The sequence below is a fragment of the Chenopodium album genome, chromosome 9, assembly GCF_948465745.1.
Source record: "Chenopodium album chromosome 9, dcCheAlbu1.1, whole genome shotgun sequence".
NCBI classification, from domain to species: Eukaryota; Viridiplantae; Streptophyta; class Magnoliopsida; order Caryophyllales; family Amaranthaceae; genus Chenopodium; species Chenopodium album.
In genome coordinates this window covers 19889995-19962083 of record NC_137842.1, presented here as the reverse complement: position 1 = coordinate 19962083, position 72089 = coordinate 19889995, and the positions used below count along the sequence as shown (strand labels likewise).

Here is a 72089-nt window from a genome sequence, read left to right as displayed (position 1 = left end):
TATTTTCTCTTCTCTCTGTTTTTGAAAACTTATTTTAAAGAAAACAGCCAATCCAGTTTGGTTGGTCCATGATATGGGTCCAATAGTAGTGTAGTTGGATGGGGCTTGACAAGAGCTTTCCAACGATATATTATAAGCCCAATTCCGATGAATAATGAGGAAGTTATGTCCAATTTACTCAACTGGGCCCGTTTTGAGCCTTATATGCGGCCCAATGATCTAGGGGAGGGCCTAATATGATTTATCATTCCTAATGCAATTAGGAATAGTTCTAGTCTTCTAGATTCTTCTAGAAGGTTCTTTTCATTCCTAATTCAATTAGCATTGATAAATTGACTTTTGTTGACTTTTCAGAGTTTTAATTAAAATCAAAGAACATTTTTGAGGAAAAGATACGATTTTATCCTCCTGTACAGAAAAATTTATCTGATATTAGAAAACGCGTCAAAAACAAGACTAGCGCCTAACGCCAGACATTGGAGCCTTGCGCTAGGCCTGGCGCCAGCTATTGGCGCCTGGCGCTAATGTTGGCGCCTAGCGCCAATCAGCTGGCGCTGGCGCCAGCTCAGTTTCACGTGCGCCAATGCTCTGTTTTGTTAATTTTATCTTTTTGGTTGATTTTTCTATAAATAACGTCGTAAAAACTCCGTTTTCAATCATCAACAACCAATTCTCATCAACATTCATCTACATTCACCTACAACCAGTTTTCAATTCTCTTTCATTCTCTTTAATCATTCGCTAATTCTCATCAAGAATTCTCTTTTAGTTATTCACCATCATCTCTTTCTCTTTTTCAAAACTTGCTTTTACATACAAAATTCCGCATTCACAAGATCTAGAAACACCTAGCCTTCTTCGAAATTGCCTTTGCCCTAGACCGGATCCAGCTGAAAAACAGAATGGAATACTCTAAGATGCTTCATAGCTACCGCTGCCTTTCTTATTATTATTAAGATAGGGTGAGGAGCGTAATTCATAGTTTCGAAGAGTTTTCCATTGATAGGGCATTAAAGGATTCTTCTTTTAGGTTTTTCCTTTTCATGTATAGCGTTTTAATTTCTGAGGGTTTGGTCCCAAATCTCTCTTTCAATTATTTAATTTAATTGTTTGTTTATTATTTTCTGTGAAGTTACTAACGTGTGTATTTTGTTATTAGAAAGAGGTACGAGGCATCAAAGTAAGTACTTTAATTGATTTATTGATGTTATGATGTAGAAATCATGTTTAAATTATTATTATGATATTCCTAGTATCATGTCTAGGGTATTTTAATATTAAATATGATTGTTACGATGCTTCTTATGTTCTTCCTAATATTTATGATTGTTAGTATCATGTTAGGGTTAAAGATTTGATTTTTAATGCTTAGTGACATGCTAGGGTTTGTTATTAATCTTGTTGGTATCATGCCTAGGATCTTGCTATTATTATGCTTTAATATTAACATTAACATGATTATGATTATAATGATTATAATTTATTATATGATGATTATGAATATTATTATTATTATTATTTTGATGATGATTATTATTATTTATTATGATTATTTTATTTATGATGATCATTATTATTATTATTATTATTATTATTATTATTATTATTATTATTATTATTATTATTATTATTATTATTATTATTATTATTATTATTATTATTATTATTATGTTGCTTGATGATATCTATTATTTATTGCTTGATCACGCCTTTATGCATTTTAAAGGGAATTTGTACTTGTAATAACGCTTAATAAGAAATTAATAATCTTGTTAGGGTTAATTTGATTATAATTCAAGTGATTGCCAATAATAGATTTATTTGTGCATTAAATTCAACCAACATAGATAAACAGGTTTAGGGTTAATCCTGTTGATTGTATGTTAATTAGAAAGCGCACATGAATACGATCAGAATAAAGTAGAGGCCTATTATTAGGGCAGGTTCAATCTCTTTTAGGTTGGATTTGTACCATCATCCCCGAACCCTTATTTGGTTCTAGACCTTATGGAGTTGACGATCTCTTGGATCGTTAAGGGGTGTAACCTTCACCCTGTGAACGGTTTACAAGTTCCTAAAACTTGTTGGAGACTCTTTTGCTCTATCTTCTTCCCTTTTGGACGCCACCGTACTTTAGTGTATGATCACAGTGGGGTTCAAGCTAGGGGATTAACGCTTGAAATTATTCCCCACAGTTTTTGGCGACTCCACTGGGGAGGATTTCTATTTTAATTCCTGAATTTGTTTCGGCAATGATTTAGAATGAGTAGATGAGACTCGAAACGTTTTAAGTATTTCATGTGCGTAATTTTGATTAACATTATTGTCATATGCATAAAAAAAGATCTCATTGGAAAGACCATCCGTAATGAGTTAAAAACATAGGATTTTACACGTAGGAAATTTGAGAAATATCTTTCACAACTAGGACCGAAATAAAACCACGCGAAACTGGAAAATTTTATTGAGCACAGAAAGCTGCTGAGGCATGTGGGAAGTAGCGCCAGGGGCCAGAGCATTGGCGCCAGCATTTTAACCGTAGCGCCAAACGCTAGCTTTGGCGCCAGGCGCTACAGCTAAAAGCTGACGCCAGTCTCTGATTGCTGGCGCCAACTTCCCCCAATACCGAGCCAGAAATATGCGTTCTAATTTCGACCGGTTTTTCGTATTGTTTGCTCGATCCTACTTCCTGATTGAATTTTTTTTTTACTTTTCTGAAACCCATATGTGTTCTACATATGGACATAACCCTCTGGGAATTCATGCTCCATCTACCTGATTGAACGCTCTGTGCAACAAAGGGTACATCCGAGAATGTTGAATTCACCAAACCATGGAAGCGAGTTTTTTTTTTCAAAACTCGCGGTGTCCCATCCACTCGCGCCAACCCTTCACGGTTAGGCTTCCGCGCGGTGCATCCGGACAATTAACCATGGACCCTCTATTGACTAAACCATATCCCGAACTTTAGAGAACTAGAGCCATGGTTAGGTTGCAAACTCATTGCATCATATTGTGCCTACTTGACTAATTGTGCATTATTTGTTGTGCATATATTCTATGTTTCTCTTAACCGTTTGTTTGACTTGTGTTAAGATTAAATAAATTAATGAATTAAAGAAATTTGCCTAATTAATTAATTAATTAGAGTCTATAAAGTCTAATATTTTAATCGGAATTGACCTAATACGACTTTAGGCATACCCCAGTTGATTAATAACACCAAAAACAGTCCCAAACCGAAGCTCCAATATTGGCGCCAAAGTCTGAGCTGTAGCGCCACACTGTGGAGTGTGGCGCCTGGCGACAGCTCTGTCGTCTGGCGCCAAGCTACACAGTGTCACGCCAGTCCTGTCGTTTGGCCGACAATTCGGATTATTGGTCTTGTCATCACCTAGAGTCTAATTAACCAGTTTGCTAATTAATTCGGTTAACGTTCGCTGTCAATAACACCTTGTCGAGTCATTGATTGAGTCTAGTCACATAGTCTAGCCACATGGTCATAACACGAGTCTTAACACGTCACCTACACTCACTAGTCTTAGCACACACTTTGAGTATATGTCACCATGACCATGTCTTAGGTTCATGCATGTCGGTCTTTTCCGTCATTTGAGTTGGGGGTACATTATACTCCTAATTCTTCATATCCCTCCATATACATCATTTTCCTTCACATTCTATTCCAATCTTTCTTCACTTCCTCCATCCATTGCATGTTGAATAAAGTTTGAGTCAAATAATTAACAATAAGTATCCCCAAATTCCCTTTCCGCAGTACTTGGTCGAGGAGAGAAGGGCGATTAATCAAGGACAACCTCTTTATTCAGGTCTCGCTTTTTGATAAACCGATTCGTCAAAAGAGGAAGGCTAAGAAGATAATGGCAACTCAAGAAGAATTCAATGAGCTTAGGAACCAATTGGTTACCGTGACTGAGACACTGAAGCTCCTCACACTCAAGATCAATGATCCCGTGAAGCAACAACAGATGGACCTCATGCAAGAGAGTCTAAGCAAGCTATCTAGCGACTATAAATTTCAGGGCATGAGTTCACAAGGGGTCTCGCTGGACAAGGAACTTCTTCCACATAAGTTCAACTCCACTGACATCCCTAAATTCAAGGCAACAGATAACCCTTACTTTCATCTAAGAGCTTTTGAAACTATAATGAACATTAAGAGTATCGATAAGAAGGTTTTCCCCTCTCTGTTCTCACTATCTCTTGAGACCGTTTGCCAACAATGGTACTTCTCCCTTGACAAAGAGAAAACCTCTACCTGGGAATCGATAGTAAACGCTTTCGTTGATAGGTACAAGTGCAATATTCAAGTTGAAACCAACCATAGACAACTTGAGATGCTAAAACAAAAAGAGAATGAAGGTTTACTTCTTTCTTTATTAAGTGGAGGGAAACTTCCGCTAAGATGATTGAGGTCCCCGCCGAAAAGGAGTCTGTGAAGATGTTTATCAAGAATCTTCAAGAGAAGTATTCGAAGCATTTAAAATATCAACACAATCTGAATACTTTCAAGGCCGTTTATGACATCGGAATTGAAATCGAAGATGACCTCGCAAAGCAAAAAGCTACTAACAATAGTAACCACGCTGGATGGAAAGGAAAGAAGAACGAAAATCCTTCTTCTTCCGAAAACGCCCACTCTAGTAACAATGTTAGTACCTTTGATCTCAGTGAAGTTTTAGCCATGGATAACCAAGGATCTAAGAAGCAACTAAGGAAAGACTTCACCCCCATTGGGATGAGCTACGATACTTCCTTCGATCGACTCCATGCCAAAGGACTCATTAAATCCATTGGACCTATTCAAGATCCCACACCTGAAAAAAGATTGCCTAGTTGGAATCAAGACGAACACTGCAAGTACCATCAAGGTAGGGGTCATACTACTGAGAGCTGTTGGAAGCTAAAGGAGGCTATCCAACATTTGATTGATAATAATAAGCTTCCCATGCCTCCAGTTAACAAGAAGAGCGAGTGATGATAAAGGAAACAACACAAGACAAGAGGCGAGCTTCAACGACAAGATTTCGTGACCTCTTTTTTCTATTTCTTTTTTATTTACCCTTTCCCCAATAAGTCTAGCATAGGCACCTTTTTATTCTCCTTAGATTTATTTTGTAGGATCATTATTTATTTTATTTTAATAAAATGAGCATTTATTTCCTTATATATGATCATTTCATTATATTGCATAAAAAAAAAAAAAAAATCTATGTCGATCTAAGCACAAGGTATACCAATGATTTAAGGCACCCCTTGTAGCCACATTATATCTCCTTCCACCTTTCAAATATGCAATCATTTCTTCATAAACCACTTTGAGCCTCGTCTAACGATAAACCCTTCTTTTTTCAACCTACATCTACCTAACCTTGGGATGGGATGGTGTGCAACTTATGCAATTCTAAAAAAGGCTTGAGTGATTCAAAAAATTAAAATAGCAAAAAATAAGCAAAAAAAAATAAATAAAAGTGTACAAAAGGGCAAGTGTTCCAATGTATTTGATATGAAAATATCTTCAATAAGAACACGTCTCAGATTGCGTCTCTTATCGAGTGCTCGGTACCGTGCCTGCGAAACATGAATGCCAAGTGAGTGATAGACCGCATGATCGAGATTGCCCACACTTATAAAAATAAAATAGATGCTAAAGCAAAAGATAAAAAAAGAGCTAAAAAAGAGTAGAAACTCAAGCATAAATATAAAGATTCAAAATCAAAGTTGCACACCTTGGGGGCTTATCTAGGGTCTTGAGCCTTTATCCCCTTCTTCTATAACCTTTAGCCTAACCACGTTACAAACCTTAAAAAGACCTTTTTGAGGTATACACACTTGTGTGAGGTTCGGCTAGAGCTACGTTCGGCCTAATTCCTAACGGATACGTAGGCAACCTCACATCAAGGTGCGGCCGTAATAAAAATGCATTCATATTTACATTCGTAATTGATCATATCAAGGGATATCCTATGCTCATCCCTTTTCATTTAGAGCTAGACTTGGGGGCTTGATCCTTATATCATTAGCTTACCTAGCCTAAGAGTCACCACCATTTGACTCTTTTAACAAATAATATATTTCCACACACTTAGCCCTTGCGGCCTAACCTTAGTGTCACTTTCACACACATCACATATACATGACCAAATATACTTCCCTCAGGAACCCTTTGTCATGAAATCTTAACACCACGCTGAAGCATGCCTTGTCACATCACTCATAATCATCATTGCATCACGAAGTATGAAGTGCTTAGCCTCCATGTCTAAGTTACCCAAATACTTTCATCATGGAGTCAACAGTTGAGATAGCCTAGGATGGGTTCATCCTTGCACCTTGAGAGATAGTATCAAATGACATTTGACTAAGCTCATTCAACATGCACCTTCAAAAACTTCGATTCTTTTTTCGCGTCTTTCTTTTTCGGGAGAAATTCGGTACCCTCCACAAAAATGACGGAAAATTTTTGCTTTTTGCATTTTCGAGTCGCACGATCACATTGAGTCATGCATGTCATGTCATGTCACTTTGATTTGAGTCTAACACATGTGTCAAACACATCGAGTCGAGTCAACCTCGAGTCAATCACAGCGAGTCAAGTATATACCTTGAGTCGTGTCAAGTCAATAAGTCAAGCGACGCTAAACCTTAGGTCAACCCTAAGATAATTAAGCCTTAGGTCAACCCTAAGATGGTAAAAAGATTAGCAAAGTTCTATAGTAAAAAATAAATACAGGTGCAACAGAATAGGGAAGACCCTATCACAGCGTTCGGCGACAGAGTCAATTCTTGGCGCCAGAAATATTTCAACAGCGACAGAGCTCGAAGCCTCTCAGAAAGGTTATTTCGATCTCATACAGCAATTTCGGGTTCCTTGGTACGCCAGTTAGCCCCTATAAGCAATTTGACATGATTAAGTAGTCTGTTCGATTACAATCGCAATAAGTGATCGACCTGATGAAAGATCGTCTCACTTAGCTTAAAGCGCCTAAGAATTGGCTCATCACGGAAACACCGACATACTGGTTTTAGCGGAAGCAAAGTTCAAGCGAGCTTTAAAGATCGACAAGTGTTGGTCTTCGGTAATTTTCTTCGGAATATTATCGCAACAACTGAGGATGACTTCAAGTAAAGTTATTTTCGACAGCATTCGCTAAGATTGTGGAGGTTGTCACCCAAGATTTGAGAAGATAGCACGAGATGGGCGGTCTTCGACAGCGTTCGCTAAGATTGTGGAAGTTGTCACCCAAAATTTGAGAAGATAGCACGAGATGGGCGGTCTTCGACGACATTCACTAAGATTGTGGAGGTTGTCGCCAAAGATTTGAGAAGATAGCATGAGATGGGCGGTCTTCGACGACATTCGCTAAGATTGTGGAGGTTGTCACCCAAGATTTGAGAAGATAGCACGAGATGCGCGGTCTTCGACGATGTTTGCTAAGATTGTGGAGGTTGTCACCAAGATATGAGAAGAGCAGTTCATGATGAGGCGGTCTTCGATGACTTTTTCTATGATTGGAAGGTTGTCACTATGATTCAAGAAAAGGCTCAAGATGTAGCAACATTGATCGACGGCGTTCCCTAGATTGCGGAAGATCGTCAAAACAAACAGCAGGATGGCGTTCCCTAGATTGTGGAGGGTTGTCACAAACAACTGAGGATTGTTTCAAGAGAAGCAATCTTCGATAGTATTCCCTTGGACGTGGAGTATTATCAATGCGGATGAGGATTGTTTCAAGAGAAACAATCTTCGATAGTATTCCCTTGGACGTGGAATATTATCAATGCGGAGGAGGATCGTTTCAGGCGAAGTAATTTTCCAATTTGGAAGCAGTTACAGGCGTAGTGGTTTTCAAGCGGGATGACATTCTCTAGCTTGTAGGAGGTCATCAAAACAACAAGGAAGCGACAACAATCGGTTACTTTCAAAGACGTGTCCTCGACGGTGCAAGATACGCGTTTCTTAACTCTTTTATCTGTTTAACTAACGCTAGTTTGCAAGTATCGGCGTTACAAGAGTGATTTAGGATCGCAGAACGTTCTGAATCATTCTCTGTCCCTATCGATACTTTGACTTTTGTTTTCGAAACTCGCGTTTCTCCAAACTCAGAAAAAGTGGGGGCTTCTGTAGACACCCATTTGTGTCTCCCCAAAAACCAAACCCGGTGATGAGTACCTTTCGCGTCGAATCATAATCGAATGAAGTGAAAGTGTGGAAAGTCTAGTGTTGCGGCTAGTTTTAATTTCTTTTCTCTTCTCTCTGTTTTTGAAAACTTATTTTAAAGAAAACAGCCAATCCAGTTTGGTTGGTCCATGATATGGGTCCAATAGTAGTGTAGTTGGATGGGGCTTGACAAGAGCTTTCCAACGATATATTATAAGCTCAACTCCGATGAATAATGAGGAAGTTATGGCCAATTTACTGAACTGGGCCCGTTTTGAGCCTTATATGTGGCCCAATGATCTAGGGGAGGGCCTAATATGATTTATCATTCCTAATGTAATTAGGAGTGGTTTTAGTCTTCTAGAAGGTTCTTTTCATTCCTAATTCAATTAGCATTGATAAATTGACTTTTGTTGACTTTTCAGAGTTTTAATTAAAATCAAAGAACATTTTTGAGGAAAAGATACGATTTTATCCTCCTGTACGGCAAAATTTATCTGATTTTAGAAAACGCGTCAAAAACAGGACTAGCGCCTAACACCAGACATTGGCGCCTGGCGCCAATTAGCTGGCGCTGGCGCCAGCTCTTTTTCACGTGCGCCAATGCTCTGTTTTGTTAATTTTATCTTTTTGGCTGATTTTTCTATAAATAACGTCGTAAAAACTCCGTTTTCAATCATCAACAACCAATTCTCATCTACATTCACCTACAACCAGTTTTCAATTCTCTTTCATTCTCTTTAATCATTCGCTAATTCTCATCGAGAATTCTCTTTTAGTCATTCACCATCATCTCTTTCTCTTTTTCAAAAATTGCTTTTACTTACAAAATTCCGCATTCACAAGATCTAGAAACACCTAGCCTTATTCGAAGTTGCCTTCGCCCTAGACTTGAAAGGTTTAATTTCTGAGGGTTTGGTCTCAAATCTCTCTTTCAATTATTTAATTTAATTGTTTGTTTATTATTTTCCGTGAAGTTACTAACATGTGTATTTTGTTATTAGAAAGAGGTACGAGGCATCAAAGTAAGTACTTTAATTGATTTATTGATGTTATGATGTAGAAATCATGTTTAAATTGTTATTATGATATTCCTAGTATCATGTCTAGGGTATTTTAATATTAAATATGATTGTTACGATGCTTCTTATGTTCTTCCTAATATTTATGATTGTTAGTATCATGTTAGGGTTAAAGATTTGATTTTTAATGCTTAGTGACATGCTAGGATTTGTTATTAATCTTGTTAGTATCATGCCTAGGATCTTGCTATTATTATGCTTTAATATTAACATTAACATGATTATGATTATAGTGATTATGAATATTATGAATATTATTATTATTATTATTTTGATGATGATTATTATTATTTATTATGATTATTATTATTTATGATGATCATTATTATTATTATTATTATTATGTTGCTTGATGATATTTATTATTTATTGCTTGATCACGCCTTTATGCATGTTTAAAGGGAATTTGTACTTGTAATCACGCTTAATAAGAAATTAATAATCTTGTTAGGGTTAATTTGATTATAATTCAAGTGATCGTCAATAATAGATTTATTTGTGCATTAAATTTAACCAACATAGATAAACAGGTTTAGGGTTAATCCTGTTGATTGTATGTTAATTAAAAAGCGCACATGAATATGATCAGAATAAAGTAGAGGCCTATTATTAGGGCAGATTCAATCTCTTTTAGGTTGGATTTGTACCATCATCCCCGAACCCTTATTTGGTTCTAGAGCTTATGGAGTTGACGATCTCTTGGATCGTTAAGAGGTGTAACCTTCACCCTGTGAACGGTTTACAAGTTCCTAAAACTTGTTGGCGACTCTTTTGCTCTATCTTCTTCCCTTTTGGACGCCACCGTACTTTAGTGTATGATCACAGTGGGGTTCAAGCTAGGGGATTAACGCTTGAAATTTATTCCCTACAGGGTGTTACACATACCAGTCATAATGATAAGTCAAATAAGTTCAAAAAAGGCATAATGATCTAGATAAATACCACATTAACTTATATCCCTCTTCATGCACTATAGTTACCTTCCAATATCACGCAAATAAACAAGATTGCATCATAGCAACCATTTGTATTGAATATCTTTATTCTTGACTATAATCCAACATTTACACATGCCATAAAACAGCAAACTATGTAATTTCTTATTAATCTCCAGTATGCCAAGCAAACCATATGTGTAATGATCACTGACAATTGCTAGCTAAGTTAAATTATCTTTCTCAAAACTTTATTAACTATCCAAAGTACATATAGTCAATCTCTTACATATTTAACAAGGAACGCTATCCATTCATGGTCACTAATGACATTATATACAACATGATCACATAGAATTAGCACTAATTATACTTCATTTTTACTAACTCTAATTTATTTACATTTATCATAATAGAATTGCTGCACATACACACAATATCATACAAATGCTAAAGTACATAACCAAATGGAAAATTAAAATACGTATATATACAATATTCCTTTTTAGACAATAAAATAGATATCTACTTACATGATCTTTCTCTATATTCAATGAGAATGATCATAATAAGTAAATCAAGTCAAGACATATATAATATGCAATACTTAAAATTTGTTACAATAATACGAACTTCCATAATATAACTTAAGTCAATAACACATATTGAAAAATATAGTAAGTAAATCAAGTCAAGACATATATAATATGCAATACTTAAAATTTGTTACAATAATACGAACTTCCATAATACAGCTAAGTCAATAACACATATTGAAAAATATGCAATTAGTTGATAGTTATCTAAATTGTTGACTTAATTGGACACATAATAAGATGTAATTAAAAACTATGCATACAATAGAAAGCAATTTGAAACATATTTCAATATAAAATGACTATATCTTACATACTTATCCCACAAATTCAAGCACAAAATATTAATGTCTAATTCAAATATATTTATTTATTGCTTCACTATTAGCATCTTAATTTCGATTAACAAAATGGTGCGCGCGCATCGCGCGTGTGGAATAAAAACTATTATTTATGAAACATGCAAAGCTATAAAGAGCGAGTAAGAATGAAAGTGAAGGGAAGGAAGGGGGGCAAATTTTATAAGGCTATTTAAAATTTGCAAAACTGTAGAAGATAAATAAGTTGTTGTATGAGAAAGAAGACACATTACCATACATTCCATATTTCCAGGTACACATTAGCACTCTTAAAAATACATATTTAATCAACCAACTAACCAAATTAGAATTCAACTTTAAAATATTTAACTTATAATTCAAATTACAATTCAGCAATTCAACTTTAAGCTATTTAGAAACAACTTTAAAGATAAATTTTATGCGAATATAACTTCTTCTTCTTCTTTTTTTTTTTTTTATTTAGGAAATGTGAATATAACTTATAATTATTATAAACTTATTAATTAAATAATAGTAAACATATATCAAGATTTAGGGATTATTATAAAGTAAAGGCGCTTAATCACTATAAGCGCTTCCCGAGACCAAGCAACTACTTTATATCGTCTAAGGGTCTTGATTGTTTACATACTTCTATCTAACATTGTTTTTTTTTTTTTTTCTTAAACAACCCTGATTTTTTTTTTATTTAATTAAGTCATATTGGAAAATGTAATAATTTAAAATTTTCTTTTATTTAATTATGTTAATATTAATACGTTCAATTAAATACCATAATTTAAACTAAATTTTTACATGTAAAGTAGAAAGCATTACCTATTAAATTCTACCTCCGTTACACATTATTTGCAACGATTTCACATAAAATAGAGAGGGAAAATGTCTAATCGTTGCAAATAATATGTAATGAAGGTAGTATATACAATAATATACACCTCTTAAAACAATAGCTTAACTAATCATGGTTTACTTCGTTACTATTATGAGGGTTGATCGGTCAATGTTATAGGAGTTAACTCATTCAATGTTATAGAAGTTACTTGATCAGTTTATAGATGTTTACTTTATTCTTTACAAGTAGTCACATGGTGTTACCAGCCACACACAAGACGTGCTGAATATCAAATTGTTACGAATAAAATGAGAGAAAATTTGCCAAAAATAACACCACCTTTCACTGGTCTTCCAATAATAGAACAACTTTTAGATTATTTCAAAATAAAACAACCTTTGCTACACATCTACCAAAAATGACATTGTGACACGTGTCACTAGTATTCTACTGAACAGGTTACCAACAGGTAACGTTTTATTTTTGACAGATGTGTTTCAAAGGTCGTTTTATTTTGAAATAATGCAAAGGTTGTTCTATTTTTGGAATACCGGTGAATGTATAAATGTAGTGTTATTATTGCAAATTTTCCTAAAAACGAAACGGTGAAACTAAACTTCAAAAGAGGTGAAATAGTGAACACCACCATAATCGACATGAAAATATCTCAAAACCCTAATCCAATTGAGAAAAAAAAAGGAACAAAAAAACAAAAAAAATGTTAAATATGGAAGAGAAAATATAGATAGATGAGGGAAGATTGTTACGTTGTATTTAATATTCCATCTAGTACGGGATATATATACGTGTACATTACCTAGGGTTCCATCAACGAATAAGACCAAATACCCAATTCTAGAGTATTCTAGATAGTACATGGGATAATAGTCATCCATATTTAGAAATTATCATAACACTCCCCCTTGGATGACTATATATTGAATAAAACAATAACTAACATTTTCCCGAGGTCAGATAAATAACCTGCATCTGCAAAACCAATCAAATTTTCTTTGGACAGCTTTGGGAAAAATAAACCCATATCCTTCGTACCTTGAAGGTAACGAAGTAAATGTTTAATCTCATTCCAATGTCTTCGGGTTGGACATGAACTAAACCTTGCTAATAAATTAACTGAAAATGATATGTCGGGTCGTGTATGATTTGCAAGTTACATTAGTGCTCCAATTGCACTAATATACGGTACTTCAGGACCAAGAATTTCTTCATCATTTTCCCGAGGTCGGAATGGATCTTTCTCTACTTCAAGTGATCTTACAACCATAGGGCTGCTCAATGGATGTGTTGTATCCATAGAAAATCTTGTAAGAACCTTTTCTATGTATGTTGATTGATGCACAAGGATTCCATTCTCTAGGTGTTCTATTTGTAACCCCAAGCAGAATTTTGTCTTTCCTAGATCTTTCATTATTTCGAACTCTTTCTTTAAATAATTAACAGTCACTGAAATCTCTTCAGGAGTTCCAATGATATTCAAATCATCAACATACACTGCAATTATAACAAATCCCGATCTAAATTTCTTTATAAAAATACATGGGCTGATAGGATCATTCTTATAACCTTCTTTCAACAAATACTCACTTAGATGGTTATACCACATACACCCAGATTGTTTCAATCCATAAAGAGATATGTTCAATTTAATACAGAAATGTTCTCGAGAACTAGATTTTGCTGCTTCTGGCAGTTTGAATCCTTCTGGGAGCTTCATGTAAATGACATTATCCAGTGGGCCATATAAATAAGCTGTGACTACATCCATCTAACGTATGTCAAGTCCTTCTCTTATTGTCAGACTAATCAAAAATCTAAAAGTAGTTGCATCCACCACAGGAGAATATGTCTCCTCATAATCAATATCAGGTCTTTGTGAGAATCCTTATGCAACTAAGCGTGCCTTATATCTTATAACTTCACCCTTTTCATTTCTCTTTCGCACAAAGACCCATTTATATCCCATTGGCTTTTCACCTTCAGGTGTACAGACTACAGGTCCGAATACTTCTCTTTTTCCAAGAGATTTTAATTCTGCTTCAATTGCTTCTTTCAATTTTGGCCAATCATTTCTTTGTCTACATTCTTCAATGGATTTTGGTTCATGATCCTCATTATTATCCATAACATCTAATGCTACATTGCATGCAAAAATATCATCGACGTCGATTTGATTTCGGTTCCATGTAATTCCAGACATGATATAATTTGTTGAAATTTCTTCATTATCAGGTACCTGAATTTCTTCTTATATCATGTCTAAAGTCTCTTCTGGATATTCTTCGGAAATTGTTTCTTCAATTTGACCATCATCAATCAATGCTCCTTTTCTTTTCCGAGGATTCTTATTTTTGGAACCTATTGGTCTTCCACGTTTCTAACGTGGTTTAGACTCATTAGCAAATTTATTTTGTCCTTCCGGGACATCTATTTTAAATGGAGCATTTACAGCTGGAATATGTGACTTGATCACTCTTTTTAGGTCAGCAAACGAGTTTGGCAGTTGATTCGCTAAACTTTGTAAATGAATTATCTTTTGAACTTCCAGTTCACATTGTTTAGTTTGAGGATCAAGATAGAATAATGATAATTCATTCCATTTAATTTCCTTTTCCAGCTCTCTTTTTTCTCCCCCTAATGTTGGGAAAAGTGACTCGTTAAAATGACAATTTGCAAAACGAGCCGTAAATAAATCCCCTGTTGTAGGCTCAAGATATTTAATTATTGACGGGGATTCAAACCCAACATATATCCCCAACCTCCTTTGAGGACCCATCTTAGTGCATTGTGGTTGTTTCGGGGGTTTTTGTCCCTCGGGAGAGTTACAACACTGAAACTAGATTCAACTGAGGATGCCTGTACCTGCAAAGCAAACGGACCGCCGGATGGTCGGTGGTCCGCCTCCGAAGATTAAGTCAGTAAATGTTCGGAGATAAAACGTGCACAAGTAAAGTTATCTGCTTGGATTCCAAGCTCAGGTAAAGTGCTGTGTGTTCCGTGAAAACGACAGCTCTGTGGTAAGTGACGTATTGTCTCGTATTGCGTGTCAAAAATTCTCTCTCTGTCATAAATGACATAATGTCCCTATTTATAGGGTCCTTTTGAAAAGTGTGCCTTCCTAGGATCTGGTGACCCAGTAATTAGGTCACGCCGTTTTACGGCGCCTCGGGATTTGGGCCTTAGAAGGCCGCCATCCCAGGGCCAATGCCTGAGTGACACGTGTCACTGGGCCCAAAGGATTTTGAAGCACTTTATGTGTGACACGTGTCGCCACCTGAATGGTCCCTGCTGGACCTGCAGTCCACGTAGGATGGAGAAGAGTCCACCCTCCACGTGTCATCAATCCATAGGTCCAAATGGCACCTATACGGAGGCCACGTGGCACTTTCTGATTGGGCCACCTGGCCGGGTATAAAATACCCAAATCAGTGGTGGAGCTATTGGAACATAAACCACACATCCAAAATTTTTAGATGGGAAATATTTGGTTCCTGACCATAAACCAATTGTAATGGGGAGAACTTGTGATAACTTGTTGGCCTAATGCAATTAGTGCTGCTGCATGTAATATAGCATGTCCCCAAGTAGAGAATGGGAGATTGGATTTCATAAGCAATGGTCTAGCAATTAACTGAATACGTTTTATTAATGACTCCGCCAGACCATTTTGTGTATGAACATGTACTACAGGATGTTCAACATTTATCCCAATGGACATGCAATAATCATTAAAAGCTTGAGATGTAAATTCACCAGCATTGTCAAGCCGAATAGTCTTAATGAGAGTATCTGGAAAATGTGCCGGTAACTTAATCAATTGGGCAAGTAATCTCGCAAACGCCAGGTTACGAGTTGATAACAAAGACACATGTGACCATCTAGTTGATGCGTCAATTAAAACCATAAAATATCTAAATGGTCCACATGGGGGATGTATGGGTCCACAAATATCTCCTTGTATACGTTCCAGAAAACAAATTGATTCAAAATTAATTTTAGCTGGTGATGGGCGAATAATCAACTTGCCTTCTGAGCAAGCAGCACATGAAAAATTATTATGAAGAATCTGCTGGCTCTTCAAAGAATGTCCACATGAATTCGTAATTATTTTTTGCATCATTATTGAACCGGGATGGCCTAACCGGTCATGCCAAACAACAAAATTATCAGTAAACTTCTAGTTTACTATAGCATGAGCTTCAATAGCATTGATTTTTGTGTAGTACAAACCACTGGAGAATGTAGGTAGTTTCTCCAAAACATGTTTTGAGCCTTGAGTTATATTTGTGATTTGAAGGAATTCATTATTTTCTTCATTGATTGTCTCAATATGATAACCATTGTTGCGAATATCCTTAAAACTTAATAAATTTCTTTGAGACAATGGGGAGTATAAAGCATCAATTATTTTAATTTCAGTTCCCCAAGGCAATTTTATAGTGGCTCTTCCGGAGCCCTCAATGATATTTGTACTACCCAATATGGTACTCACATTAATCCTTTTCATCATCAAATGAGAGAAATATTTTTATTTTTAAGTATTGTATGAGTAGTTGCACTGTCAGCAAGACATAATTCTTCACCATTCATAGCAAATTGAACTTGAGTAATATCCATGTTCTTCATGAAATAAAATACATGTCAAAATATTAAGCATAAAAATAAAGATGATAAAATAAATAAATCAATAAAAAACACTCAAATAGTTCAGAAATTTATAAAGCAAAAGTCCTTATTACAACGAAAGAAATAAACTTAAGTAAATCACTAGAATAAGCAAACATAAGTCTAATACTTAAAACTGACACAAAACAATCACTACAAGAAAATAACCTTTTTCGTAGCGATTATTTTAACCTTTAGTATCGATTGTAATTGCAACAAAACGCTTTCCTAACGAATGGTCATTCAATACAATATCCCCCATGGCCTTAGCCTTTAGTAGTGGTTTTCAATATCGCTGGGGTTGGCCTCAATAATCGATACGAAAAACTACATCCAATCGGGTGATTATTGTAGCGATTACAATCGCTATAAATGTTTAACTCATTTTCTTCAAAAAAAAAACATGCGTATGATCTTTACAAGATTCAAACATGCAACCTCAAACTCTTATATTAATGTTTCACCAATAAGCTATGACATATTTTATGTATTCTTTGTCAAACAATATTTATATATCTAGTGTTGAAAAGGCTTTTCGTATCGATTTTTAGGATTTAGTGGCGATTGTAAATGATACGATTTCTCAAAATGATATAAATGTGTAAAAATAGTGTGGATATGTATTATTATGTTTTCCATATTGATTTTATTTGGGAAAACAATGGCGATTGTAAAATGATACGACTTCCTTAATTATTTCACAAACATACTTGCATATTGTAGCGAATGTACAATCGCTATGAAATAATCGCTACGAAAAGATATTTTTCTTGTAGTGAATATAATTTTAATTACTCTCTTCCGCGGCAGTGAAGAAATCAGCAACTTCTAAATGAGTTGTACTGCCAAAATCAAAATTATTCCCTTCCGAGGAAGTAAGGAAATCAACAACATCAAATTGATTGGCATTTCCAAAAGAACAACGTTTGCCTCAACTTTATTTCCTTTCTTCAATGATTCTTGGTAAAGTTCAACAAGATGATTTGGAAATCTACAAACCCGAGACCAATGACCTTTCCCTCCACAACAGTAACATATATTGGTATCATTTTTCTCTTTATCATCCCTACGTTCCCACTTCTGGTGGGAATGTGAGTTTGTGAAAGACCTCCATGACCTCTATCATATCCACGTCCACGACCCCGGTCGCGTCATTGCCCACGACCGCGACCTCTACCTCGACCACTACTGCTGGAATGGTCTCTGTTTTTAGTTTCTTTCTCGTTATGAGTTGTCACAAACGCTTCAGGGAATGGAGTAGAGCCAGTAGGACGTGATTCATGATTTTTCATTAACAGCTCGTTATTTTGCTCAGCCACAAGAAGACACGATATTAATTCAGAATATTTTTTAAAACCTTTGTCTCTATATTGTGTCTGCAAAACAATATTATTAGCATGGAAAGTGGAGTATGTCTTTTCAAGCATTTCTGCATCAGTAATATTTTCTCCACATAATTTCAATTGAGAAGTTTTTTTAAACATAGCTGAGTTATATTCACTAACAGATTTAAAATCTTGCAATCTCAAATTCAACCATTCATAACGAGCTCTAGGGAGTATCACTGTTTTTTGGTGGTCATACCTTTCCTTTAGATTACTCCAAAGGATTTGTGGGTCTTTCACAGTTAAATATTCATTTTTGAGCCCTTCATGGAGGTGATGGCGAAGGAAAATCATGGCTTTAGCCTTATCTTGAGGTGTTGCCTTATTAGCCTCTTTGATTGTTTCACCAAGCCCTTTAGCATCTAAGTGTATTTCAGCATCTAACACCCATGATAAATAATTCTTTCCGGTAATATCAAGGGCCACAAATTCAAGCTTGGCAAGGTTCGACATTTTTCACTATACAAAATAATATTAAAAGATAGGAAAATTTGCAAATTGCAGCCATTTAAAGTTCATATTTTGCAAATTGCAACCATTAATTTTTTTTTTTTTTTTTTTTTTTTTTTTTTTTTTTTTTTTTTTTTTTTTTTTGCAAATTGCAGCTTAAAAGTTTGTATAAATTGTAAATTGCAGCCCGATTCAATTTTTTCATCGGTTTACATGTTGAAAAATCTTCGGTTAAGGTATTAGGGGTCATTTTAGCCCTTAAGGACCCAAATTGAGCTCGGAATTAGAAAAAAATAACGTAAGTGTCTGATATTTACAGTTTCCCACAAATCGATACATTTTTGTTACGCAAAACAAGATACTTGCGTTTTTTTTTTGTTGATTCCGACTTCAATTCGGATCTATAAGGGCTAAAGTGATCTCTAAAACCTTAATCGAAAATTTTTCAACTTGTAAACCGATAAAAAAGTTAAATCGGGTCGCAATTTACAATTTATATGAATTTTTAGGCTGCAATTTGCAATTTTTTTAAATGGCTGTAATTTACAAAATACGAACTTTAAATGGCTGCAATTTGCAAATTTTTCTACAAGATAAGTATATATAAATGGTATCCAAAATATGTACTAAACGTTATAATCATGCATAAATAAACCTGATCTAAATCATGCATAAATAAGGACGAAATAGAAGATGAGAACGTTAGCATGGAGAAAAAAAGAGAATGGAACCTTAAATTATATATCATGCTCTGTATTCGTTATATATGTTTATATTCCAATAAATAAGCATGCAAAAGTAGATAAAAATTAAATTATAATTGTTATGGCTTGCGATCATACTTACATGATAATAATAATATGCGATTCTAGATAAATGTTTGGTAATCCTACTCAGTTGACTAGCAATGATGCTGATAACGTGTTAAATATGGAAGAGAAAATGTAGAGAGACGAGGGAAGATTATTACGTTGTATTTAATATTCCATCTAGCACGGGATATATATACATGTACATTACGTATGATTCTATCAACAGTTAAGATCAAATACCCAACTCTAGAGTATTCTAGATAATACATGGGACTATCCATATTTAGATATTATCATAACAAAAAAAACTTTTTTTCATTATTGAAAGCTCAATATCATCAACAAACAGAAACCACGTGGCAAGTTCCTAATGGCTTATTAGAAGGATGACAAATATTTGATTTGATAAAGTCGGATAAAATCAACTTGTTCAATTTTCAGCCTCTCTTCTCTCGTCTTTTACATCTAACACAACACAAAATATACAAACAAAACCTTTCACTACCTCTTCATCAATGGCGAAAACCTCTGCTTAAATTCAACCCCAAAAAAATTCCCCATCTCTCTCATCGTCAACTCAATACTCTGTGATAATTAAGCTTGGGTTTCATCTCCAATGGCGGCTGTAACATCGTTGTCTTTCTCCGCATTATCTCAGTCATTTGAGAGAAAATTGAGCATTTCTTCGACTCGAACTTTTGCATTTACTTTCGAATCAATTCGTCTGCGCTCTAATTCATCTTCTGATCTTTCTGCTGCTGTTAGAGCTTCGAATTCTTCTTCTGGTTTTGCTGTTCAGTGCATGTCATCTACCTCTGCTGTTACTGGTATTGACTTATGCAATGCTTTTTCTTTATTGAAGTCCAATTGAATTGTCTTTTAGTGTAGTGGAGCGTGAATTGATGGTTAAATTGTATTTTAGTGTTGTTGAATTTGATGAGTGTTTTGTCATAATTTGTGCTGACATTAGTAAAGTAAGGCTATTTTGTTGGAGGTTTTTGTATAAACTTCCTAAGTCTTTTAATAAGCATAACTATTAGACTTTTGCAATAATTTGTTTGACCACGAAATTTATGTACTTGTTTATTTTTATTTTTGTAGTTTAAAAAATTAATAAGTTATGAAATGTGGTTGGATTAGTCTCATTTTGTATTTTCTAAACATTAGCATTGCATAATTTAAAGTTGTGCATTGGCATGCTCGAAACTTCAATTGTTGCAGTTATAAAAAAAAATGGAGCAAGAAGATTTTATAGTATATAGGGAGCCACTTTTGCTTGGGGCTTTGATGCGAGGTAGACTGATTATCACTCCTAAAGTCCTAAGGGCATTCTTTGAATGGGGGTAGTGTATTAACGGGTAATAAATTCAAACTAGTGAAAATGAAGATATATTTAGGTAATTGTGAGGAAAAATGAGGTAGTAATAGCGTGATTGCAAGGAAATTGAGATAATGATGATAAGGGGGAGAGAAAGCCATTGACCTCATCCTAGTATACTGGTGGGTAACTACCACTTACATCTTTTCTTAAACATCACCGCATCCTCTTAAGCATCTTTTTTATTTACATTCAATTTTCTTGGTTAAACACTACGACTTTAACATTTTAATCCAATCATTTATATTGGTCTTAATCCAAGCACGAACTAAGATTTTAACCTAATTTTTTGTATTGGCCTTACTCCAAGCATGAACTAAGACTTTAACCCAATTGTTTGTTGCTTATCTATGGTGAAGAACTGAAGATGAGAGGTGCTGATAAGAATTGCACTCGATAGAAGTTGAATGTCTAATTTACATATTATTAGAAGAATAATGGGAAAATGAAGACCAAATATTGTTGGTTGGTAAAGTTATATGTTGTGGTTAGGTTTTAGATAGGATAATGTGAATTATGAATTTCTGGTTTTTAGTTTAGAGAGTAAATGAACCAAATGGCAGTCCCTGGAAAGTATGACTTGAGTCTTTTGGTTAAAACTAGGAAAAGATTATATGTGAACAATTTTTTAAACTCTACTAGAGTTGGAAGTTTGGAACGAATCACTATGTTGTTTTTGTTGCTATGTATGCCTTTTAGCAGTTGTGAGTTCTGGATGAATTATGCCTGTGTTGTCTAAGTTTCCTTCCTCTGCCTCATCTTTGTGTCAAATTCTATTTCACGTTTTTTTCAAGTATAATGTTTGATGTTAAAATAGTCACTAATTCCTAAATTTATGTCTATTAACTCTTAATAAGAGGAAAACAAAAAAGAATATTTGATAAACTACGGTGTGTTTGGATAAGGAAATAGGAAAGAAAAGAAGGGGAGGGAAAAAGATGAGTTTTCCTTCCAAATCTCTCCATCGTTGGAGAGATCAATTTCTTAAATCCCTCCATTTCTCTCCCCTCCAATTCCCTTCCTTCCGAATTTATTATTTAAATGAAAGATAATCCATCCTTCCAATTCCCTTTCCTTCCTTTCCCTTTATTTCCTTCAATTCAAACAAAGTGTTAATATAATTGATGAACAGTCACTCCTATTATTTTGTGGAAAGACAAATTCCATTCCGGAGTGGCTTCTTAGTTGACAATGTGTACTGAATTTATTTACTGAGTTTGTTCATATAGGGAGAACGTATATTAAGAGTATAGTTGTATAAGTATTAGCATCTATACGAATGGAAAGAGCCTATAGACTGCTCCTTGTTTAAAGTTTGACGTAGCTTAGCCATAGTGTTAGGACCAACCTTCCATGACTTGTATTTTCCATAAATGCTTTTTAGGACTTTTCTTTAGATTTTCAATGCTTTATATTCAATCATGATATTTCTGTCAATCCAGTGTGTATTTCCAAGATAAATCTCGTTAGGTAGTGAATTATGTAATTATCAATGGATGTGAAATCAAAGATGGTTACCTTGTGCTGCCTTTCTTTGGCACTTGTGTTGTGTTTTAGTCCAATATAGATGTTGTATCATCACTTGTTTTGAAACATTATAAACTCACTAGAGTTAAACATTATTTCTATTAGGTAGTTTCTCATAAAAAAATGTCTTTTAATTGGTAATTTCTGACAAAAAAATCCTTCTATCATCAACCCTTGTTCTCAAAAGGAATGAATGTCCCTTCTATAATCAAACACTTGGGTCACTAGGTGCACATGAGCCCCTTAACACACAAAGCATGCACCCTTGCTGACAAACAGGCAAGCATGCATTGCACGATCGTGTTTAGACACTCCTAGCATGAACTCTTTTTCCTCACTTCATAACAAGTAGAAAGTATGCCATGTATGCTTTTATGGGGCCGGTAAGAGATAGAATGTTATGGATTCAGCTAGAGGTACGGCCCAGCCCATCAAGGTTTACTCAAGAAGGCCCAAGTCAAGAATACACAAGGGTCAGCAAGAAGAAAGTGAAAGTAGCCGTTTGATAGAGGGAGTCAACGATGGGGACATCTAAGTGAGTCAACTTCAACAAAGAGAAGAGACAAAGATCATTAAGAGTTTATTAGGGAAAGTAGCAGGAGTAATTTATATGTCTTATTTTGGTTGTGCTATTTTTATGTCTAAATAGTCACATGTATCTCTTTTGTCATGGGAAAGCTTAGTATTAGTATGAGTAGAGAGTATTTGGAAAGGGCATCCAGAAATTAAGTAAGAACTTCTTGAGAGTAGTAGCCTCAAGCTACCATGAGAGTTATGGCCTCAAGCCATTGACTATCCATTGTAATCGTCAGTTTAATTAATCAAATTAACAATCAAACTTTCCCTTAATTGTTGTCTTAGTAGTATAATTGCTGTGTGGAAATCGGTCCCTGACATCTTGGTATCAGAGCGGTACGGTCATGGCGGGGGGTCCATCGTTAACCCAACGTGCCGACGCGGTGGACGAAAAGATAGAGGAGGTGGAGTCACGCTTGAAGTCAATTGGGGAAAAGCTGACCAACCAAGATGTTTCAATAGGGCGAGCAGTCGCGGAGGCCGTAGGGAAGGCTAAGGCCGAAACACAGAAAGCCATAACCGACCATTTCACCACCCTGTTCGAGTCGGAGAAGAAAAGGCAGGAGGACGACTGGATCAGACTCGAAGGAAGGATAGATCGACACCGGAAGGACCAGGAAATGCAGGCTATCTTAAATGCCAAGGAGCAGGACAAATTCAGAGAGGAAATCCAGAACGCCGTGGCGGCGGCCACCACAGTCCGAGCACCGCCACCACCACCACCGCCCCCTTTTACCCCTGTTGGCGAGGGAAACATCCAAATTCATGGCGAAAATGAGGTGCGAACTCCGAGAGAAGAGCATTTTGGCATGCCGAATTGGAGAGAACCCAGAGGGTGGAACGACGGAGGTCAGTATGACGGCGGAGGAGGAGGCCATTGGAAACAGAAAAAACTCGACATGCCGACTTTCGAAGGAAAGGACCCGGATAATTGGGTCATGAGGGCTAAGATGTATTTCGACTTCTACCGTCTTTCGGAAGAGGATAAAGTCACCGCGGCGGTGGTGGCCATGGACGGGCCGGCGTTGCAGTGGTACCATTGGGAGAATAGGCGGAGGCCGATAAGGGGGTGGGCGGATCTGAGGATGAGAGTATTGAGGGAGTTCTGTCCGACTAACTCCGGCACACTACAAAAACAGTGGCTCGCCGTAACTCAGACATTGACAGTGGAAGAGTACAGGCGAAAATAATGCGAGGTCAGTTTATAAATGGCCTTAATGAGAAAATCCGAGCTGAATTGAGGTTATTGGATTCGGATTCATTGGAGCGGGCCATGGAACTGGCGGGTAGAATTGAAGAAAGGAATCGGGTTAACGGAGAGAAGAAAGGGGTCGGACCTTGGCAGGTCGGACCGAGTTCAGCGGGGCCCAGTTCAAGTGCGGGTGGAAGTAAAGGAGGGGGGTTGATCCAAACTTATGGGTTGCCCACTAACACGGGGCCCACGAGAAGTTGGACCAAGCTACAAGAATCTCAGGGGTCTGTTAGCATGGGCCGGCCCAATGCAAGCCAAACAACTAAATCCACCACAGATGCGATGAAAGATGGGGTGTGGGACATAGGTGCAAGCGTAAGGAGTTGAGCGTTTTGATGGTGGCTGAGGGACCCGAGGAGATGGAGGAAGAGTTGGCCGTGGACGGGGAAGAAGAAGAAACCGTGGGAATCTCATTATGCTCCGTGGTTGGGATTTCAAATCCTAAAACCATGAAACTCAAGGGGTCAATCTGTGGGAAGGAGGTGATTGTGATGATAGACCCGGGGGCGACGCATAATTTCGTGTCACTCCGGTTAGTCGAGGATTACGGGCTGCCGAGAGAGGAAGCCGGTGAGTTCGAGGTAGCATTGGGCAATGGTGAAACAGTGAAGGGGATGGGAATTAGTCGTGGTGTTAAGTTGGGCTTGAAGGGTGGAATCACATTGGTGGAGGATTTTCTACCTTTGGGTCTTGGGAATGCCGATATTATTTTGGGGGTGCAATGGTTGGGGAAGCTCGGAGCGGTCACCACTAATTGGAAAACGCATGTCATGAAATTCACCATCGCCGGAGTCCCGATAACATTAGTGGGTGATCCTTCCCTTGAGAAAACCCAAGTACCGTTAAAGGCCATGATTAAAGGGTTGAGCAAAAATAGAGGCGGGTTGTTAGTGGAAATTAACCTCGCGGAGGAGGTAAAGCAGCCACAAAAGGGCAGCCTAGTCCCGCGCTTTTTGGAGCAAGTATTGGGCGAGTACGAGGGAGTTTTTGAGATGCCGGATGGGCTACCTCCTAGCCGTGACCACGAGCATGCAATTCTACTCAAAGAAGGAAGCAACCCCGTTAGTGTTCGACCATACCGTTACCCCTAAGCTCAAAAAGATGAGATTGAAAGACTCATCCAAGAAATGTTGGATGCCGGAATTATTCAACCATCCACAAGCCCTTTTAGTAGCCCGGTGCTACTAGTGAAGAAGAAGGATGGGAGTTGGAGGTTTTGTGTTGATTATAGGGCACTTAACAAGGAAACGGTGGCCGACAAATACCCTATTCCCGTCATCGAAGAGCTCCTTGATGAGCAACATGGGGCAACCATTTTCTCCAAGCTAGATTTGAAGTCCGGCTATCATCAAATCCGAATGAAAGTCGATGACATCCACAAGACCGTGTTTAGAACTCATGAGGGTCACTACGAATTTCAAGTGATGCCTTTTGGGTTGACTAACGCGCCGACGACTTTTCAATCCCTTATGAATGTGGTGTTTAAGCCATATTTAAGGAAATTTGTGTTAGTTTTCTTCGACGATATTTTGATATATAGCTGTGTTGAGAGGGAGCATGAGAGCCATGTAAGAATAGTGTTGAAGACCTTGGCCTAGCACAAGCTATATGCTAACAAGAAGAAATGTGAATTTGGGAGTTTGAAAGTGGCCTATCTTGGACACGTCATTTCTAGTGAAGGAGTAGCCATGGATGGAGATAAGGTGAATGCCATAGTGAGGTGGGAAACCCCAAGAAACTTGAGGGAGCTTCGCGGTTTTCTTGGGCTAACCGGTTATTACCGGAAGTTTGTGGCCCAATATGTCCAAATTGCCGGCCCACTCACTTCCCAACTTAAGAAAGATTGTTATGGGTGGTCATCGGAAGCTACTCTAGCCTTTGAGAACCTCAAGAAAGCCATGACCACGGCCCGGTGCTAGCAATGCCGAATTTTTTGAAGGAGTTTATAGTAGAGACCGATGCCTCCGGATTCGGGGTGGGAGCCGTGTTATCTCAAGAGGGAAGGCCGATTGTGTTCTTTAGCAAGCTCTTAGGGGTTAGAGCTAGGGAGAAATCAATTTACGAAAAGGAGCTCATGGCTATTTGTTTGGCAATCTTGAGGTGGAAACACTATCTCCTTGAAAGGCACTTTGTTGTAAGGACCGATCAACAAAGTTTGAGGTACATCACTCAACAAAGGGAGGTGGGTGGAGAGTATAAAAAATGGATGAGAAAGTTGGTGGGATTCGATTTTGAAGTTCAATATCGGCCGGGGGCTTCGAACCGTGTCGCGGATGCTTTGTCTCGAAGGGATTATGCGAAGGTGCAACTAGGAGCTTTGGTCCATTCTCACGTAGTGGATTGGAGTGAGTTGGAAAGGGAGATTCAGCAGGATAAATGGTTAGCCCAACTCAAAGTGGGCCTGGAAAATGGTCAGGAAGGCCCAGGGGGTTTTATTTGGAAGGTCAGAGAATTGTATTCAAAGGAAGACTAGTGTTGCCCAAATCTTCGAAATTCATCCCAATTCTGTTGAGAGAATATCACGACACGCCGACGGGGGGCCATGACGGAGAAGTTAAAACCTATCTCCGCTTGGCGGCGGATTGGTTTTGGGGTGGAATGCGGCGCGAGGTTGGGGAATATGTGCGCCGATGTGATGTATGTCAGCGAAACAAGGCCGTTCAACGGCATCCTCTTGGCTTACTACAACCACTTCCAATTCCGGTGGCGATTTGGGAGGATTTATCAATGGATTTCGTCGAAGGGTTACCGTTATCCAAGGGGTTCGATTCGATTTTGGTGGTAGTGGACCGCTTATCGAAATGCAGTCACTTCATTGGGTTGAAACACCCTTTTAATGCTTTGAAGGTGGCTGATTGTTTTGTCAGGGAGGTGGTGAAGCTCCATGGATTTCCGTCGACCATTGTTTCGGATCGAGATCGGGTTTTTATGAGCATATTTTGGCGAGAATTATTCCGGCTGCAGGGCACCTATTTGAAGCGGAGCACCGCCTATCACCCGCAATCGGATGGGCAAACGGATGTCGTGAACAAGGGGTTGGAAACTTACCTCCGGTGTTTCATCACAAATCAGCCTAAGAAGTGGGCTGATTGGCTGTCGTGGGCAGAGTATGCTTACAACACCTCCCCTCACACTTCCACGAGGCTCACCCCATTCAAGGTGGTTCACGGGAGGGATCCCCCGAAATTGTGGCGGGTGGGCAGCGGTCAGACGCCGGTCGACCAGTTGGAAGAGTGGTTGCAAGAAAGGGATCTAATCCTTGATGAGTTATGCGTGAATTTGATAAGGGCACAGCAATTGATGAAAGAGTACGCTGATAAGAAGAGGAGAGATGATGAATTCGCGGAGGGGGACTTGGTATTTCTGAAATTGCAACCGTAGCGACAACGCTCGCTAGCCAAACGGCCAAATGAAAAGCTCAGTGCTCGTTTTTATGGTCCTTTCAAGGTAATTCGGCGCGTGGGGAAGGTGGCGTATGAATTGGAATTACCATCAACAAGTCGAATCCATCCAATTTTTCATATATCTCAATTGAAGAAGGCTGCCGGAAGTGTACCGGTCAACCCAACACTACCGGCGCAACTTACAGCAGAGTTGGAATTGCTAGTGGAACCTGAGGAGGTGTTGGATGTGCGCAAGGGCAGGGAGCAAGAAACAGAGGTTCTGATCAAGTGGATGGGATTACCCGCTTTCGAAGCTACGTGGGAGGAGTGCACCGCCATAGCTTGGCGTTTTCCCGAGTTCCACCTTGAGGACAAGGTGAATCTCGAGGCGGCGGGTATTGTTATGGATTCAGCTAGAGATACGGCCCAGCCCATCAAGGTTTACTCAAGAAGGCCCAAGTCAAGAATACACAAGGGTCAGCAAGAAGAAAGTGAAAGTAGCCGTTTGATAGAGGGAGTCAACGATGGGGACATCTAAGTGAGTCAACCTCAACAAAGAGAAGAGACAAAGATCATTAAGAGTTTATTAGGGAAAGTAGCAGGAGTAATTTATATGTCTTATTTTGGTTGTGCTATTTTTATGTCTAAATAGTCACATGTATCTCTTTTGTCATGGGAAAGCTTAGTATTAGTATGAGTAGAGAGTATTTGGAAAGGGCATCCAGAAATTAAGTAAGAACTTCTTGAGAGTAGTAGCCTCAAGCTACCATGAGAGTTATGGCCTCAATCCATTGACTATCCATTGTAATCGTCAGTTTAATTAATCAAATTAACAATCAAACTTTCCCTTAATTGCTGTCTTAGTAGTATAATTGCTGTGTGGAAATCGGTCCCTGACATAGAATAATTGCTTTTTTTTAAAAAAAATCTGTATTGCTATTTTTTGGTCACTTTACTCTATTTGGTTATTGTATCATATTGGTAGTTCGTTTAGTTACTGTAAAGGTAAATAAGTTTTAACTCATTTTCCTTCTTTTACACGCTTGTCAAGGGAAGAATGAGAAAAGGACTTTTTATTATTATTATCAGTTTAATAATATTTTTATTTGTATATACTTTCAGAAACCCCCCCAGTATCCGAGACGAAGTTAAATTTTCTAAAGGCCTACAAACGGCCAATTCCTAGTATCTACAACAATGTGCTACAAGAGTTGATTGTTCAGCAACATTTGATGAGATACAAGAGGACATACAGATATGATCCTGTGTTTGCCCTTGGTTTTGTTACTGTCTATGATCAGCTGATGGAGGGGTATCCCAGTGATGAAGATCGAAGTGCCATCTTTGAAGCTTACATAAGGGCACTAAATGAGGATCCCGAGCAGTACAGGTTTGTGTTGGTTGCAATTACTTGTCATGTTCTTGGATTATAAAGTGAAATTGAAAATTTGGAAGTGAAGTTGACTCCCACTAGCAAAAAGCATGTTCCCCTACTAGAGGTTTAGGTGATAAGAATTAAAGTTTCTATGCTGCTCACTTGCATAAGCACATAATTTGAACGAGTTAAGGAGATGTATTTTCAACGCATGCCACTGTTTACATTATAACAAAGGTAGATTATAGAACATTTACCTTCGAATTTTTTTACATTTATTTTCTATCTTTTGTTTTAGGTACTTCCTTTTCATAATTATGTCTGTGACCTCGGTGTAGCTTTCCTACATGTTTTACATTTAATGATTTTAGTGTCCTGTCGCAAGTTCATGTATTTCTGGCTTTCTCATATCATCCTTATATGTTGATTTTTCAAGTCACTCAAGTAGTTCGTTTCCTGCTTATCCATTCAAATGTCTAGGTATCTTTGGAAGTTACATCTTTCTTTATGTTTTCATGGAGCAGTTAAGGTAGTATACTCACCCTTAATATGAATTGGGCTTTTTATTCTTTATTCCCATTCCCCAAAGTTCTTTGCTCTTTCCTTTTAAGTAATTTCCATTTCCCCTTCAAAAAAAAAAAAAAAAAAAAGTAATTTCCATTGAATTCTTTCTTCTTGTGCTTTATTTCTATTTGTGCAGAAAGTTACCATTTTAGCTTTAGTTTGTCCATCCTATGGGACACACTTCCCTCACTTTTATTTAAGTATACTTTCACGTGTGTAAAAGGTACCAATTTACCCCGCTTTCTTCTTTGCCTTTGTATGTGGAGCTACAATTAGAGGGGAAAATTATTGTAAAATGGCTAGACGTAAGGTTCAGTACATTAAAGCCTCTGTGTCAAACTGTGTGATATTTTCAGTATCCCTTTTCACAAGGGCTGAACATATTGCATGACCTGTTTGAGTACATATGAGTATATATATATTCCTGTGTTGAATTCAAGGTCCAGAAATTTTGCCTTGTGTGATGACTTATGAATGTTATACATACGTTTAACTGTAATTCAGATAGTAATGGTCCAATTTCAAACATTTGAATTGTTATTCAAATAGTGACAGTTCAACCTTCTATCCATTAGAAAAGATGCACAGAAATTGGAGGAGTGGGGTCGTACCCAAACATCTGCTTCACTGGTTGATTTCTCATCAAGAGAAGGTGAAATAGAGGACATCTTAAAGGATATTGCTGCAAGAGCTGGTGGAAATGGGAGCTTTAGTTACAGTCGATTCTTTGCAGTTGGCTTGTTTCGTCTCCTTGAATTAGCTAATGCGTCTGAACCCACCGTCTTAGAGAAGGTCAGTTTACAAACTTCTTTTAATGTTATTCTTGTTGTGTTTCATTGTCTCTGAATAAATTATGGTTCTAACCATATCATACTACTGAGTTTGTTTTGGCTACTGTGATTTGCCTGAAAATCTTTATCTCCATTGTCTAGTTGCCACTGAAATTCTTAATATAAATCAATCTAGATCCTGAAATCTATTACTCTCATTTGGTGATATTATATAATCTATTGAAGTTTTTCAAAGAATTACTGGCTGATGAACCTTCTTGAAGGAACACGTTATTCATGATTCATGAGCAAGCATATTGGTTCAGGCTGTTACTTCTATAATAGGCGCTGGTGATGTTATCTTGTTGATATTCGCAAAAGCTCTTACGCCTCTTAGAATATGCTTTTATTCTTCTTTTCTCTCAATTATATTCTTTGCATGGTTACTTGAGAAACTTATGAGAACCAAATGCCAAATTCCAATCATTCATAGTTTTATTTGACTTATTGCACAACAGCTCTGCTCAGCCTTGAATGTAAATAAGAAAAATGTGGATCGGGATCTTGATGTATATCGCAACCTCCTATCAAAACTTGTACAAGCGAAAGAGCTGTTAAAGGAATATGTGGAAAGGTGAGTCTCAAAACCAATGGCATTCTTTTCTGCAAGCCAGATATTTCTTACAGAATCAAGAGAAAATCATTCGGATTGATTTGAATGTTTATGTTTCTTGTAATTCTTGCAGAGAGAAGAAGAAAAGAGGAGAGAGAGCAGAAGTACAGCAAGCTAATGAGGCGATGACAAAGTGATTGGGAGCATACCAAAGCCGTTGTACAACATTGCTGTCAATTTGTACTAGTATTATTATTTGCACCTATAGTGGCCATATTTTTGTTTCCAAGTAACTTAGTAGAGAGCTCGAGAGTTATACATGTCTATATTATCCCCTGCTCTTGTTTAGATTCAGTTATATGAGGTTGCTTGCAAGTGTAATTACATACATGTATTTTTGTTTCAACTACAGAGGAAAAAAAAATACATGTATATTATTTCAACTACACCGAAAAAATTCATTTCAGATTTGCTGATTTCATATCCAGGCCACTATATGTCTCGTAACTATGTATAACTTGAATTTGTGTTGTTCTCCGTAACATTTTGAGAGATTGCAAGTTGCTCGATTTGATTTTGAGTCAGAGATAGCTATCTGTAATAGAATTGATCCGACTCAAGGTTAACACAATGTTGGTAGGCATAGATTTGCCTATCGTGTGATCGTGTTTGGCATGATTAGGAGGTACATTGAAATGTGGATGGCTTGTGGGAATGGGTTAATGAAGATGTAAATTGGGAACTTGCTAATTAATCTTTCCAAAAAATATTCAAGAATTTTGCCCTTATGTAATTTTTCGGTATGTTCTTATGGACAAGTTGTCCATTGATAAATAAAGGTACTAAACTCCAACGGTCCACCTCTTTTTTTTTTTTTTTTTTTTTTTTTTTTTTTTTTTTTTTTTTTTTTTTTTAAAGGGGAGTAAAGATTGATCATTAAATGGCCAAAGCATCCATAAGTACATAGGGAGATACATTAGAAGGCACACAATTTTCCAGTATTTGCTCAACATCAAAAGGGATATAGTAGCTAAGTTATGAGCCACTGTATTTCCGTCACGCTTCACATGTGCCCATTGAAGACTCTTGTAAGCTGCACTCTGTGATATTGCATCACACAAGATCGCGTCCAGCTCTGTGAGATGTGCAGCTCCCTTAGACAGCCTGTTAACAGCAATTTGGCAATCTGTTTCAACAATTACATCCTCGCAACCAAATTTGCACCCCAGTCTGATGGCATAATCAATGGCCTTTGCTTCTGCAACTTCTACCTGCCAGCACGCTCTTACTCTCTTTGTTGCAGCAAAGATCACCTTACCCCTTGAATCACGAGCAACAACACCTAAACCCACCTAACCTTCATCAGCAAGAGAATCATCAGCATTTAATTTAATTAAGCCTTCTGGGGGAGGAGACCATCTGTTTGGACTAGTCTTAGTAGGGGCTGCTGGAGACTTGTAAATTGCATTGGCATATTATCATTCTTGTCTGCCCACCTTAACACACGAGCAATTAGAAGATGAGAGGGGGTGCTCAGATTATGGAAGACCATAGTCTTGCCAGATTCCCCACATCAAGTATACACCACGCACTACCAATTCAGCCTTCAAATTTCCCTAGCTCTCAATTAGATAGATCACAAGCACTTTCAACATTTTCGTGCTTTGTCATCCCCTCACAGCCTAGTTCACACCACAACTCCTTAACTCTCTCACAATAAAAAAAAAGGCGTGTCTCCAAGACTCTACATTGTTATTACACCAGGGGCACAAGTCATCTTCAGTAAGGTGGCGGTAGTTCAGTAAACCACGAACAGGCAGCGTTTCAGTCCCAAAACGCCATAAGAAATTGCGAGCTTTCGGCAGACCTTCATTTTCCAAATATTGATCCAAGTGCGGTGAAAATTCTCCAAGTCACACCCCTTTCCTATCAAGTATGCAGACTTTACCGTGTACAGTCCATCTTTCGAGAAAGCCCAGGTGAGTTCATCCCAGGGAAGTCTCGAGCTTAAAGGGATGGCCATTATGCATTTAACATCACAGTCATTAAAATGCTCACACAGCAGATTGTGGTTCCATTCCAAATTCTCAAAACAGATCATATCACTCACCTTGACTACAGAATCAGAAGGAACACTGGTTGCAAATTGACCATCATCATCAGGAAGCCACGGGTCAGACCATACTTTTATGTTCTCACCATTGCCCACCTTCCACAACACACCTTCCTTCACCAAAGCTTTCGAACCCCAAATACTCTTCCAAGAGTAACTCCCTCCATAGCCCAAATACGAATCCTGAAACTCAGAGTGGGGGTAATACTTAGCTTTCATGACTCGGCTAGGAAGTAAATTTGGATTACTTGCCAGTCTCCAAGCTTGTCTTCCAAGAAGAGCATCATTAAAAACTGCTAAATCACGGAACCCCATTCCTCCTAAACATTTAAGAGTGCAAAGAGAGTCCCAACTACGCCAATGTATGCGCTTCTTATTTTCACTTTTCCCCCACCAAAAATTTGCCATTGTCGAGTGAATTTTCCGGATCACTTCATTGGGAAATTTATAAACTCCCATCAGATAGGGGGAATGGCTTGTATTACTGACTTTAATAAAACTTCCTTCCCGGCTTGAGATAAGAGTTTCTCCTTCCAAACTTGCAATTTCTTCCAGATACGATCAAGTAAAGCCCGAAAAGTGCCCCTCTTTGATCTCCCTAAAATATTCGGAATGCCAAGATACTTGTAATGCCGATCCACTTGTTTCATACACAGGATGATTAGAATTTCTTCTTTCTGCTCCACTTTAACCCCCTTACTGAAAGACACGATTTTTTATAATTGATTTTTTGCCCGAATGCTGCTTCGTACTAGTGGAGAATATCAACAATGATTAAGCATTCCTTTCGGTTTGCCCCCACCTCTGCTAATATGCTTTATTAGATGAAAAATCTAATCCAAGTAAGATGGTAAAAACACGTAAAAAAAACTAATAAAACATATTATACGAACTAGGGTTGATGTGTAGAATCCTACTTTAAGTAAAACTCAATTAAGATCTGGAAATTTTCCTAAGCCTGGTGCAAAAGTAAACCAAATCTGTCACCATTGTAGTTCAATAATCAAGTAAATTCCATACAAGAAAAATGAATAATGTGTGCACACATCATTCTTTGCTCGAGGAAAACAATCGTTGCATCTAAGTATATAATGATGAAATTTGAAAGGAAAATGCATATTACTGAAAACATAATTCTGTGGAGAGCTTGCACACAAAGACCTGAAGATACTCACTCAGTATGGCGGCCTAACTCAACTGTGATATGTCAACTTCATCTGGGATCTTAAAAGTGCTTGCAGCACCAAATTTGCTCCACTCTTCACCTTCAGAGGCTGGTGAATCATCTTCATTATCGTCTTCCTCAGTCCCACTATAATGCACTGAAGAGGGATCATGTATACTTTTTGCACGGCAATCATGGGTGGCAACCATGTTCACCTGGCCATGATGAGAGATCTCCACCACAACAACATCATCATCAACCGGTAGAGGCTGTTTCCAAGGTTCACCATCGATCCTCATATAGGTATGGTCAGCAGCACCTTTGTGAAATTCAAAACGGATTCGTCTTGCCTGAAAGTGCACAATTTACCCCCAATTAGTGGAGTAAGATTTCCACATAGAACTAGAATTCAAAAAAGAGAAGCAAAACTTTTTTGATACACATAATGCTCAAATTGGCCACTATGATCCTAACACAAACAAGGAATTCTCACTCTGGTATGTAAGTTACCTGTGCAAGACGAGTCCCATGGCCATTTGGAGCTAGAAGAACAAGCCCTTGCAACAACTTCAATAAGGCCATCATCAACATACGGATGAGTAAAACCTCTCTGCACACCAGGTTTCTGTTGGGAGTAATGCAAGTCGAAAGATTCGATTGTATTAAGCTATGTTTAATGATAAGTTTCTTTTCTTGCTTGCCCCGGCAGGGCGGAATTGCCCTAGGGGGTGGGGCGAAGAGAAGTAGGCTATTCATCAAACTAGTTAACTCCGTACTTTCAAGTTTCCCTCTTGCCCGGTCAAGGCGACTTTGCCCGGTCAGACCGGGCAAAGCTTCGAACAACTTTGCAGCCTTCCGACCTCGCGCGCCCGGTAGGGCTGATTTGCCCGGTCAGACCGGGCGGAGCCAAAAACCGGGTTTTTTGCCCTGCGTTTGTCGCGCCCGACCGGGCAAGGGTTCGAGAACGCGGTTTTGACCGGGTTTTGTTTCCTTATTCTTGATTCCTTTTCATAACCTATAAATACCCTTGAGCTATTATTTTTTCACAGAGACAGAAAAACACAGAGTATTGTGAAACCCTAAACACAATAAACACAAAACCATTCCTATGGAGATCTGAGCAGTTCTTGAAGTAATTTCAACCTTCCAATCGGGGCACGGAGTTGGAAGGTAGCTGTGTTACCCTTGGGGAGCATTCGTCACTGAGAGCCTCGTACCGGTGGTGGCGAAATACGCTTCTAGGGCAGCCGTAAAACGCGTCACAGCTTTGGTGAGATCTACAATGGAGTATTGTATTTTTACCCTAATTTCTTTATTATTTTCATGGTTACAACATATTATTTCCTAACAATCTAGAAGCGTATTTTTGTTGTTACCATGAATTGAGACCTCTTTGTGTTGAACTTTATTTCGGTTGATGCAAGAGTTGTATATTGAAAGCTAACTAGGAAAATTCGTAGTAAGTTCAATTAATAGGGGATTGGGAATTATTGTGATGATTTCTTATATTTTCGATTGACGAAGGAACCTTGATGACTTCAATACTGCTACGTCTCATAAGTTTCATTGGATCTTGATTATGTGATTAATCACTATCAATCATGGAATAGCGTGCATAGTGGAGTGCTGATTGAATCCAAGTTAAAGTTTGTATCTTGCGTAATATACTTCTTGAACAGGGACAAATTTGCGATATCTCCTTTTCTTGAGATATAAATATTAAATGTATTTCCATGATCACATGTTATTGGGATTTGGGAACGTGATAGTGGATGTCCAATGTTGGATTATCTTACGAGTATGAGTGATTGAGTGTAAAGAGATTGTTGTCAATAGCTTAGTCATGTGGTGGCTAGCAGTGTATTTGCAACACATTATTTATGAGAATTTGAGAACGGCATGAGTTTTGTATTGCAACCGGTGCTTATGTTTGAGCCAAAGACAGAGTCAAGCCCTCGTTGCCGCATCTACGCCTAAGATCGAAGTTTCTTGATGGGAGCGGAATTCAGCCGCGGGCTGGCAGAACCATCGACCCTTGGTAGCTGAGCGCGGGTTTCACCCGTGGGTTTGGGCTGCGGGCGCGGGCGCGGGGTTAGGTTGCGGTCGTCGAATTTGGCGGGTATTGCAGATTTTTCATATCATGGTACTAAAGAGTTGAAGCTATATACAGTGGCATTCATAATCGAGAGAACTGCTATGCTCAGGGAAGTTCTCCACTCACCTTTTATCTTTGAGCTTTAAATTATTTACATGATTAATTTTGTGTGCTCACATATATGATACTTATATTATTAATATAATGTGTTATGTGGGGTTTTGGAGCTTGTAAAAGCTTAAATCATACTAGAAAGTTAGTAGGGGTTTGCTATAATAAGCGGGCAATACTTGATGATTTCCTTGAATTCTTATTATTTAGTTGTGGACCTAACCTTTGTTAAAAGTCCCGTACTTCTGCTTATTATGTTGTATATTATCCATCGATTAGGTGCATTGATTGATTAGGACTTGTTTGTGTGACTCTCGATTATTCTTGAGTGTTATTCTTATTCCTAATCTAGTGGCAAATGGATATTATGTTTGTTTAATTTAACTAAGTCAATCAATTGTGAGTATGCGACTTGAAGGGTATTTGGATTATATGATTTAATTCATGAGTACTTAGTTAAATTGTTAGACTTGGAGATTGAGTAGAATTGTGAATGTGTTGCTATTCTACTTGTTGATGTTTGCGGGAAGCATAACTTCTTTTGTGGTCTAAGTGAGACAATTGTTTATATCTCCTAAGTTTATACATAGCAGAAGTAAATGTGTTATCTCGACCAAAGCCTAAAAGAGTTAGGTTAAGGTTGTTTTCAGAGAACAAATCCACGATGAAATAATTGCAGGTATGATCCTATTGTTTGGAGAGGCCATTTAAATTGCTAGTGTTTCAATGATTGGTTACTGAAATTTATATGGAGGTAGCAATTTATTGTTTTCAACTCTCTTTGTTGGCTAACGGTTTGTCTCACAAAATGTGTTTTAGCCCCCCTCTTGATTATCAGATTGGTTATATACGGGATGACCTAAATGCTTGTTGTGTGGGGGTGTTTATGGAAGGTGAGATGTTCCTTATTATGCTTCGCAGTTTATATTTGAGACTCTGCGATGTTGTGATTATTAAACATGCTGAATCTAATATTGTTTATTTATTCACTCATGTGAGTGATCTTTTCTTAATTCATTCATGTGGAATGTGTGTTTCTTTAGCATAAACCTTTATGTTATTAATTTAAAGGACCTAATGTGTGGTCTATATTGAGTTATGCTAATGATATATGAAAATCAATTAGAGCAGAACATACTAGAAATTATGGAAGTAATGAGATCTCTGCTCACAAGTTTAATGTATGTTGAACTATGAGTTAGGTGTTTAAGTCTAGATGACTTTGATATGACGAATCATGTATGTGAAGTTTCTCAAGTACGATTTATATCATGTATTAACCTTGTTGATCATGTGGGTGTTCCCTTTGTTTCTTAAGCTTTGGTCTGAACAATGTAGTTGATGAGTGGATCAACTAAGGTGAGTATTATGGCTAAAGCATGAACTAGTTGAGTTCCGTCTTGTGTTTACTTTCATGTTTGAAAGGTTTAGATGGATTGTTTCTTGGTATTCCAGTAATGGTGGATAGGAATCCGAAACCATATGAACTCACCATGATAAATGTTACTTGAACTAGTTTGAAGAGAAGAAATATGTGAACATAAAATCAAGCTCTTGTGGAGCCTTATCCTTGAGATTTATATGTCTTACCTTACCATGGAATGTCCTTCGGTTGTAAGTGCCTTTCAAGGAAACTTGTAAGGTTTTGGTATACCTTGGAAGGGATTGAGGGTAAGATATTGTGTTTTCACGATATACATGTAAGTTTGGTATTGACCCAATTTATTACTCACTTGTATTATGAGCTTGTCATTTTTGCAGTCAGGTTGCGTATGCTTCCTAACATGATTGATTAGAAATCATGGTGTTTGTTAGTGATGCAATTATATGAGACAACTCAAGGTATGAGGCATAACCTTCATATATTAAGTTAACTTTTGCGGTTAATATGGTGAGTGGACTAGACAAGTCATGTGGGGGTCAAATGTAAGTACCCAAACTATGTCAAATGTTTTTCATTCTTGACATGCGAATGTAATGATATACTACATGTGTGTTTATTATGATGAGCATTGATGTTAGTCAAATGCTAGTCTAATCGTATGTTGTTGATTACACATGTACTAATTGATTGAGATTTAAGGTCTTAGTTTTATCTATGCCTAGATGAAAGTACGAGATGATGAGCTGAATGGTGTGATTCTAGATGGTAAGATAATTGAATCGGCCAAGGTATGTATTGAGCTTATTCTCACTATGTAGAGAATCTGATTTGGTTAATATATTGGTCATGTTGAAATCAGAGTTGTTGGGTATAAATTAGCCTTGATGTTTATTTCAATATGCTAATGATTTGCATGTTAATTGATGTAACATATTATTCTTGACATGATGTAGCTTTGAAAAAAGAAATTTGTTGGTTCACTTAATTTATCTAGACAGCATCGTCCAATCGTTGTTAAAGTTGGGGCAATGCAGGGGATAAAGGTTAAGTAAAACAACAAAAAAAATATGATTGCCCTATGAGTGTATATTTTTACATGTTTATGGGTTGTTTATTTTGAGTTATTTGCAAAGCAAAAGTGTGATACACTATCCAGTTGGAAGCAAGGATCATTACTAGGGATGATAAGTGTCAAGAATATGAGTTATTGCAAAATGAACTCTGGAAGTTGGACCATTGTGGGGGTAAGTTGATCCTCATGTTCTCTACATTATTTTTCACAAGTGTCATTGTGTGTGTTTTCAGGAACTATGGAGGTAGTGACAAAGTAAGACATGGCTTGTGGAAATGGTACTCTGGTCGGAGTATGTAAAGCTAGAGAAGAACCATACAATTCCTTAAATAAGGAATAAAGTATGACTTGGTAAGAGTTTGTCGAAGGGAATGAACTAAAAATCCTCGTGGTATGTCATTCCCATGGCAATTAGTTGTGAGGATGAGCTTATGCTCTTAATATGTCTATAGCCCGAATTGGGTGGTCCTATTGTGAAGGACTTGATAGAGGTATCGCCAATATTTATCTATGAGATGAACTTTATTGTTCATAATGAATCTATAGCCCGTATTGGGTGGTTCCATGAGAGAACTTGATAGATTCACCATCGTTGTGAAGTTGAGCTTCATGTTGAATGCATCTAGCCTTATAGTCATCCGAGAAGGGGTTGAACTATAGGAAGCCTAGATAGATGCGCCTATGTGTTTGATTGTGAGATTAAACATAAGTGTTTTGATGTATCCATATCTTTAATAAGTGGTCCACATAATCAGACTTGATGGATACACCAATGGATAGGTTGGACGTTGTCCTTAATGTTTCATATCCCTTTTGGGTGGTCTATGGGGCATATAGACTAGATGGGGCACCTATGTGAGTGAGCAGGGTTGGCATCCTCCTATGGAATCTATGTAGGCTTCTAACAACACTCACTAGAAATCCAAGGGAAAGTTGTCCTCGTATGACGTTTCATGCGGACGCGGAATTATTTCAAGCTTCTAAAGGTAAAGTGTGTGGTGTCGGGTTCTTTCAATTGTCTTAGGAGTTCAATTTATACTCTATAGAATGTTGAACACCCCACTCCACTAATGTGTTAGTTCAATCCTTATGGGTTATTTCACTTATGCACTTATCCTTTCATTTACTGCTCAGATTTCTAGATCTCATGTTCGATTGCATTTGTGGGGGATTGTTGGGAGAAATGCAAGTCGAAAGATTCGATTGTATTAAGCTATGTTTAATGATAAGTTTCTTTTCTTGCTTTCCCTATGGGGGGTGGGGCGAAGAGAAGTAGGCTATTCATCAAACTAGTTAACTCCGTACTTTCAAGTTTCCCTCTTGCCCGGTCAGGGCGACTTTGCCCGGTCAGACCGGGAAAAGCTTTGAACAACTTTGCAGCCTTCCGACCTCGCGCGCCCGGTAGGGTTGATTTGCCCGGTCAGACCGGGCGGAGCCAAAAACCGGGTTTTTTGCCCTGCGTTTGTCGCGCTCGACCGGGCAAGGGTTCGAGAACGCGGTTTTGACCGGGTTTTGTTTCCTTATTCTTGATTCCTTTTCATAACCTATAAATACCCTTGAGCTATTATTTTTTCACAGAGACAGAAAAACACAGAGTATTGTGAAACCCTAAACACAATAAACACAAAACCATTCCTATGGAGATCTGAGCAGTTCTTGAAGTAATTCCAACCTTCCAATCGGGGTACGGAGTTGGAAGGTAGCTGTGTTACCCTTGGGGAGCATTCGTCACTGAGAGCCTCGTACCGGTGGTGGCGAAATACGCTTCTAGGGCATCCGTAAAACGCGTCACAGCTTTGGTGAGATCTACAATGGAGTATTGTATTTTTGCACTAATTTCTTTATTATTTTCATGGTTACAACATCTTATTTCCTAACAGTTTCAACACAGCAGTATCATGAGAATCACCCAAAAATTGTACTGGGGGAAGAGGCTATGCAAGGGATGGGGCGAAAAAAAAATAAACATGACAAGAAATCAAGACACTATTTCAAGCAGCATGTTATGGACTAAAATCTCGTGATCGGTTCTTGTTTGGTTTGCCCCAAGGATTTAGTCCACCAGAGAAACTTGGCAAGTTAAGGCATATAATTGACTTGATACTGTACGTAGATTAAAAAAAAAATTAGTTGGCTAACCAATTGTTAGGGTAAAAAACTTGATATATACTTTGCAAATTTATAAATGATAATACAAACACACAAATTGTTTAATACTAATTACAACATTGCATTCCCAAATAGCTGCAGGCAACAAAAGCCAAATAGATAATTTATGTCAAAGTCGTTTTATCTACTACATTCTTCAAAATCATTGCCTATGGTAGTTAAATCACCCTGTAAAAGGTATATAGTCTAATATGCATGCATACATATTTCTTAATCATCAAAGACAATATTAAAATAGCTAATAGAATATCTATTTTCCAATCAGACACGTGGCACTATAGACTCTACTGTTAGGAAAGACTGCATATATTTAAATCATAGAACATGGTATAGAAGGAAGCAGAAAACACACAAAATAGATAAGGAAAAAGAAAAATGCAGGTAAAATAGCCATGTCATTTTGAAAACCTTGGGACAAAAACATCAATCTACTAGTGTTAAACATGCTGGAATGTATTGGAGATTGGCGGTTAAACTGTATGCTGCCCACTACTAAATCAAATGTTCACTAGCTTAACATCATGACTAGTACTAGCACTATCTCCTGTGCAGCTTGAAGTACTACTCACTTAAGGGCCTTCGACAAAGTAATTATCTTGCATTAATAATCATATAAATCAAAATAGACCAGCAATTCGGAACCAAAATAGAAGCCATCACATTAAGTTTAAAATTATGATTAATTACTAGTTTCTGGAATTTTGCATAGCTCCAGAGTTTAAAAGTCAGAAAATCCATTCCACGTAACGGGAAATACTACAGGTTCTACAGGTACAATGTAAAGCTGAGGGTTACCAACAGTGATTATATTGACTTATAATAGAGTTAATACCTAGGAGGAATATGGAGTTCTTCCCATTGATCACCGTGTTTCTTCATAATTTGTACCTTTGCTAGCTGTGCAATATTCCTATGAGAAAGAAAACAAAATTTCTGCTTACAAAAAACAAAACCTTTGATGTAAAAAGTTATTAATGACTAAAAAACATAACAGTAAATATTGAGAGAGCAGCCAGAGTATACTACTCACTTATCAGCAGGATGAAACAGGGAAGCAAAAAACCAGCCTTGTGTACACCCAAGTTTAGCATACGCACTCTGCAACGCCCATGGAAGGTCAACTCAATGCTGCTACAATCAACACTAAATAATAAAATAAAAGTACATTTCTCTTTTGAAAACCAAGGGACATGATTATGTATCTTCCCACAACTATAAAAATCATCTATTAGATTTTTATCAACTCTATCATGTGTACTCTGAATGCAATAGAACAAAAACTCAAAGCTATATAGCTACCAAAAATGAAACATCCACCCCTACATAGCCACCAAATTAGAGCTGATAGCAGTTAAATCCCTCAAGGGAAAGTTGAATAAGGAGTCGTAACACAACAATTAATTACCCAATAATAAGTGCATGATGCAATGATAACAATTAAAGACTACAAACCTGATTGACTAATTGGTTTTTAAACTTTTCAGGATTCAACTTCCTCTCAGAATGGAAAGCATATGATACTTGGGCATCCATTCCTGTAAATTTGATGGAAAAGAAATGCATAATGTAAGGAAAATTGGATGAGTAAAATGGTTGGTAATCATATTTAACTGTTCATATCTATTGAAGAAGACAAAGTTCAAATTTTTAATCCCGAAAACACTAGTAGAACTTAGGATAAGAAAAAAGCCAAGACAAGTAATGAAAGAATATCAGTAAAACAACTGTTAAAAGCCAGTAATTCTCTAAATTGATCAAAAACAGGTTAAGCATAGAAGACCAACCTACAAGGTTCATCTATTGTAGTCATATAGGGCAGGGGAACAACAAATATAACGAACAAAATGATAGTTTGGTCAAATCTTTTAGCCTACACGGCTACATAAGCTACATTAATGAAGAACGACATCATCCCATTTTAAAATTCTCATAGAATAGGAACACCCTTGCCCTAGGGAAGACCTGGATGGGAAAAAGGAGAATATACAGTGCAACATCATTCAGTAGAATACTAACAAGATCAAACATAATAAGTATGATAATGTAAAAGGCCAGCAAAGATTAAAAGAAGAGAGGATCACAAAACTCAGGCCTATGAGGCTACGACTTCACTTATCTTACACTCATTGAGATGAATTAAATCATACAAATGAAAAAAAAAATCCAAAGCGTAGGTTTATCACCGCTTGTTCATGAAGGTAAATATATATTGTAAATTATAAAATGAAAAAAATGTATAATGAAACATAAATTTCAGTCCCAAAACATCCTTTGTCCCACCAAAAATGGGGGTTCTATAAGTGAAATGCCAGTTGATATAGTCATAGAACCTAACACGCACATTGGAAAAGAAAGGATTTTTCCAAATGGGTTACTTTCTAATCAAATTCTGTTAAGAAAGAGAGAGAAACAAAAACCACCACCATACCCATGCTGAAGTAATTCCAAAATCCACCACGAAATGTAAGGTGGCCCTCCTAAAAAGCATCAAACAGAAGATCTCATGAGAATATAGTTTCAGTAGAATCAAAATTGTGCATGAGAACAATGAAGAAGAAACTAGGGAGCATGAAATTTTCGAGGTTTCCCCATTTTCGAAATCCCATCATTTCTACAACAATGAGGCTTAGAATTGGCTTGAAATTGAGGTTTTCTTGGGTCTTAAACATTTCCATCTTTGAAACCCAAGCCATTTCAATGCTATACTAGAGTAGAAGTATCAAAGAATAACTACCAAGAAACATACCTTTCAATTATATTCTGAAGACATATGAAGTATGATTAACCAACAATTATATACTAGTTATTGAAATCTCTTAAACCATTCTTTGTATTTAGGTTGTTAGTCATTATATAAAATCAATGTTTATCATATACTAGGACTGTTATAAAATTAATATATCAAGCTGTATCATTATTAAAGATGCATTGTAGGAAATTTGATATAAGTATTAAAGATACTTGAAGAGCAAACGGGTATCCCTTTGTGACCATACTTATTACAGTGAAGTTTGTAAATTTAAATGCACAACAACATGAGCAATAATAAGTTAATAACAAGACATCATTTAAGAGACTCCACAATGCAAGTTTACATTTCAGAACTTTCAATTACACATCATGGCATCACAGTGCATTCCTCCAACCTCTCTTATCCCAAAATTCTGAATGTCTATTTCTACATCAGCAAACTTTTCACTCATTTTCAACTCTTCCTAACTACAAGCAATGACTTGTTAATGCACATGCAGCATGAAATGTATAATCACAAGTTATGTGTTGTTATTAAGAGTAGATATGTAAAAGTAACAAGGCAGGAGAGAAATAAAGGTACCAAGTTGGAAGAATCTATTGAGGAAACACGATGAAATGCATGCAGTGAATGTGGCAACTCAAGAGGTGCAATTAGATCAGAGTTTCCTTCAGTTGGGATCTTCATCCTCATGAGGATATGCCAGCTAGAAATGACAGCAAATTTTACAAAAGTATTAGATAATACTACACATAATTAATGAAAATGCAAAATTATGTACTTTGTGGTGGTCTCCAATAGAACCCATTAGTAGCGAATGGCAACCAGAATATGACCTCATATATTTAAGTTAAATTATTTAGAGGGGTTAATGGAAAATGGATAGTTGGGATTCTTGGGGAAATGTCGATCAGAAATAGAATAAGTTGTTTTATTTTTGTTAGGTTAAAATAGAATAGGTTAGAATACAGCAAATATGACCTGAATGGAAGAAGTTAAACATATACAAAAAAGTGTTACTCGTCTACTTAACATTTTGGCATAAATATATTACAAAAAGTTATAATATGCTAGTACAAAATTTGTTACAAATAGAAAGCAGTAAAAGTATATTAACATATTAAGATAGTAACCAACAAGTTTGTAGTAGGTGAAGGATGGAAGGTCATGCAATATGTTTGGGACACCACAAGATGGAATCTATTAAGAGTATTAAAGGATGGAACGAATAAATATTAATTCTTTTCCCAATAGTTATACACCAATTAGAACATTAGGATAAAATGCACAACAAGAATAGAGTCAAAGAGAAACATTACTTGTCGATTTTCATTTCTTTTGCCTGCATGACTCGATACAAGAATGACTTTACAGATTGTTGATCTGTTCCTGGGTTTTTCTTTCCCTACAAGTCGAAACAGTATATTAGAATATACCATCTAGGATTATCCATCGACGTGGACAATAAATAAAAGGGCCACATAGATGGTAAAGAACACTCCATACAAGATCTGCAGTTGATAATGTATAAATTGAACATGGATAAACATAAAGAGAGCAAAGAAAAGAGTATGCACTATGCAGTTTAAGTAGAAACAAGGTCTATTTGACTCGGATAATGAACCCTCCATGTTATGATTCAGACACAGCTTCATAATTTTGCAGCCATAATCAAAATGACAAACATAAGCATGCAGACAGCAACACATAATGATTTTACAGATCATAAGCCATTAATGTTCAAATAACAGAACACCCTACTCCATCTAATTTTACACATTAACATCCTCTAAAACATGCACTATTGATCCCACCCTATTCAGCAAAACTAGCAGCAGTTGATAGCTTCTAGATTTTGGGTAACTGGTAACATTGGAGAAGCGAGTGTCAGCCAGTCATCTAGTAGCTAGTAAAATTACATGTCAATGCAACAAATCTATATTATAATTTAAGAGTCATTTTCCAAACTTTTAACCACATTACTCCAAAACCCAGTCTCTCAATTCTCATTCACTCCCTTTTTTTTAAAATTATTATTTTTTTATTTTCCTTTTTTTTTTTGCCCTATAAATAACTTCCACCTGTCTTTTTTTTTTTAAAAAAAAATTAAAACCCTCCAAAAAAACTTCCACTATTATTTTTCCTAATAACACACACTACCCAAAAAACTACCTACGTAGTCCATTTTTTTTTTAGAAACACCAATATTACAATAATTGCACTTTTTTTTTTCCAAAATTATGTGCACTTTTTTTAAAATAATATCGCCACCATAAGTTCCACTATTTTTCTTTTTAAAAATTCTTCTAATTGTTTATTTATATTTTTTAAAATCAGCTAACTACCTTATTATTAATTCAATAATCATCGAAATGAAAATATATACATAATGTTTTTTGTGAAAGAGCAAGTTACTATATCACAAACAACTTCACGTATTTAAAATATATTTTTGTTATTAGATCTTTGTAATATCTTTCGATAAACTATATATCTCGTGCATTTTGCACGGGTACACTCTAGTATTTGTAATGTTCGAGATACACTACCTCTACCACTAACTGCTCCGTAAATATTACCTTACCAAACATTCTTAATTTTTAGAATGGCCTTTTGATCCAAAACACTACCGACAAACTAAGGCATGTCAAATATGGTAGATGGTTAAAGTGTTAGGTGATCAATCAAATTGCATCTCATTCATAATCACATTTTTATTCCATAAAATACTTAATAGCTAGAGCAGGGAAAAAAATGATAAAATCAAAGCAATGAGCAGGTTAATCACTACATAATTGGACAAAAAAACTATTTAATAATAATAGATGGTTATAACTTATAATACTTCCTCCGTTCTCAATCAACGACTTTCCATTGCACAATTTTTTCTTACCATTTATATATATATATATATATATATATATATATATATATATATATAGGGGAGGGATCCGGTGAGAATAGGTTCACATGTGAGAATTCATGCTTATATGAGAATTGATTTTAAATTTAGAACATGTGAGTAAAAGTTTAGAACATACGAATAAAAATTTAGAACATGTGTATGAAATTAAAATTTAGAACATCTGAGTAATAATTTAGAACATCTATGTGAGTAATATGTTTAGAACCTTTGATTTAAAATTTAGAACAAGTGATTAAAAATTTATAAAATATGCTTTATGAAATTTTAAACATATGAGTAAAATTTAGAATATCTAATTTAAGATTATGAACATGTGAATAAAAATTTAGAACAAACTGATATAGAATATAGAAAGTGTGAGTAAAAAATTTAGAACATATGAGTAAAAAAATAGAACATACGCTTTAACATCTGGAACATATAATTAAAAATCTTAGAACACACATTTTAAAATTTAGAACATATAAGTTAAAATTTTGGAACAAGTTATTTAAAATTTATGATATTAAACTTAACTAATTTATGGTTTAGAACATGTGAGTACTAAATTAGAACATTTGATTTAATTTAGAACACTTAAGGAAAAGTTTAGAACATTAGATTTAAAATTTAGAACATACGAGTAAAAATTTAGAACATAAAGAGTGTTCTCACATAAGAAAAATTCTATACCAGATCAGCACACCAGATGACCAGAAGCAATTATTTTTTTTTTTGAAAAATAAAAATAGAGGAAATTGGTAGTGAAGCCCTCAAAGGTGAGAATGGCAAATTGCAGTTGTAGGAAAGAGAAAGGGGATGTTGGAGAAAACAGAAAACTGGTAAGATTATGTGCTCATAAAGCCTTTACAAATTTAATTGTTCTTGTATATTGGCGTTGACTTTATTAATTGTCATCTCTATATTTGCGGGTCAACACTTTGAGAGTGAGGGGGAAGGGTAAGCGATCCCCACGCAAGTGGCAATCTTACCACTAGACCAAGTTTAGCTTGGTATACGGAGTATTTGATAGGATTGTCTAACTTGACCAAATATGTGTCATAATCTATAAAGTTGGTTCTTGTTAGATTCATGAAAATGGGTATATTATTAATATGTAACTAGCCTTCTGGCCCGTGCAATAATGCACGGATTGTTTATAGGTATGTAATATAATTTTTAATTTTATAATACTCGTATAATTTTTATTGGAAAATTAATAGTTATAAAGAAGAATAAGGGGTGAAAATTGAATGTAATTGTAGAAAATATTAAGTTGGGGGAAAGTGAACATTCATTCATGTATTGAATTAAAGCTAGTGTATTTTTTTAATATGAGAAAGATTAAATGAGATGACATGTGGCATTGGTGGAAAAATATAATTTACATGTGGCATCATGAGGATGATGGTTTGTGTTTTTAAATACTAAGTATAGATTTACATAATTTTTTTAACGGATTTTTCACCATATGCCCCTAAGTTTTTTGTTTATTCACCATATACCCCTGAACTTCTGTAAATTCATCACATACTCCCGAGTTTTTACTAAAATACATCATATACTAATGATTTTTAATTTTGTCAATCATTAGAGCTAATTATGAACCGAAATTATCCTAAATATATTCCCCTACCTCCGAAACTACCCACATTCCTTTTTCCCACTCCCAAAACCACCCTAAATTTCATTTTTTTCATCATCAAAATCAATCATACAATTCTGGTTATGAAGATTTGGAGTGGTTTTGAGGGCTGGAAAATGAAGAAGAGTGATTTTGGGATGTGAGGGAAAGATCTAAGGTGGTTTCGAAGTATAATTAACCAAATTCCACTCATCTTATTTTCATTAGGGGTATATAGTGAATTTTTGTAATAAGTTAGGGGTATGTGATGAATTTGAAAATTTTCATGGGTACATGGTGAATAAACAAAAAAACTCAGCGGTATTTGGTGGAAAAACCGTTTTTTTAAATTAGAAAGTTACATATAGTAAGTGATAATAAACTACTACTTCCGTTTCGTATTGATCGTAACATTAGGGGGTGTTCACAAAGTTTAAGAAAATTTAAAGGATGGGGCCCAAAGGAGGATTTTTTATGAGAAAAATGATAAATATGTATAAGAAGCGAAAAAACAAATATTGAGAATATATTAACATTTTATCACATCGATATACGTGTAATTTTGTTATGAATTCTCAACTTAATTCTATTAAAAAAAGTATAGTTAATGCTTATATATAGCCATAAGGCTACATATATTATTACTCTTTTTATAGTACTCTCTCCGTTCCCATTTGTTTTTTATGTTTCCATTTCAAGCGTACCTTTTTATTCTTTACATTTAGTATCCTTCCCATTTTAGTCATAAATTTTGGACAAAATTACCCTTGTTTTACAATTTTAGTACTCAAAAGTCCTTACTTTTGCATATGCTATTGTAGTTTTTGTACTATTTTTAATGGTTTTTCAATATTTGTTACTTCCTGACTTCCTCCATCCCTTAATTAGTGGCCTGTATTCCATTTTTGAGTAACCAAAATTAGTGGCCTATTTATATTTAAAAGAGTTTTGATAAAATTACACTCTTAATTAATTTTCTTTTATTTTTATTTAATTTTGACATTATTTCCCAACACTTTCTCTCTTTATTTCTGTAATAATTATCAACTACATTTTCTTTCTCTCTCTCTTTCTCTAATCCCACATGCATATTTATACTCGCAATCATTAGTTTTAAGAAATTTACAACTTTTTTTAATTCCCGTAAAAAACCAAATAGGCCATTAATTAAGGGACGAAGGGAGTATTATTTTCTCTCTCCTGGCTCTCTCCTCTACTTTCTACATCTCACATGCACAATATTGTTTTTTTTTTCAATAGAATTGTACTTTCAATCATTGATATATTCTAATATACTTCTACTTCATACAATTTCTTAATAACCGTGTATAATTTCAAACCTAAAAAACATAAGGGAATTGAGAGAGTATAAAGTATTGTTGGTGGGAAAGAGAAATAATAAAACAAAAAAAAGGTACTGTAGTATAAGTGAGATTGGTAGGATAGAGAAATAAAAGAATATTTGTGAAAGTGGGGTTAGTGGGAGAGAAATTATAAAATTATGATGGGAGAGAAATATCTGTGAAAGTAGGGTTAGTGGGAGAGAAATTATAAAATTATGATGGGTCTTTTTCAAATATAGAAGTGTTGCAATAAATATGTAATGGATGTAAAATAAAAGTATTGCTATTAATACGAAACGGAGGAAATACAAATAAAGTATGTCAGAACTTATTATCTTATTCATTTTTTAATTACTATATGCTCATATATGGGTGCAATGGTGCAAAAAGAAGTGTGTGTTGGGCCCGTATCAATAAACAACCCAACACATTTAGGGCACCAGTCCATGATCAAGAGACACACCAAATCAGGCAAAACGGCTTAATTGGAGCAAACAAGGCAAACAAGATCAAGAATATCAATCACGAAGATACTTGCCAAGAATACACCTACTGCACAGGGAAACAAGATAAAGTCAAGAAAGATCTTCCGTGTTCAAATATATTCGATATCTTTGTAACCCTAGTGGCTCCTAGGTATAAATAGCAAAATCAAACAATGTAACATTCATGTACCCTCGCACATACCTCAATATAAAATAATTATTTTGCTTATGGTTGCAGATTTATGTCCTTGCTGAACAAGGAAGCTTGTCCTTACTCAGTATTGTATCTCTAAACTTATCTTTCTAGTCTTATTCCTTATTTATTGCTTACTTACTGATTACTTATTGCTTTATTATTGCTCTTGGTCATTATATTTGATATTTGTAGCTTGAATATTATTACCCGTAAATCCCTAGCAAATTCTTAGATGTCCTAACTGAGATTTGCCCAAATAATTTGGCGCCCACCGTGGGGCTGATAATCAATTAACCTACCAATCCGCCAAAAACCAAGACAATCACCATGACTGGACATCCAGTACCTTTCACCATTGTCGAAATCAATGAGGGAATGAATGCATTCCGTCAAACCTTAGACCAGCAAAAAAGCCAGATCGAAACATTGTTGGCCCAAAAGGTCTAAACCGAAGCCAAGCTCACTAGCCTAACAAAAAAAAAACGAAGCCCTGCGTAGCCAAATACAATCAGTAGCATCCAAAACCATAAACACTAGGAAAAGCACTGAAAGTATAGCTATGCAACTTGACATTGATAAATCACATTTATATAGAGTTTATAGGCACAATTATGCTAGTTTTATAGTTGTTGTTTTAGTCTTTTATCACTTTTTAGGCCGCAATTGCATAAGTTGTCCTTTTTGTGCTCTATTACGCTTCGTTTTTGTTTTTCTTAATGTTTCAGCTAGTTTCTATAACTATTTGGACGCTTTCAAAGTGGTTTTGGAAGAATTGGTCAATGAAAGGATGAAAAGTCGATGAATTGAGCTTTTTAATCGAAGATCTCATGTTCGTGGATGTTGACTATGAGGATTTTATGCATGAGAAATGAAAATAGCATCCACAATGATCGTTATGCACTTTTCGGAATTGAATTTGAGTTAGAAATGAAGTTAAACGATATTTTACAAAGTGGTAAAACTGACTCTTATTCACTCTTTTGATCATAACTTGAGTTCTAAAGATCGGATTGAGGTGATTCAAATTGTGTTGGAAACTAGACTTGAAGAGCTTTCCATTTATAGGTCACACGCCCCTATACAGTTCCTAGAACGCGAGATACAGCCCTTTGAAGTCAATCCTATGAAGCTGCCAACCCATCGCCCAGTCATCGGGCGATGGACGTGATGTACGCTCGAGCGTGAGCTGCTGGTTGGGGCGATGGTTTTCCATCGCCCAATGGTCGAGTGTCATTCCGACCATCGGCCACCCATCGCCCGATGGGTGGGGTGTGCGCGCAAGCCACGAGAAATCCTACATCGATTATAACTCTTTCAATCGACCAATCATATCACGACTATTGTAATTGCTATTTTCTGATTTTATTTTATTTATTTATCTTTAGATTAGTTTTAGGATAATACAAATACTCCAAGGGATTTTATTTTTCCCTGATGCCTTTTTATGCTTTTTGTTATTTTACGTTCTTTGGAGTTTTCTCTTGAACCCTAGTTTCTCATGGCATCTCCATGGATTCTTCCATGGATGATTCTTGGGTTTATTATTTAAATTCATTGAGGTATTTTATTTATATCTCTTATTTTTAGTTATGTTTTATTCCTTAGATCTAGTTTTAATTATTTCTTCCATGTTTGAGTAGTTTATTTCTAAGGTTTGGGAATCCATGTTTATATTATGAATCTTGATTGATGTTTTTAATATTTTGATTATTAATTTCTCTAATTGATAGTGTTTTATTGTTAATCTTGCAACCTGATCAATTGTTTGATTAATTCTTGTTAATAAGAGTTTGAATCGAAAGATCTTACTTTTAGAGGCTTCCCTACAATTAGCAATTTTGATTATGTTAGCGACCGTACTGCATATGTTGAATTGAGAGCGTTAAGACCCGACCGTAGGCTTAGCAATTGCTCTAGATAATTGATTGATTGAATTGTTATTGATATTTGATAGATTTAGAACTATAAACATGGTGAACCATAACCCTAGGTCTTTTTATTAATTGTTTTATTCCTATTTTAATTTAGACTACTTCCCTATCCCAATTTCGTGACATAGTTTAGTTTCTCCAATTTCTTAGAGGTTAGATTGAATACCATCTCTCTGTGGATTCGACCCTACTTACCCTACTACATTGTTAGTTGGTTTTTTTAGGAATTTATTTTTGACAGGTGTACGACAACCTATCAGACATGACCGGAACCTTCCAAACCCCAAATGGGGAAAAAGGCTCTAACAACAGGGAACGACCCTTGGACATAGACTTTCTGGATGCAAGAAACATGAAAAGGACAAACAAGAAGGAATCGAGGAAGGAAAGATAGAAAAGGTAGTCAAGGAGTACCTTAAAGCACTTGAGGCCAAGATCGCCAAGATCCTTGGGGTGCCAAAGCCCATGTGTAGACACCCAAATGTGTCTCCCCAAAACCAAACCCAGTTATGAATACCTTTCACGTCATTTAATTATCGAATAAAGCGAAAGTGTGGAAAGTCTAGCGATGAGGATGTTTTTATTAAAATATTTCTTCTTTCTGTTTTTGAAAATATTTATTTTCTTACCTTATTTTTGAAAAACGTGCATTCCAGTTTAGTTTGGTCCATGACATAGGTCCAATAATGGTGTAGTTGGATGGGGCTTGAAAATACCTTTCCAACGATATATTATAAGCCCAATTCCGATGAATAATGAGGAAGTTATGGCCGAAATACTAAATTGGGCCCAAACCGGATTTTACCTACGACCCAATGATCATGTGGAGGGTCCAAATGTTTAATCCTATTCCTAAACTAATTAGGATTAATTAGAACCTTATATAAGTTTCTAAAAGATCTTAATTATCCTTTTTGAAAAGATACGATTAAAGAATTTGAGTTAAATAAAAACTTTCCTTTTTCTTAAATCCTAATTCTATTCGAATTTAAAGATGTTCAAAGACAGTCAAATTTTATTTTCGTGTCTCATAATATTTATCCAAATTTTATATAGTTTGATAGATCTCGAAATTATCTTTCCAATGATATATTATAATATTAAATCCGAGCTATAACGAAAAAGATATGAATGAGATATGAAACTCTATCTAAAACTGACATCGTCCTACTATTTCGGCCATATCTTTTTATATATAAAAGATTTTAATCTGATTCTAATTGAATTGGAAATTAGACTTCAAGAGCTTTTCAACGACATATTATATACTTTATTTGGACTTCTGGATCAAAAGATATGATAAAAACAAAATCCGAAAAAACTGCTGTCCATCGAGTTTTATTTCGATTCGAATTCGGATTCATTTCTTTATTTTTCGACTCTCTTTTTTTCCTATAAATAGAGGTCATATCTCCCCTTTTTCAATCACCAACTCTCATCAAGAAATTCTTAATTCTCTCTCTCTTTCTAAGCTTAGCTTTTTATAAACACAATTCCTCACACATTAGCACTAGAAACACCTAGCCAAGTTCGAAGTTGCCTCTGCCCTAGACGTGAAAGGTTTGATATTTCTGAGGGTTTGGTCCCAAATCTCTCTTTCAATTATTAAATTTAATTGTTTTGATTTATTATTTTCCTTGAAGTTACTAGCGCGTGTATTTTGTTATTAGAAAGAGATACGAGGCATCCAAGTAAGTGCTTTAATTGTTTGCATTGTTATTATGATATAGAAATTATGTCTAGGTTGTTATTATGATTCCTAGTATCATGTTAGGATGCTTGATGTTTTTCATAACAACAATAAATTCCTAGTATCATGTTTAGGGTAAAGAATATAATGTCAATTATGATTTCTATGATGCCTTTTATTGTCTTTCCTAATAGTATCGTGTTAGGGCTAAAGCTTTGATTTTTATATGTTTAGTGACATGCTAGGGCTTGTTATTAATCTTGTTAGTATCATGCCTAGGATCTTGCTATTATTATGCTTTAACATGATTATTATGATAATTATAATTGTTATTATAATTATTATTATGTTGCTTGATGATTTTATTATTATTGCTTGATCACGCCTTTTATGCATGTTTAAAGGGAATTGGTACTTGTAATCACGCTTAATAAGATAATTAATAATCTTGTTTAGGGTTAATTTGATTATAATTCAAGTGATCGCCAATAATATTTTTATTTGTGCATTAATATTCAACCAACATAGATTAAACAGGTTTAGGGTAAACCTATTGATTGCATGTTAGTCAAAAAGCGCACATGAATATGATCAGAATAAAGTAGAGGCCTATCATTACTTTATTAGGGCAGGTTCAATCTCTTTTAGGTTGTATTTGTACCTTCATCCCCGAACTACCAGTCATGGTTCCAGACCTATTGGAGTTGACGATCTCCTGGATCGTTAAGGGGTGTAACCTTCACCCTGTGAACGGTTTACAAGTTCCTAAAACTTGTTGGCGACTCTTTTGCTCTAGCTTTCTTCCCTTTGGACGCCACCATGCTTAAGTGTATGATCACGGTGGGGTTCAAGCTAGGGGTAATGCTTGAAATATTCCCTACACCATGGAAGAAGAAGCACCAGATGGCTACATAGAGTCTCCTTTCTCATAAGAGATCGTCATGGTAGAGGTGCCAAAGAGGTTCAGCACACCCAATATGGCCATGTACGATGGTACAACAGACCCTGATGAGCACGTATCCCTCTACAAGCAGAAAATGATGACTAGTTCAATCCCTAGGGACATCAAAGAAGCCATCATGTGCAAAGGCTTTGGAGCCACATTATCAGGTCCAGCCCTAACTTGGTTCATTAATTTAGATAATGGGACAATTCCATCTTTTGCAGGGATGGTGAATCTCTTCAAGATTCAATTCGCCAGTAGCAGGAAAATCGAGAAGCAATCCTCAGATCTATACCGTGTCGTGCAAAGACATGGAGAGTCCTCGAGGGATTATCTTAAAAGGTTTGTTGAAGCATAAAGGTTTTGATGATGAGGAACTTGAACTAAAAGCAAACTCAACTAATAAAGATTCTCTAGTGTGTGATTAGTCAAGGTGCAGAATAATCTAGGTGATTGAAGAACCATCTGAATCTAAGAAGACATGAAGAAGATCTTTATTGAAGAAGTTAAACAAATCAGAGAAAGAGTTCTCTAAAGAACTAAGTTCCCTAACAGGAACGTTCCCTAACAGGAACTTGAAGACTAGCAGTTAAGTTCTTTGGTGGAACTCGATATGCTTGGAGCCCAAGTAATTCATCTGATCAGAGTGCGGCGCAACAATAGTTAAGGTTTTATTCTTAGAAATTATTGTTAATATGGTAAGTAGGTTAGTGCACGAAATTTATTAGAAACGTGATAAGTTTGCTTGGTAAATAAAATAAATATGGAAAATACTAAAAGATAGATTTTAGGAAAAGATTTTCTAAAAAGATTATTTTTCTCTAAACTCGGTTTATTAAGAAAGATAAGTCTTCTTAATAAATATCTTTTATACTTATTTTCGGAAAAGATTTTATTCCACTTGATTTGCTAAAACCGTGTTTAAAAGATAAGTCAAGTTAACATATTTATCTTTTTAGAAAACCTACCTTCTATACAAGTGTTACTTGTATAAATAGTAGAGAGCAAAATGATTTAGGTTTTTGTGAGTTTATGCGTGGAGAAATCACAGTGCTTTAACTGAGTAAGTTTACCAAGCTTTTAACTTATCATATTAGTTTCGGATTTCGTGCATTGCTTACCTATCATAACAGGCGTCTTATATATGTATTGGTTGGGTTATTTGGGTGATATTTATAGTTTGTGTTACATACAGTTTTGTGTAAGCTTCTTGGTGAGGCTGTGAGTTTTGTACTAGGGTGCTACGAGTGTTGTGCACTTTGGGAGTACGTGTAGTACTTTGGTGGTACGAGTGAATCTAAGTGTGGTGCTTAGATTGGGTAGGATAAGGTCCTATCAAGTAGCAAGTCTAGTGAGGAACTTGTGAAATAAAGTTCTGTGTCTAATAGGTTGTAACTTGGTGTTTGCCCTATTATAGTGAAGTGTTTTGTGATTGAAATCCCTAAGGTAGGTACGAGGTTTTACTTCCAGTTGGGCCCTGGAAGGTTTCCTCGTAAAATCTGTGTGTTTGCTTAAGTTCCTTTACGCATTGTTTATTTATCCGCAAAAAGTAGTCATTAGGAACTCTATACAATTCACCCCCCCTCTTGTATTAATCGTCTCAACTAACAATTGGTATCAGAGCAAGGTACTCTCGTATAAGCAAATAACTTTCCTGAGTAAGTTCCTGAAGAGATGAATTACAAAGAGAAACTTGAAGAAGGGTATTCTACCCAACGTCCACCCATGTTCAATGGTAAGTTTTACACCTACTGGAAGAACAGGATGGAGATCTTTATTAAGGCAGAAAATTACTAGGTTTGGCGTGTTATTGAAGCTGGTGATTTTGAAATAACCATAACCAATGAAAAGAAAGAGGTAGTTCCTAAACCTATTTCTGATTATGATAAAGAAGATTATCAGAAACTTGAACTGAATGCTTTAGCCATAAAGTATTTGCATTGTGGACTTGGACCTCATGAACATAATCGTATCATGGGGTGTAAGTCTGCTAAACAGATTTGGGATCTACTAGAAGTAACTCATGAAGGTACAAATGAGGTAAAACGTTCTAAGATTGATTTTTTGATGTCTAGATATGAAAGGTTTGAAATGAAATCAAAGGAAACTATAGAGGAAATGTTTACTAGGTTCAATGATATTATCAATGAACTGAATTCCCTTGGCAGGCATATTCCGATTGATGAACAGGCTAGAAAGATCTTGAGGAGTCTACCACAAGATGAACGATGGAGATCAAAGGTGACTACTATGCAAGAAGCTAAGGACTTCACAAAGTTCAACATGGAACAACTAGCTGGATCATTGATGACTCATGAACTACATCTGAGTTCCAATTCTGAAAGTTCCAAAAACAAGAGTCTGGCTCTTAAGGCTCAAGACTCAGAGGAATCAGAAGCTGATGAGGAAGAAATGGCAATGCTAGTCAGGAAGTTCAAAAGGATGATGAACTACAAGAAGTTTGATAGGAACAAGAAATATGCAAGTTCCAGAAACACAACCTGTTTCAAGTGCGGCTCGAAAGATCACTTCATTAAAGATTGTCCACTACCAGACGGTGAGAAAGGAAAGACTAAGGGCAAGGAGCAATCCAAAGAGTCAAGAGTTTACAAACCTTACTTCACCAAGGACAACGTGAAGAAAGCCATGTTAGCTGCTTGGGGAGATTCAGATTCTGAGGAAGAGGAAGAACAACCACCAGAGGAAACTGCCCATCTATGTTTGATGGCCAAAATTGATGAAAAGGAAAAACTAAAGGAACTAGAGTCTGAGGTATGGTTTTCTCGAAACGAACTTAGACATTTCTCTAAAGAAAACTTAATATTAGCTGTCTTGGAAATTCAAGAAGAACTTAAAGATTTACATAAAGCTAAACATAAAAGTGATGAAGCTTTGGTTACTTTTAAAGAAAACAGTCAGTGGGTTGATAATCTGAAATTTGACATTCAATATAGATTCTTTAGTCTGTTCGATGATAATAATTATTTAAAAGAAACTATAGTCAGTTAAAACATGATAACATAATGTTGAATGTGAAACTATCCTTGATGAAACTCTGTCTTAATGCCCCTAATTCTGAAGTTCCTCCACTTGCTCAATATCCAAATTTTGAAAAACTGAAATCTGATTTAGAAAATATAAAAGCGGATAAAGCAAGACTTGAGGGGGAACTTGAGAAATCCAGGAAAGGCAAACAACCTGTAGATTACAGAGTTCCTGGCTGGATCACCAAAGCTCAAACCAAAAGAACAGAAGGTTTGGGTTTCAAAAAGAAGTTCCAAAAGGAAAAGAAGTATGTGGACCTGCCTAGTAGTATAGTTTGTTATTTCTGTGGGAATACTGGACACAAACAAGTTAAGTGTCTTAAGAAAGAAAAGAGTACACAGAAAAACAAAAAGTATGTAGAACAGATTTGGATCGAAAAGAATAAACCTACTGTTGTTACACAGGAACCCAAGGAAACCTGGGTTCCTGAACCTAATGCTTGATTTCTCATGCAGGTTCCAGTGAGGGGGAACAACACTTGGTACCTCGATAGTGGTTTTTCTAAGCACATGACTGGAGAAAAATCTAGATTTCTCTCACTGGATGCCTACTATGGAGGAACTGTGACCTTTGGTGATAACATGACAGGAGATATAGTTGCTATTGGCAAGGTAGGAAGGTCAAGTTCCCATGCAATTGATTATGTATTTTTGGTCAAGGGCCTCAAACACAACTTGTTGAGTATTTCACAATTTTGTGACAAAGGTAACTCCGTAAGCTTTACTTCTAATAAGTGCAGAATAATTCACAATGACACTGGGAACATCATCTTAGAAGGAACTCGTAAAGGAAACACATATGTTGTTGATCTTAACGAAGTTCCTTATAGTAGTTTAACATGTCTTAGTGTAATTGAGAATGATCCTTTATTATGGCACAAAAGATTTGGACATGCAAGCTTTACTCTACTAGATAAATTGAGATCTAAGGAACTAGTGGAAGGACTTCCATGTATTAAGTTCCTGTATGACAAAGTGTGTGATGCTTGTGTTAGAGGAAAACATACTCGAGTTTCTTTTAAGTCCAAGAAAATGGTAAGTACCAAAAGACCTTTGGAACTTGTTCATATGGATCTATGTGGTCCTATGAGAATCCAAAGTAGAAGTGGTAAGAGATATGTTATGGTTATTGTTGATGACTTTTCAAGGTTTACTAGGGTTTTCTTTCTTGTGAGTAAAGATGAAACGTTTGATGAATTTGTAGCTTTTGTAAAGAAAGAACAGAGAAGAACATGCAATCCTTTGATACACCTCAGATCAGATCATGGCACAAAATTCAAAAACTTGAAATTTGATGAATTCTGCACTGAACATGGAATGGATCACAACTTCTTTGCCCCTAGGACCCCTCAACAAAATGGAGTGGTGGAACGCAAGAACAAAAGTCTTGAAGACATGGCTAGAACAATGCTGATCTCAATTGGCTTGCCTAGGAACTTCTGGGCAGAAGCAGTGAATACAACATGCTATATTCTTAACAGAGTATCAGTTAGAGCCATTACCAACAAAACTCCTTATGAGCTGATCAAAGGGAGAAAACCTAATATTTCTTACTTTAGATCTTTTGGTTGTAAATGTTTTGTTCATAACAATGGTAAAAGGAACTTGGGAAAGTTTGATGAACGTAGTGATGAGGCTGTATTCTTAGGATATTCCTCTAATAGTAAAGCATATAGAGTTTATAATAAAAGGACAATGTGTGTTGAGGAATATATACATATTATATTTGATGAAACTGAACAGTCTTTGAATGATGTATAAGAGTGTGATAATGATTTCGAAATTGGACTTGTCCGCAAGACAGATCCAGATGAAAAATCAACATCATTGTAGAAGCAGCAAGTGGAAATTGGTGAGCAAACGAATCTGGAAGCAAATGAAGAACCAGAAACGGAGAATGTTCCAGGAACTCCTGCTCAAGAACAAGATATAAATCAGAATGAGGAGAATCCTGTTGAGGTTCCAACTGAGGCTCAAGAACAAGTTCCTACAGAAGAACCAGTCAACAATGATCAGGAAAGCTTGTATCCAGTGAAGGAATTTACACCTAAACGATGTAAACATCAGAAATCACATCCTGTTGATGCAATCATGAGTGATATTACAAAAGGAACTCAGACTAGATCTCAGCTTAGGAACTTCTGTGCATTCTATGCATTCCTTTCTTCTATGGAACCTAAGAATTATGTTGAAGCTTTAACTGACGCAAACTGGATTAATGCCATGCAAGCTGAGCTAAATGAGTTTGAAAGAAATAGAGTATGGCATCTGGAACCTAGACCCAAAGATAAGAAGACAATAGGTCTAAAGTGGGTGTTTAGGAACAAGCTAGATGAGCATGGTATTATTGTCAGAAATAAAGCAAGACTGGTTGTACAAGGTTTCAATCAACAAGAAGGAATAGATTATGAAGAAACATTTGCTCCAGTAGCCAGGTTAGAGGCTATTCGTTTACTTATTGCTTTTGCTGCTTATATGGGATTCACGTTGTTCCAGATGGATGTAAAATGTGCATTTCTAAATGGTTTTCTAAATGAAGAAGTCTATGTGGAACAACCTCCGGCATTTGAAAATCCAGAGTTCCCAAACCATGTCTACAAGCTTGACAAAGCTCTCTATGGGCTGAAGCAAGCTCCTAGAGCATGGCATGAAAGATTGTCAAAGTTCCTGTTACAAAATGATTTTAAACGTGGCAAAATATATAAAACTTTGTTTTTAAAATCAAATGGAACTGACATATTAGTTGTACAAATTTATGTTGATGATATCTTGTTTGGTGCAACTAATGAATCTTTGTGCAAGTATTTTGCTGACCTTATGAGTGGAGAATTTGAAATGAGCATGATGGGAGAATTAAATTTCTTACTCGGACTGCAAATAAAGAAATCTGAGAAAGGAATCAGGATCCATCAACAAAAGTATATCAAGGAACTGATCAAGAAATACAAACTTGAAAATGCTAAGACAAATGATACTTCAATGGGTACTGCAACCAGATTGGATGTTGATCCATCTGGAACTTGTGTTGATCAACCTATGTACAGAGGTATGATAGGATCTTTACTTTACTTAACAGCTAGTAGACCTGACATATCTTTTAGTGTAGGTTTGTGTGCCAGGTTCCAAGCAAACCCAAAGGAGTCTCACCTGAAAGCAGTAAAGAGAATCCTCAGATACTTGAAAGGAACTGATGATTTATGTCTCTTCTATCCTAGAAGTGACTCATTTGATTTACATGGATTTACTGATGCTGACTATGCAGGTTATTTGGTGAACAGAAAAAGCACTTCAGGTATGGTACAATTTTTAGGACCTTGTTTAGTCTCTTGGGGTTCCAAGAAGCAAAACACAGTTGCTTTATCTACAGCTGAAGCTGAATACGTGGCAGCAGCAGCATGTTGTTCACAAGTAGTTTGGATAAAACAACAGGTTAGAGATTTTGGTCTTATTTTTGAATGTGTACCTATCTACTGTGACAACACAAGTGCTATTTGTATTTCTAAAGATCCAGTTCAACACTCTAAGGTAAAACACATCCACATTAGGCATCACTTTCTAAAAGATAATGTGGAGCAAGGGAACATTAAATTGGAATTTTGTAGTACGGAATATCAACTTGCAAATATTTTGACCAAACCCTTGAATAGAGAAAGATTTGAGAAATTGAGACTGGAACTTGGAATGATCAAGCTGAATTGATTGCTTCTGAAGTTCCTAGATATGGCAAAGTCAAAAATAATGGAAATAGAGCGAAAAGAGCATCTAACACAATTTTGGTGTGATAAGCATAGCTGAAGTGTCACCATTGTTAACTACCAAAGGTAAGTTCATTAAATTGCTTAAATGTATAAGTTATTAAATATGTACATTGCACATATGTAAAAAGCGTGTTCCAATTGTGTTTTTATAGAAATTTCTTTTAAATTAATTGAATTTGAAAAGAAAAGTTTTTGAAAGATTCATCCAGTGATTTCAAAATTGAAAAATTAATTGAATTTGTTCAATTAATGACTGAACAATGAAACCTCTTAAATTCCTTCACACCGCTTCATTAATTATAAAAGCTGATTTCACCCACTTCTTTCACCTCACTGTCAAATCAATTAAACCCTTCTCAGTAAAAACTCTTTCAAACTTTAAAAATTCTCCCTAAAACAACAATGGTGATCATTGCTGAAATCGTCTCCTCAGAAAACTGTCAATACTCCGAAAATACAATTCAAGAAGAAACATCTCCCTTAGCCATGGTAAACTACAAATCATCCTCTACTTCAAACAAAACTCCCGAAAACCCTAGAAAATCACCTCCGAAACCAAAAGAAGTCGAAAGTAAGAGTGATCAAGGGAATCCTCTGTCTCAAGTATTCTTCAACGGCTAAAAGAGTGGAAAGAGAAGAAATAAAGTGGGAAGTCTCTTGAAGAGCAAATCGAGGAAGTTGACGAGTTTGCTCAAGGTAAAAATTCAGAAGAGACAAAAGAGGAGAACGAAGAGGAAGAAGAGATGAGTGAGGGAGAAGAAGAAAAAGAAGAGGAGAATAATTCAGAAAAAGAAGAATCTGAAAAGGAAGATGAAGAAGAGGAGGTGACTGATCAAGCAGAACTTGAGTCACAGGCAGGAAGGTATGTAGTAGGACATCGCATTGATATAGTTTGGTGTAGGAAAGCAAGATTTTTAGAATTTCTTGACTTAATTAAGTTTCAAGGTTTGGAATTTCTGTTGTCGAGAGTTTCAGCAAACTATCTGTACCCTGTTGCTATGACTGAATTTTGTCAAAATTTTCAAGCAAAATTAGGGGTAATTTCGAGTGTTGTTAATGGGGTAAAAATTGAATTGAACATTGAAACCCTAGGTAAAATTCTGAAAACACCTACTAAGGGGTATGAGTCTTATATTAAAGGAAAGGAAAGTGTCAATGTAGGTAACTATTTGACTGGTGACATTGCTGAGGCCTTAGGTGGTCAAAGGGGGAAGAAGGTCATGAGTCACAATGATCTAAGTCCCTTAAACAAATTGCTGTTTAATCTTGTGAAGAAGACTATTTTGCCTAGAACTGCTAAGAAAGGGGAAGCATGTTTGATGGATATGGAAGTAATCTTCTGCATTTTTAAGAAGATTAAGGTTAACTTTCCTTCCTTAATGTACCAGCATTTAGCACACTGTGTTCCTAGTAGGACAAAAGTGGGGTATGGAGCCATTTTGTCTACTGTGTTTAAGAATGCTGGAGTAGTTCTGAAGGGTAAATATGGGGCCTTGGATGAAAAGCCTGAAAATGTGATCAATGAGGAAACTCTAGCTTGGTTAAGTTTGGAGGTTGTGCAAGGAAAAATTCAAAAAATAGAGAAGGGAGAGAAAAAGAAAGAGAAAGTGACAGGGAAGAGGAAGGAAAAGGCTGTGTCTGAGCAGCCTGTGAGAAAGAGCAGGAGGATTTCTGCCAGTGTTGTTCCTCAAACCAGTATGGAACAACCACTGGAGTTGGATGTTGAGGAAAATATCCTCAATGGGCAAGTTGTTGAATTGGTGGATAGGATGGAAAGGGTTGAGAATCAAGTGAAGGATTCTGTTGGAAAACTTCAGATGCTGACCCTGGAAAAGTTGGTGCAGGAGCAGGGGAAGGAGTTAAAGGAACTCATGAAGCTGGTGCTAAAACAGAACAAGGAACTTCAAGAGCAAAAGAAGTTTTAAGAGCAAGAACTGAACAAGGCTCTACAGGAACAGAAGGAGGAGTTCCTGGTGAAACTCAAGGGTCTTGAAGACAATTTGGAAGCCTCTGCGCAACAGACAAAGGAGGACTACAAGAAAATTCTGGATTTTCTTGAAACCTAGCCTACCCTATTCCTTTTCAATCTTTGTTTAGCCTAGCCTATTTTCTCTGTCTCAGTCATGGACAACTTTAATTTCTGTTTTTAGTATTTGAACAATTAATTTTGATTGTAAATTTTCTAAATTGTTCAACTGGATGATAAATCTTTTGGTTTTTAATGAATAGTTGGAACTTTGCTTATAATTGTGTGTTTATGTGTGTATTGAACACTTATGCAGAAAGGTAGAACTTGCTTGAGGTTGCTTAGCAGCCCTGCCTTCAGTTTCCCACACTCGATGAACTGCTTGTGGGGCTGTGGCTAGATGTTTAATAACTTGAAAAACAAGACTTTTTGATAATGCCAAAAGGGGATAAAGAAGAAGCAAACTTGGAGGCTAGTTGTTCTGGGTTTTATTTAATAAAGTATCAGAAATTTCTCTCTGATATGATGCTTGAGTAGTTTTGTTTGTTTAGTTAGTTTTTAGTTTTTTACTTATTTTTGTTTTATTGCTCTTGGTTTAATTTTTGTTTTGTGAATGTTTACTTTTTATCAATAATAAAAAAAAAACAAAAATACGACCTTCTATTTTGTTTAACTTGTTCTAGAGTTTGCTTAAGTTTGTCATCATCAAAAAGGGGGAAATTGTTGAAGCATAAAGGTTTTGATGATGAGGAACTTGAACTAAAAGCAAACTTAACTAATAAAGATTCTCTAGTTTGTGATTAGTCAAGGTGCAGAATAATCTTGGTGATTGAAGAACCATCTGAATCTAAGAAGACATGAAGAAGATCTTTATTGAAGTAGTTAAACAAATCAGAGGAAGAGTTCTCTAAAGAACTAAGTTCCCTAACAGGAACGTTCCCTAACAGGAACTTGAAGACTAGCAGTTAAGTTCTTTGGTGGAACTCGATATGCTTGGAGCCCAAGTAATTCATCTGATCAGAGTGCGGCGCAACAATAGTTAAGGTTTTATTCTTAGAAATTATTGTTAATATGGTAAGTAGGTTAGTGCACGAAATTTATTAGAAACGTTATAAGTTTGCTTGGTAAATAAAATAAATATGGAAAATAATAAAAGATAGATTTTAGGAAAAGATTTTCTATAAAGATTATTTTTCTCTAAACTCGGTTTATTAAGAAAGATAAGTCTTCTTAATAAATATCTTTTATACTTATTTTCAGAAAAGATTTTATTCCACTTGATTTGCTAAAACCGTGTTTAAAAGATAAGTCAAGTTAACATATTTATCTTTTTAGAAAACCTACCTTCTATACAAGTGTTACTTGTATAAATAGTAGAGAGCAAAATGATTTAGGTTTTTGTGAGTTTATGCGTGGAGAAATCACAGTGCTTTAACTTAGTAAGTTTACCAAGCTTTTAACTTATCATATTAGTTTCGGATTTTGTGCATTGCTTACCTATCATAATAGGCGTCTTGTATATGTATTGGTTGGGTTATTTGGGTGATATTTATAGTTTGTGTTACATACAGTTTTGTGTAAGCTTCTTGGTGAGGCTGTGAGTTTTGTACTAGGGTGGTACGAGTGTTGTGTACTTTGGGAGTACGTGTAGTACTTTGGTGGTACGAGTGAATCTAAGTGTGGTGCTTAGATTGGGTAGGATAAGGTCCTATCAAGTAGCAAGTCTAGTGAGGAACTTGTGAAATAAATTTCTGTGTCTAATAGGTTGTAACTTGGTGTTTGCCCTATTATAGTGAAGTGTTTTGTGTTTGAAATCCCTAAGGTAGGGTCGAGGTTTTACTTCCAGTTTGGCCCTGGAAGGTTTCCTCGTAAAATCTGTGTGTTTGCTTAAGTTCCTTTACGCATTGTTTATTTATCCGCAAAAAGTAGTCATTAGGAACTCTATACAATTCACCCCCCTCTTGTATTAATCGTCTCAACTAACAAGGTTCAACAGGGAAAAGATTGGGATACATAAGTGTGATGCTCCCACAACAATCGAAGCCTTCAGAAGGGGATTGCTGGATCATAGCGAGCTCTATAAGGAGTAAACAAAATATCCCTGCACAACCTTTGAAGACGTGCAAGCCAAAGCTATGGCGCAAATCAGATTTGAAGAGGACGTGTACGCAAGAAAGACTCCAGAACCAGATCTCCAGCCAAGAAGAAGCAGTAACTTCCCCAGAAGGGATCATCGCTTCAAGCCGTACCAGCGATCCCGTTTTGATGAAGGATCAATCAATGCAGTCGAGGGAGAATTCTTAGATTGGAGGGAAGATCCTTAACTCCCTCCTAAGTTACATGAATACTGTTTTAATGTTAACCCTGCAGGTGTAATCTGAACCTTGAATAAATTAGGAGATACTGTGTAGTGGCCCAGAAAGAGCGATAGATCAGGAGAAAAGAAAGATCCATCAAGGTGGTGCGATTTCCATTCAGATATTGGCCATACAAATGATGAATGCGTCTCGCTTAGGAAGGAAGTTGCTGAAAGGAATGTTGTCCTTCGAACAAGTGTATTATTCTGTTAGCGGGTTAAGAATTATTAGAAAGCTAATATATTCAGTAAGGTCAAGTAATCGGAATGCCTAGGTGGAGGCCGCTTCCGATCAGTAATATTAATGCATAAATAATATTACAGTTTAATCATGACTGAACCCTTCGGGTCACACCCTTAGCAGTAAACGAACCGACTCGACGAATTAATTCAGAAGAAATTAATTCGACGCCCGAGTATTAAATATTTAGACGTCGGTAATTCGAGCTTGGAGCGTCAAAACCGAGCGTCGAAGAATCTCAAATGTCGAGCCAAAATTTAGGATTTGGCGAGATGGGAAAATGCTTCAAGTAACAAGTAAAATCCTAGCCACTCGAAAGGCTAGAAAAGCGCGCCCTATAGGAGCGTGCCACGTGGCAGCCCACATGGCAAAACGCCATGTGGTAGCACACGTGGCAGCCACGTTGGCAGTCGCCAAGTGACAGCCACCACGTTGGCAGCCACCAAGTGGCAGCGTGCCACGTGGCAGGGCGCCATGGTGGCAACACATGTGGCAAGGGCCGTGGACCCGAGGCGATGGGTCATGGACACGGGCCAAAATAAAATAGCCTAACCGAACCCAACTTGGGGCTCAAGGTTGGGTGACACATGGTTGGTTCACATTGCATGTGAAATTCCTTGGGGACCAAGTGGGAAAGTGGTCCTGACCTAACCATGTGACACTTGTTACTTGTTCCTTGGTTCATTTAACTAAGGATTGAATTCATCAATCTTTCCATGTGGGATCTTTTTGTGAAAAGTCCCACATTGAAAGATGAGTGGAATTCACAAGCTATCCTTCCTTATAAATAGTCAAAGCATGGCATGAGAATTCCTTGCTTGAATAGGAGTTCAATAGAGAATTGCATTAGCAAAAACTCTTAAACTCATATAATACTCGGGTTTTGGTCGGACCTTGCTAACCTCGAGGTAACAAACCTAAAAGTCGCTAGTAGTTTATGCGGGTGGATTTCCATAGGAGGCTCGCATATTTTCGGAGCTTAAGCTTTCAAGTAAGAGCCCGACTTTGAGGGCGAAGCACGCTTCAAAGGTAAATTCCGATTTTCTCCTGTTATGTTTATTTGTTATGCTTTATGGTTTTATTAATTGCGAGTGGTTCTTTGGGTCGGGGTTGTTTCCGCGGTAAGTCGGAATTACCAAACCTCAACAGCGGTATCGGAGCCTCGCTCGTTTATTTTTAAAATCATATTATTTATCAAGGTGTTTTTATGGCTTAATTTTTCTGGTTTTGAGTTTCTAATTAGATTAGTAGCTTGTTTTATTTATTTTAACCTCGTATTAAAGATGTCATCAGCCCCGAACCCAGATTTCGACCCAAAAATAATGAATTTTTGGTGGAAAAGGCGTTCTGGAAATGGGTTTTTCCTTCAAGGACTCAATTTTTATCCAAAAAAACTACCAGAAATGAACTTTGCGAGGGGATTTTCGTTTTGACGAAAAATTTTAAGTCTTTCTAACCTTGAAAATTAATTGCATATTTATGGTGGTTATGTAATTGGTTCAATACATATTTTATATGCAATTTCAAACCTCTTTAGAGATGATTACTTGGTGGTAATTTGTGTTTGAAAGCTTGGTTTTATTTTTCACATAATTGCAAACTAATTGCATTAAGTGTGAAATTGTTGTTTTTTTAGGCTTCCAAGTATTAAAGATTCAATCTTTAATTATGTTAAGTGATTGAAACTTTAAGTTACTAAATTCCATGAATTTTTGTTAAACTTTGTTGATTTAATCATTTTTTAGTTGATTGGAATCATAAAGTTTGAAACTTTGTGATAGAAAATTGTTTATCTTCATATTGGAAGATATAAATTTTTTCAAGGATTCACAAGTATTAAAGTTGGAATCTTTATTGAACTTATGTTCATTTTTCCAACTCCCTTTTATTTTGTTAAAAACTCAAGATTAATTTAAATTTATTAAATTAATAGTGAGTAATTGCCCTCTTATTTTTTTTTGTTACACCAAGTTAAACCAATTTAATTAAAGAATGGTTCTTGGGAATTATTTTGGTTAAATGCACTTTGAAAATTTTATTTTAAATTAGACTTGTTTAAATTTTCATTTTTGCTCAATGAATTAATTCTAAAATTAATTTAGAATTGATTAGGGATGTCACACAAAATCGGGAATTAATCCCGAGGCACAAGCACGTAAACCAAGGCACAATAGCCATATGCATCCCTCGTCCAGCTGGGCTGCTCGCACAGCCTGCATGTGGCTGCCGAGGGACAAGGCTGCTGCGCTTGGTGCGTGTGGTGCTAGGTGTGTGCAAGGAGTTGTGTGCTAACTTGGTGCATGAGGGGCGTGCGAGAAGATGCTAGGCGTAGCAGCAGTGCTAGGCAGCTGCAGCTAGACGCGCATCAAGTGCGCGCTGCCAAGCAGCGCCCAACAGCATCACATCACGCAAGGCCGAGGCTGCTAGGCAAGCGCCCAGCACTTGCGTGCGTGTGAGTGCTCAAGGGTGCTAGCCTTGGGTAGTCGATGCACTTTTCTCTCGGTTTTAATTTTGCTTTTTGGCCGATTTGTTTATATTAATTCATTTTAATTAAAATTTTGGAGGCTAGGCCTCGGGTTTTGAGCGGCATTGGCAAAATTTATTTTGACAAATTTTGGGATTTACTGGCTTAATTAATTGGATTAATTGAGTTGGATGCGGAATTTAGTGGGAGTTTCAAATATTAATTGCGCTTATTTACATAACCGGCTAAAACAACTTTGACTAGTTTTAATTAGGCGTGTTAATTGGATTAACCACCTAGATTAGTTACTAGTTCTCGCGTGTTTATGCATTGTTACTTGTTTATCGTTGTAAAATGCATGGGCCATTCACAGATAGTGAATGAATGAATGGAATGTATATTCTCTCACAGGTTTCATGAAATGGCAACTAGTGGGGCCTGATTAGGATAGAAAATACGAACTGCGATCCGTGATGTATTTTTGTATATCTAAATACGGTCTGCGAACCGTTGAGTATTTTTGTACCTTAATATTTAGATTAGTCCTAATCGTAGATACTAGTAGTTGCATTTAATTTTGGTCAAGTCTTGGAAGACATAGCCATAAAGTTGCAAATGAAGACCTTTTGAAGATTTAAAGATCTCAAGGGGTCATGCTAGTTGCCAAATGCATCTCTATTTATGTTTTTCGATATATATATATATATATGTTTATGTATATTAATTATACGATTAAATGCATTTTTAGGATTTCGAATGTTGTGATGATTAATTAAGTTCACTTAAATCAACCAACATAGAAACCCTAGGTCCCTAAATATTGAGTAAAACTTGCCATTCCAAAACAATACTTACCAACCGAACGAGGGTAGTGGTTGGCTACGCCAAAGCGAGGCATCACTACCTCTCCAAGGAACGTAAGACATACCGGGTATGCAAGTTGGTTTTGGTTGTACTCAACGATATGAGTGATGGAGTCCTAACATGTCGTGGCAAAGTGAATAAATTGTTGAGAGAGCATTAGATGCGACGATTTATTCAACCAAGAATGGCTTGGAGCCATTAGCAAAGCGTTGCTTACCTTAGGAGATTGAGTGTTAAGACAAGCCAAAGCATGCTTAACCACTCTTTGTTTCTTTGGATCTTGGAATCGACTTATTCTCGCCAAATGGGGAAAAAGATGTTTAATAAGATTGAAAGTTTGCATGAATACCTTTTAATTTTCAAACTTATTATGTTATTTACTTGATAAATGGTTATATTTTGCACTTATATTTGTAGAATTCCAAATCAAACTGTATTGTTTTCCATGATTGGTAAAGGAAATCTTTGAGAATGGTTCTCAAAGAAAAGTAAAGCATTTCTGAAATACAATTCTCATAAATGACTTTTATAACAAAGTCCGAAAGGACGGTTGGACATCATGTATTCAAAATACTAGGTAGTTTTGATAAAACATGAAGTATTGAGTTGCAAACTCAAATTGTCAATATTAACAACCAACATATCTTTTCGCTTAATACATAGATGAGTAGGACTCATTGATGTAGTAATTCAAGCGTGAATTAAAGGAAAAGTTGGAACTTTGTTTTACGGCGCATTAGATGCTTAATTATGCCTAACAAAGTATAAAAGTTAAAGACTCTTATAGAAATGGTTCTTAAAGATTATGAGATAAAGTATGATAAGAAATATAGGAATCAAGGAACAAAGAAAAGGAATAAGATTCCATTTCAACCCATAAGTTCATGTTATTGTAGTTAACTTAGTAATTTGTTATCTTCACAAGTATCGGATACTGCTTGAATGTTCCACTTTGAAAGTGACCTCAAACTATTGAATATAAGCTAAGTTATCAACTTACAAGCTTAGAATGAAGCAAGTGGTGCTTCATCAGTTGTAGGGTCGTATGCTTTATTTAAAGACCTTTAAGCTAAGGCCGAAACAAATAAATGGTTATTATTATGTTCCATAATCAGCAATTGATCCGTTTACACACGGAAAGACTCACATTCAAAGTAAAAGCAATAGTTGCGAATTTATTTGAATGGCATGGTTATCCAAGCGTTGAGTCAAGAATGCTTGATTATAAACAAACATTTCCCTAACATGATAAACTCATTAAGTTCAAGTCATGGGCTTGATTTGCGTTCCAAACATCTTTAGCAATGTCACATAGATAAGAACATACTCAAGGCTTTATTATAGTTGATCGATTCGGAATCGTTCTAAGACAAGCAAGTCTTAGTTGTTGAAACCGACAAAGTAAAGAGCTATTATTCTTGGTATAGACAATTGACTCCGAAAGCTAAAGAGGATTCATTTACTTCAATGTTTCACAAAGAATTTGAAAGAATATGGCTATATTCATCAAATGTGAACAAACTTGACCTTGAATAGTTCAAGAGTTTAGTGAAGTAAAGAATTGACTTGGCAAGATATCAAAACGTCTAGATTAGATCGAGAAATGTGTGCTTGAGCCAAGCGTGACCATCACAAAGTTATGAAATTGAAATTTTCATAAATAATTCCACAAAGAACATAGTTTGTCTTTACGGAGACCTCGATGCCATTTAAAATGACTCGAACAATAATGGATTACATCCCTTCCTATAAAGTTCTTAAGATTTGCACGAAGGACTAATGTTACACTAAACAAAATGTCAAAGCTAAGAAAGGACGCCATATTCAGTTATGGATAGAATTATCTTCTAAATGCCTTTTCAAGTATATGTCTAAAACTCTTAGCCAAAGTGGGAGTTCATTGGCTCAGTGGGAGCTAAGTGACTCAGTGGGAGCTCACCGGCTTAGCAAGAGCTAGGTGGTTGAGTGGGAGCTTAATGGCTCATTAAAGGCTAATATAGCTCAAGTGGGAGCTAACTGTTTGTTTCATCACAATGAAATTTTACCCAAAGAAAATATACATGTCGCTTTGTAAGCATTCAAGTGAGACCATGGGCATTACCTCCACAACCTAATTGAGAACATAGTGTTTGTTTCTTTAAGTGGTGTCTTTCTGGAAAGTAACACGTTTCCAAAAGGACAAGTGTGAGGAAAATGAACTCGATGACCATCAATCTTAGCAACAAACTAGAACCGAGAATCTCGGAAGACCTTAAAAGGGCTTCGTGAGAATACTTGATCAAGAATACTCAAAAGGACTTTACAAGTGCCTTAAAAGAGAATTCATTTCTCACAAAACTTTTGAAAAGTTGGAGTAAGATCAAGAATATCAAAGGGCTTTGGAAGCGCTTTGAAACTCAGTGTTTTATGCAATAACCCCGTATAGGTATAGAATTCACCAAAGGCTTGGGTTGAATCCTATAAATTTTCTATTAAGTTAGAAATAAACCTAAGACTTACAAGCATACTATTTACTATTAGATAGTAAAGGAATAATGTCTTGTATGATAGCTACGACAAATCAAAATTCCGAATAATGGTTAGAGGCCATAAAAAAATCTGAGATAGACTCCATGTTTGAAAATCATGTTTAAAACTTGATTATTTTGCATAAAGGGTGAAAGACCCATCGATTGCAAATAA

General features: G+C 36.3%; 1 protein-coding gene and 1 pseudogene across 1 annotated transcript; one reads left to right on the top strand and one right to left on the bottom strand.

Annotated features, from left to right (window-relative positions):
* The first annotated feature begins 19737 nt into the window (after positions 1–19737).
* Positions 19738–31217, top strand: LOC145558470 (protein THYLAKOID FORMATION1, chloroplastic-like). The gene is made up of 5 exons (XM_081619721.1): positions 19738–20125; positions 28537–28804; positions 29929–30145; positions 30642–30757; positions 30870–31217. Exons 1-5 carry the CDS (start codon positions 19915–19917, stop codon positions 30931–30933), a joined length of 876 nt encoding a protein of 291 aa, XP_081475847.1. The 5' UTR covers positions 19738–19914; the 3' UTR covers positions 30934–31217.
* Positions 31218–34026: 2809 nt separating this feature from the next.
* Positions 34027–50506, bottom strand: LOC145557502 (diacylglycerol kinase 5-like; annotated as a pseudogene).
* Between the last annotated feature and the right edge of the window lie 21583 nt (positions 50507–72089).

Bases quoted from the DNA above. Each gene is read 5' to 3' on its own strand.
- LOC145558470 (XM_081619721.1), top strand. From the start codon at position 19,915: ATGGCGGCTGTAACATCGTTGTCTTTCTCCGCATTATCTCAGTCATTT. The intron at 20,126-28,536 runs GTATTGACTTAT...ATATACTTTCAG, and splicing joins ATCTACCTCTGCTGTTACTG to AAACCCCCCCAGTATCCGAG. The intron at 30,146-30,641 runs GTCAGTTTACAA...ATTGCACAACAG, and splicing joins AACCCACCGTCTTAGAGAAG to CTCTGCTCAGCCTTGAATGT.